Raw genomic sequence first — 63,650 nt, 5'->3', positions numbered from 1 at the left:
TAACATAGCTAGTGTGTTTAAAATTACACATCTATATCCGATACATGTTGTTTTAATTTTTTGCCAAAATGCAAAAAACAAGCTTGAGAATAGACAATTTTAATAAATTCATACATGTATGAAATGTGTTCTTATTCATGTTTATCTTTCATCATAAATATTACATATGTTTTTTGACTTTTTCCATCACTTATACAAGCATCATAGAGAGACATATATCTGCCATCCATGTTTTTCTTCCTCCTCCTCTGAGAAAATGACAGTATTACTTACTGTACTTCTGTAAAGTGGCGCTTTGATAATTTTTGTCCCATCTGGATACCCATCTCTGTGTTTTTCCAAGGAGATAAAAAAAACAACAAATGTTGTTGTAACGTGCTGTATTTATTAGTCTCTGAGTGCACATATCCATCCTCCTGAGATCCTAAACAATTTCCAAATCATGATCATCTGTGCTGTCAGTCACTTCCAGCTGAGCCCTTAACCTTAAAATGTGCTTGTATTTCTTTGCTCAGCATTTCTGAACACAGTCCTAAAGGCCCACCAGACATTGCACATTTTCTGTCTATCCCAACACAGCTGAAGCTATTAACACTAAATGACTGGTATAGGGTTACAGATGGAACATAGAGCCTCGTTAGCGCAAAAATGGGGACTGTCTAAATGTGGACAGGCCCTAAGGGCTGGGTTAAGAAATACTGTCTATGGCTCATGTAACAGAACTGGCAGTTAACTATCGTTCTTCTCCAGGCATTTCCCATTTACCTGTCCAAGTTTTGCATTAGCAGTAGCTAATGTGCTAATTAATTAAGTCGATAAAAGGCTAAAAAGAAATATCTAAATACATAATAATAAATGCCACAAAGAGGTGTATTCACTCTGTTTATTATTTTAGTTTTTTTGCTGTGTGAGTTTCATGTCATGTTTAATACAAGCTTTTGCAGATTGTGTTCAGTCCCGTTAGAACTTGAAGGCAGCCGCAAGCTCTATCCTGTGTGTCTCCATATAGGTCATTTAAAGAAAGCCCTGACCTGTACTTGAACTGTAGCATATCACAGAGACCAGAACATCTTGTCTAGATCTGGTCTAGAACCATAGTCACACATTACTTTTTATGAAGACCCTCAAACTGAGAAGCACACAGGAGTCTATATGGCCTAAGAAACAAGAGAGAAAACTAAGAAATTGGTCCTCTGCCATTGTGAGTAAGGTGGACATCAAGTGTGGAAGAAATAAAGCTTTTGCGCTAACTCTTTCGGTTCGGCTTCACTATTACCCACCGTAGTGGGTTGGGTGAATTAGCCTAATGTGGCATTAGGGGTGCTTTTTGTTTAAACATTGCCACATCTAATAGTGCATGCACACACAGTGTTCACCCATTGTTTTATTGACTTTTATTTATTTGAGGAATACCCACATCTTAGGTGTCCCACAATTGGCAGTGTCCTTCATTGTGGCAGTGTCCCACATTATGGCAGTGTCCCAGTGTTTGGGCTCTGAAGTAGAGTCTGACACAAGCTCTCCAGCTGTGACCTGCACTTCACTGCATGACTGTGCATTCCAAGGATTTTACCTCCAAATCCTCAGCATGGTAAACCTCTTTTAATGGTAGTGGGATGACTATATTAGTAATCACGGTTTAACAAGCGGTGAGTCATTTAGCTATGGGTTTTGGATTTGGGCCTATGTTATTTTTATGTAGACTTTCTGGCATAGGACATTTGAGGACTGCTTAAAAGACACCATACTAAAAGTGCTCACACTCTTGATGAAACCAGGAAATTTTGGTATGGAGCACTTCCCCCCTAGTTGACACCTGTGTGGTGTTGCTCTGATGGTTTCTACCAATTTGTTTTTTTGGCTACGCATAGAGCATAAGGGTTAGTGTGCTACTTTGCAACTGTGAAATAAACACAATAAGGTTTCCCTTGTTAGAAGTGTTTTCTGGCTTGTTGCTCTCCCATGAACGCTTCCTTTCCTTGTAGTTCCTTAGATGTTCTGAGGCTAATTTGTTTCAATAACTTTTTTCCTTCATTTCCTTCATTCATTCTGGACTGTCCTTTGATCAAGGCCTAGTGCCTGAAAAAAAAAACATTCTGGCAACTAACATCATTAGGATGATATGCTTCAGCTTTGAGCGAGGTTTGTATTCAGCAGTAATCCAAAAGCATTTACTGTAACGAATGTGTAAAGGTCGATTTTTTGTTGTGTTGCATGCCACTATGCTGTAAACGAGCAATATGAGCTGTCGACCTGTTTCACAGCATGGAGTGGAAGGAAAGACGTTTTCCATGTGCGCAGAGTCACGCGGTGGCAATGTGCCAGCACATTTCTATTTGTGGCTTCCTCCATGGTTTTATTTTGCATCAAGAATACCGTAAAACACTGCAAAAATATAATGCACAGCTAGCCTCATCCAGGTTGTCCTCCATGTTGTCTGTCTTGCCTGGGTGTGCAGACAGTGATGTCACTCCGTAATCTGTTAAAAAAAAAGGTTTTCTTGGATAGATTGTATCCTCGCCTCAAGAACACTTTATCAGGTGCTTGGAGCTTTAGCTCTAAAACGACAAGCGAAATGGGGTCATGAAAGAGAGGAGCAAAAAAAAGAGTCCGTTTTATTTAATCTCAAAAGCCCCTTCCCAAAAGATGTGCTCACAGCGCTACAATCTACATTATCCATCCATAAGAAGAAAACACGCATGTGTTTATTAATTGAAATCATAATTACATTGCATCCCATTCAGAAATGTTGATATATGACCATATTTGCAAATATAAAGGATTGAGCATATATAATGTAAACTATATGCACACATAAATTATATACATATGTAAGTATCATATATTGGATACACGCATAATACATGGTTCATATAGTGCTTTTGATTGGTAGGCTAATACATAAATGTAGTAAATATACAACATAATATTGATCATAGTACATATATGTAATATATTTTGATCACATATACTTTTGATCATATATTGTTAAAAAATATAGTTACACATATATTGACACTGACATGCAAAAAGGAAAAAAACTTTCTTAACTTTCAGTGGAAGTCAATGTAAAAGGATTTTATACCAAGTCATTTTTGAGCATTTCTATCATTTACCATTAAATTTACTGCCAGCCTACAAGTCAAAATGTCATCTGAAATATAGACTATTTTAAAATGAGTGTCAGATATTCCAATATATAGAATTCTTTTATACCCAACTTACACGTCCCACATATTATAACTGAAGCGTAGCCTATGTTGCATATAAATATGACATCATATTTTAAATGTGCATACTGCCATATGTCAGATTTGCTAGTAATCTAAACTGTGCCACTGTAGATAAACAAACTAGGATGATTACAAAATTGATACAACCGATATGCAGCTGGAATCTGGATGGGGGGAAGAAGCAGCCTCTATCTTTGGGGTGTTTAGGTCCACTGCGCTTAGGCACTGCCTCTAGTGGTGAAGAGCAGTCCAATACAGCTGTGTGTATTATGCTGCCATTCACCAGTAATTAAGCTATGATTTTCCCTCTGTAATGCAATATAACAAAGCAAACTGGGCTCTGTACACTCCTAATCCCGGACTTCAGGTTCAGACGCGTTCAGAGCCCGTTTCCCTGCTAATCTCGTATGTAAGAAATGTAAGACTGTGCGCATTGCTGGTCATTTGCAGGACTGAGCGCTGTGTCTTTAAGGCTTCAATGGGAGGGCAAGCTGTCAGACACTTGTTTGAAGGAGGGAACCCAAAAACGAAACTTGAGCCCCCTCGGTGGTAGTAGCGCTGCTGCGCACAGCTTCAGTCACACCTTAGAGGGATGGACAGCTTTAACATCTGCGACCTTTTTGCATAATACGACATTCATATTTCAGCGTGGTTCGTGGTTCGCAGCACAGCCGTGCGGCCACTGGTCTTTTGAGCTACACGGAGTAGTAACCTAATGTTCAGGGTTGCGCTTATGGTGGTTTATGAGGATTCTCTGAAGATACCAAGGTGGACTTTTTTCTCCTTATGTCTTTGCTCTGAATAGCTCAGATGAGCTCAGCTGATGAACGTGTTTCCATTTGAAGCAGCAGCAGCAGCAGCAGCAGCCAGAGAAGCCTTTAGTGTCCTTTTGAAGATTAGTCAGGTTTGGCATCACCAGCGCTCTGTTACGGACAGAATCGGTAAGTGTGCTTTTAAGAATTGGCTGCTTTTTGCTTTTGGGGTGAGCGTGATAACCTGCCATCCAAGTGCGAGTCCACAGACATCAGTAACGTCTTTATTTGACAGCTGGCATCTTTCTATTAGAACTTCTCTTCGTGCGTAATGCTCCGTTAAGTGTGTTTTTAGTAATTGTGCTTTTTAAGAATTGGCTGCTATTTTCTATTTTTTGCTATTGCTATTGTCGTGTGCGAGATGACCTGCCATCCAAGTGCCATTCCTCTGACACCAGTAAGGCTTTACCTGACTGCTAGTATTTTACAGTTAGAACTTTATTTCGTGCGTAATGCGCCATTGCCAGCGCCATTGACTGATCAAGGCAGGCTGCACGGACAGTCGCAGACCTTCTTAGGGCTGGATGTCAATGTTCTGTAGATCACTGTACCTAGAATCCACGTGAAGACGGCGTCTCACGATTCTAACAAACTGATCTGATTATTAGAGGCACAGATGTAACGATATACATCTCGTTATAGGCAGAAGCGATTCAATACGATGCAATACAGGGTTGTCAATAAGCCTACTGAACTATTGCCTGCATCAACCAGTGCAGTTTAGGGAAGTTTCTGGTCAGTAATCAGTGAAGGCTACAGAAGATTCAGGGTCAGATATGCTTAGTCTGGATGGAACTCTGTGGGCGTATTTGATAGTAGCGTTTATTCTCTTTTTTATAGCTCTGTATCCTCATAAATATACTTAGATAAACCAAGATGTGCTACCAGAAATATCATGTGGCCTCTGCTGTGTAAGACCAGGCTATCATTTTCACATCTTTGTACAGAGCGTTCTGTCTAGGTCTAGGGGTGTGTGTATGTTAGAAAGAAAGGTCTTGCTACTTGTATTTACAGTCATATAAAATAAGTGTTAATATAACAGAAATTATATATATATATATATATATATATATATATATGTTATAAATTGCATTATATTATCACCTGTTAAATATGCCATTGGGGAATGTACTCTATATGGACAAAATTATTCAGACACCTTCTTATTCACAGTTTCTTCTGAAATCAAGAGTTGAAAAAAAGGGGTTGATCCTGCTTCTGTCGGAGTTACTCTCTGTACTGTGCAGGGAACACGTTCTACTAGATTTCATTCAGTGACAAGAGCGTTAGTGAGGTCAGGATGTTGAATGATTCCCACCCAACTTTATCCCCAAGACCCCAACTTATTCCAAGACTTGGATGGAGCACCAGACATAATTCCAGAAAACACAGTTCCACTGCTCTACAGTTTAGTGCTGGGCGGCTTTATACTCCTCTCTCCTCCATGTCTGGCGTTACGCATGGCGCCAAAATGTTACTTCTGTACAGGGACTGGACAAGCTTTATATATATATGTGTGCATTTGCACATCTATGTCAGCAATGAGTGCAAGGTAAAGTAGCTAAATGCACTCATTACAAGGGATGTTCACAAACACATACATATATGTGATATAGTGTATGTCAGCTTTCTCTTAGCACTGCATCTGTCATATTCTGCTCATTTCGAAACCACAGCTTACGACCCACTCTATTTTATATGTAAAGAGAAAGGGAACTACAACTTAAACTTAGACAGCTTTCTAAAAATGAGCTGTGAGAACACAAATACTATTTGCATTAAGAACTCACAAACTTCTATGTGGATAAAATACTTATCTTCAGGGGATTTGCATCTGCTTAGTCTCATTGACAGCATCAGTGAGTCTGATATCTGTTGTGATGTAATTAGAACCTGTCCTCTTATAGAGTTCTTAAAGGAAACATCTGTGTGGTCTAGCATGAAGTTATAAAGTTTATAGAGTTTGTGAGATGTAGCACATCACACTCCCCTAAGGCCAATAACTTCAGTAATTCAATGGGATATTCCAAATGATCTTAAATAACTAATGCTGGCTGGCTAGTGAGAATGATCTCAATAGAGTGAGATCAAGTGAGATTAATCAAGAAATTTGGGGCTTTTGAGAGAAACACAAGGCATCTTAAAGTAAGTCTGACAAACTAATGCTGGTAGGCCAGGAAAAACAATCCCCATAGAGCTTCTATATGAGTTAAATCAGGAAATTTGGGAAGTTGAGAGGAACACCCACTACAGAGTGGTTCTTGTAACTGTACTATAACTTGGGTTTTCTTGGTTTTCTAACTGCACTTCATTCTTTACACTCTTGCTTGATGATGCTCTACATGAGCTTATTAAGATCCTGGAGGGGTTCAATCATATTCAGTTCATTTGCCTTAACAGTGTGTTGATGTATCGAGAGAAGGCTAAAAAAGGTTGGCTATATTTGATCCATGTTTGGAACAAGGCTTCATGAAAATGGCAGTTGTCTTGGCCTTTAATCTGGTGCTGTTACGCCATTTGTTTTTTTATAGATAGCAAATGTGATTGCGGCTGCTTGGGTGACATCCCTGGTCTTAATGACAGAGGAGTTGATTGAGTGGTGGGTGCTTAGTGCTGCCATATTGGGTTACTCCACCATTGTCTGCATCAACTTTCACCCCCTCAATGGAACAGGTGATGAGGCTTGCAAGTTGAGAGTCGCAGCTGCCTTTTTTGGGAGGTGTGTGTTTGAGTGTGTGAAAGTGTGTGTGTGTTTTAAAGAGAAAGAGAGAGAGAACTGTGTGGTGGTGGGGGGGGAGGAGGGGAGGCAGAGGACAGGGGAAAGAGGTGAAAGAGGGTTGGAGGGAGGCTGTGTGTGTTTGTGTGGGTAATGACAGCACATGGATATGATTACTGGGGTGTTTGACACAGTCTTTTTTAGATGTCAAATCCTGGTGATTAGGCCATGGAGCATACTCTACATGCTGGAGACAGCTGCTCTTTACTAATCTACTGTCGGCTCCTTTAAAAAAAGGATCTCACTATTTCTTCCACACAGTAAAGCTGGCTGAGAGCTAGTGCTTCCATTTTAAAACTGGCCAAATCTTTATAGGACTTCTAAACTATTCCATTTACACACATCTCTTGGTAAATGGTGCTATTTTATTTGCACTGAAGACACAGCAAAACACTGATCAAACAACTGCTGACTGTTATAGAAAATGATCAGTGGACATCAGTTTGAGTCCCTGATGGAATCCCTCACTGTGGTGGCAGTGGATCACTTTTATGGTTGATATATTCCTAATCATTAGACATAAAAAGTTAAGCCCATAGAGCTAGTTCTTTTTCACACTGGAGAAAGAAGCACATTTGAACCCAGTTCAGTAGGCTCGCACAGTAAGCAAAAAAGCCTCCCTGTCTGGAGGCTGCAGGAAATTGCAAAGTTTAAGCCAAAAGCAACAGCCACCCAAAATGAAGAAGGCTGGAAATGGTCATGATCTTTTTCACTGTGCACCAAAATAGGAGTGATGCACTTCGACAACCATGTGTTGAACAAAGATGCCGTATTGGCTTTCTGTATTTGGTCTTCAGTTTCATATTCACTAACAAGTTGCCAAAAGGATCTGCAGGAGGAGCCAGTTTTGCAGAGTTGTTTCACAGCAAGAGTGTAAACAAACACGATCAAAGTAAAAAACACTGTGTGTAACATTAGAGATGTGCTGGTCCGCATTATTGATCCGATACAACTAAGTTGTATTTAATGTTGAGTAATGGCTGGGACTGAAGATCTGATCGTTTAATAGTTAGATGTAAAGATACATAGCCATTTTATTTTATGTGAAATCAGTTTATTATCTAATACACTCCACATTTAAATTCCTCTGACATGCCCAAAGAAACATACCCCTCTCTCTTGGTTTTGAAAGCGCTGGTCCCGTGGTGTCCCAGCCAACATTCTCATGTGGGGCTCACATGGGTAGAGCATGAACAAGGTGGGTTTCATGTGGGCATGGGCTCTGAGTGGGTTGGTACATGTTTGTGTTACTTGGACCCAGTTGGGCTTCCTAAATGGGCCCCATCGTTACAGCCCACCCTAATCTCACATGAGTCCCATCTAGGCACCATGTGTAGTGAACAACTCAGATGGGGCCCATGTAAACCCCTTTTTTAGTCCCACCACTGACCCTAGTGGGACCCTGTTGGGAATTTTACCATTTCATTTCACTCTGTCTTTGGCTCTTTTTATTTGTGTTCTTTCTCGTGCTTTACTAACTCTTCATTTTTTTTCAGTAATGTGACACACTTAAAAATAACCGTAATACAACCCTTAAAGGTTCTTTACTAATTTAAAGATTCCTTACATTCACATATCTCTACTATAAAATGTTCTCTAGAGAAACAAAAGTGGTTCTTCTGTGGCATGGCTCATAGCACTTTTGTTTTTAAGAGTGTGGAGTTCTTGGGGCGTTACACTCTTAGTGGCTTGGGGCCGCTAAACCACAACGCAGCGAATCTAAAACTGCAGAGAGTATTAGAGCATTAGTCTGGTGGATGCTGGTGATAGACAACAGTACCAGAGTTCGCTTTCAGCACCTCTAGAAATACATGCATGATAAAACTGAAGAGCCAACAAAGCGCTGGTGCCGCCACACGGCAGTGTAGTTCGCTGTGCATTTTCCCTGCCAAACCTGTAGTGCTCTCCTTGATATGTTGGTGAGCTCTTGTCAGTGATCTCTGCACATGAAGCACATTGCGTTTCAGGGTATATTCTTATGATCCACTTTTGTAGGAGATCATAAAGTAAGTGTGGTGTTTACTGTAAATGAAAGTGTTGGGTCTTTTAAATTAACGTTTGTTTAAAGTGCAGTGTAGGAATGAACTGATCAAATGACTGGCAGCACTATACTCTGTTCGGGTTGTTTAGCACCAAAGGACTGTAAATGTCATAGTGTAACACGAGTGTACTGCTCTTGAAGTGTACTTCAAAGGCCAGAGCACACTGATCCAACAAAATCCAGCAAATCCAAGCATTGAGGCCTGAACCTTTGGGTGATTGTTGAGTCACCCTGGTTCTTTTTTTCTGAACATTCTTTAACCCTTGTGTTGTTTTATGGGTCAAAGATGACCACCCATTATGCTTATAAGCAGAGAAAAAAACCCTCAACCCTAAACTTTTTTCTTTTGCCTGACATTTAATGACTTTTCATTCACTGACCCCAACATTAGGCAAAGTGAAACATCACCTTTGTTTATACTTCCATGAAAGCTCTAAATAGATTGTCTTCGGGTCGGGTTTGACAAGAGGACTATACAGAATGATCGGACTACATAATGGATTCTATCTCTACTCTCTTAAAAATAAATTGCTACAAATGTTATTGATGTTATAAAAGAACCATAGAATGTTTGGTTCCTTAAAAAGTGTGTGACTGGGGAGAACCTTTACATTACAGCTTCACCCACAGATGTGCTTGTTTGGCACAGTCCCAATCAACCTAAAATTGCAGTGCACAATATTTACACATTCCCTAAAATTTAGAGTGTTATGTTTTTCAGTAGATTTTAATTTTGTGTTTGTGTGAAAGACCATCAAAACATATGAATGCCTTAAAATATGCCTTCAAGATCTACAGTGGCATCAGCATCACATTGGTGTATATGATATAGAAATATATAATATGCAAATATTGGATACTGGCCTCTGTACACAATTCCTAATTCCCATAGCAGTGCATACAATGGTGCTTAAATGCACAGTGTTGGAGTTGAATATGCAAATGAGCACACCTCTGTCAGTTATATACTTCTCAGTTTCAGCCATTTTTCAAACTGGGCAGTTCTCTTCTCGGAATACGTCCAAAAATGTGGGAAGTTCATTGTTTTGTCAAAATCCTCCAACCACAGTCTAGAAAATATATAAAAAGAACCCTGAGGACATGTTCTGTGTTGTGCTAATGGCTTGGACTGATTGATGCTGTGTACTCCCACAGGGCCCTGTATGAGAACTTTCCAGTGATGTCTAAGACACAGAGATCTTCCTCCAGAACACACTCACGCTCAGCCTCCAGGTCCAGATCACACTCAGAGTCCCGCTCCAGATCTCGCAGCAGCTCCCGCTCCCGCTCAAGGAAGCATCGCTATGGGTAACTTCCTGCTCATGCACACACCTTACAGCCTCTGGATAGCTGCAGTTTCACCAGAACTCATTATGCACAAGTGTTCACACAGATGGCCAAGGATATTTTTTTAAAGTTACATTAGAGGAAAAAGAAGGCTGATAAGGCTTTTTAGTTTCAGGTTCAGGTTTCAGCCTCCAGTTTCACTGATATGATATATTCATAGAAACACATCCAGTAAGCAGATCATTAGATTTTCCCCTTATTAACATCTGTCAGTCAGTTGTGTCTTCTGTGGTGTCTTACAAAAGCAGCAGTTCTGTTTAATTGAAAAAAGTCAGGCCAACTTAAAATGATAAAGCAACTAATCACACTAATTAATATTTAACACAAGTTAGTTTAAACGGTCTCCTAGCTCACATTTTTAGATATTTTTATGTTTTTATATTTCTGTTTACACTTATAGAACATCCCCTATCACATCGCATCCCCAGACCGGGAGGCTTTTGATAATGGAGCACTGAGCCCTTGGGATTTAAACGTATTATCTGCTCACACTCAATGAGTATGCAGTTAGACCACTGTGCCACTCTAGGGCTGTGTATGACACTAAACATACCTCGGAGTAAATTTACCTTACCATTCTATTTTGGACACAGATTGAGTGATACAACTGTCTAACTGCCTGCTTGTCAAGAGACAGGAGATCACAGTCTGTTTGAATCCAACACTATTGTCAGATTGTCAGGGATAAAGGGAGTCTTAATCTGCGGAAAAAAAGGGAGGAGAGACAGACAAATTGGAGGAAGAAGACACAACAAATCTTAGAAAATACTTCAGGTGCAACTTCTTTACTAATGCTTTTGAGTTGCTCGACTTGGGATGCAGAACTAAACAATATACGTTAGGAGTTACTAAACTGAGTTGAGTTATCAAGCTCAAAATTAGCTTTTTGGGAAGTGATGAACTTATTTCTTAAGGCTTAAAAGACAACCTTCCAAACTCTTTACACTGGCTTGAATCTCACTTTGAACATTTGATTTGAAAATTACTTCCAGTCCAAAGCACACAGCGGACATTCAGCTATCCAACACATGCAAAGCTGATGTTCAGTTTCCACATAAATGACTCATTTCATGGTATAATTGATATGCTATTGAAGCATTGCTAATCATCAGCCTATTCTTCCACATGTTCAAGCTTCTCCATTTATTACCTTCTTTCAGCTGGGCACTCCCTTTGCTGAGACTACTGTGGAAAATGTCAGTTTTGGCTTAGGAGTTCAGCTTAGTCAGCATGATTTATCCTGTCTATAGCAGTTCCTTCACCATGGCATTAAGTCTGAAACTTGAGGTTGTGGGTTCATGTAGTCTTAGTAAACGTTCAGATGTTCTTCACAAAAAGGGTACTTTCCTGCCTTGCGCTCCAAGAGAAATGAACACAGACACACAATAGTAGACCTGTAAAAAGATCTGCTGCGCTTTATCCGAAATGTGTACTGGGGTGGCTTGTGACAAGGTGATGACACTGCAGCCATTGTTGATGCCACACAATTCTTGTCACATTCTTCTTACTGGTAGTGCATTTTAACAGATTTGTGTGGTCCTGTAAATCATGCAAATTGAGTGCAGTATGCAAAACTGTATTTTTCCTATTTGCAAGTGAAATATCATGTTTTATGTATGAATTTTCTCACTGGATAAAGATCAAGTCACTGTTTGCATTTCATGGAAAAGATCTATTGTTTCTTCCATGTGAACTCATTTGACCTTGATTTACATAGCAACAATCATCTTTTTGGCCTTATGTGGTCCACTGTAGCCAGAAGCTTTGGCTGCTTAGTCTATGAGCTGCTTATAGCTCTGTTAAAGTCTCTCAAGTAATGGACCAAAAGTCACCATAAGGTCTTTTGGAATAAGGCACTTTCTTGTTACCTTTAGAAGTTTTCTGGGCAATGATAGTGTGGTATAATCGGCAGTCAAAGAACCTCCTCTTTGCCTCCCAGTCTGAGTGGAAATCTTTCCCATATGGCCCATGTGACTGGCTCTTTCCACCCACACTCTGTACAAGAGATGCAGAGTCTCCCTCATTCTTAGTGAGAGTGCAATGCTGTGCTTTACCCTTTAACACTTTATTCCAATGAGAAAGCTTACTGAGTAAGTAAATATCAGTTGTTGTTGTTGTGCTTGGATGCATGTTTATTATTTGTTGAGCTGTTTGTTCAAATGATTTGTACCAATTGCATTTAAGTTCAGTTGCATTTGATTGAAAGACTAACTGGAAAAAAGTGGTTGTGCATCTGCAAGGAAAAACTTACTTCTTGTCTGATCATAAAAGTGGCTTCTCTTGAGATTTTTGCATTTCACCAGGGTTGCTGGTGGGAAAGAAAAAATAAAGAAATTAATTTGCTAGATTTTTGAAACTTCTACTATTGTTCCTGTGATTTCAATCAGTGTAATCCCTGCTGCATATGGACTGGTTCAACATGTCTTCAGTTGTGCACGACTGTGGGGTGTACACAGTACTGCCTGGAATTATTCACTGCTGGGATGAAATGTGTAATTAAGAGAATCCAAGGTGTAAGTCATTTCCCAAATGCTTGCCATGGACAAGTAATAGTTCTGATATTGCAACAGAGGAAAAGGTGACTGGTTTTGTGAATTTTGTACAAGTTTGAACAAGTAGTACTATAGGGCCACCTTGTGGTTTTAAAAAACTCTGCAGATACAACTCATTTCATTACTCATTACAACACATCACAAAACCATGCTAGATAAAATAATCCAGTTTACTATTTAAACACTGAATATTGTTTACAATATAAATGTCTTGTTTTGCAATAAATGCATTTTAATTACATAACAAATAACAGTCCTGTTGTTAAATTGGAGTTACTTGGCATTGGCATAATTCTGTAGAAGCTTACTTGTAGTCTTTGAAGACTCAGGCTTTCCCTCTTCTTCTCTCCAAGTTCTAGGTCTCGCTCTCGGTCAAGGTCCCATTCTCCAGCTTATAATCGGGAACGGAAGCATCCTAGGGACTTTCAGAACCATCGTGAGTTCCGTGGCTACCACAGAGGCTTTCGGAGGCCTTATTACTTCCGAGGCCGAGGGAGGGGCTTCTTCAGGGGACGCTATCAGCGTGGAGGAGGAGGTGGAGGAGGCGGAGGAGGATACAATAACAGGTCTGGCAACTGGCAAAATTTCCGCCAGCATCCACAACAAAAGCAGCAACAAAAGCAGCAGCAACAGTATAACCACAACCCCAAAAGGGGGCGCTCTCGGTCCTGCTCGCCCAAGAAAAGTTCAACCAGCCCTTTTCAGTCCCACAGCCATTCCCATCGCTCGGACAGATCTTCTTCACCACATTCACACCACTCCTCTTCCTCTAGCTCTTCCAGACAAAAGTCTGGTTCTGCTACGCACTGTTGCAAGGTTGTGAGAGAGGGTGAGTCTGCACCCAAGGAAAGCCTGAAAAATGGAGGAGCAGACACAACACTGGCCGAGCAGTCAGAATGCCCCCCAGATGCTGAGGGGGGTACAAGTGGAGACACTGCCCCTGACACATGGACAGTCCCTAATGAGCATGGCAGCAGCCCAAAGAAGGCTAGCCCACATGTTAATTCTGCTGTTGCTGACCAGGGGGATCAGGCTAGCAGGGAAACAGGCTCTATGCCTGTGAATTCAGGTGCAACAACCAATGGTTCTAACTGCTGGAAGACTGTGGCCTCTGCACCTGCATCTACCACCAGCCTGTCACAGAAAAGCCCAACTACAGTTTTTTCAAGCTTTGGGATTTTTTCAAATGCTGACCAGCCAGATGAAGATACAGTTGCCATATCAATGGCATTTAAAAAGTAAGATATTGTCAAACCAATGAGTGCTATGACTGTATTGATATTGTGTTAGTTTAAATAGTTATGATGTCCATGTCAGTTTTGCAGTACTTCCATTAAAAGGGTTAAAAGGAAATTTGCTAAACATACTTGTTTCTGAGAAATTGGAACAAAACGATATACAATATTGGGATTTCAATGATTTCTTTGAACAGTTCTCCGGACAGAATACGTGTACAACCAACATATTTAATAGGTAGCCATCCTTCTTTACGATTTAGCTCAATTAGCTTGATTAGTTTGCAGCTGACCACCTGGACAAAGCCTTCTGGAGAAAAGTTTTAAGGTCAAATAAGACATAGATTGAGTTTTTTATGGTTACAGTGACCAGAGGTATGTTTAGAGGCGTCAAAGTGAGGCATTAAACCTCAAGAACACTGTACCAGTTGTTAAGCATGGTGGTGATAGCATCATGCTCTGAGGCCGTTCTGCTGGTGGTGGAACAGTTACATTGCACAAAGTGAGTGGGATAATAAAGAAGGACTACCTTCTAAAGTTTTATTTTGGACACGTATTATGCCCCAGAATACTGTTCATATATGCAGCAAATTTAGGAACCTTCTTCTGCCAGGCTCCATCTGTAGAAATGTTTTTTTCTTTAGTCTGGTAATTGAGTAAGAGTATGAATGGGAATAACATCGCAGGGCCTTTGTGGGTTTCCTGTGAGTCAGAGTAAAAGTGGTCACTGCTGGATCTGGGTTTAGGAGAACAGTCATGTTGAGACATGCTTTTAAGGCACACTCTATAATTATAGCACAGCAAAGTGGCAATTGGATGAGTGGTACTCTCAGAAAAAGCACAGAAATCTACTAGAATCAACATTCACTGAGGGTCGTTAAGTGTTAGAACTCACGTTACAGGTGGCCAAGAAGGCTCACCATAGAGTTATACTGTTTGCTTGGCTTGTGTAGAGTTATACAGTAAAGGCAAGTCTGCTTAAAATGCACTAAAGGTTTGTGGTGGAGGTCTCTGTTCATTTGCATACTTTACAAAAGGATGCCCTTAAACACTCCTAGCTTCACATAAAATTTAGGAAGCAATTTCAGTCCCTTGCAAGTACAGACTTGTCATGGTTTACTGTATGGGAAGAACATACTTTTAATTCTCTTGAGAACACAAGATTTTCGTTGAATTGTTTCCTGGGATCCGCATGTGATTATTTTATAGGTTCTGCAAGCATAATTAACTGCCACTGTGTTTCTCTTTCACTGATTAGATTCTTGGAGGAGCAAAGGAGTAAAAAACAGGCTGCCACAGAGTTTGGCATTCAAAAGGTTGCAACCAATGGGGATACACAAAGTGAAAAAAAGAACAGCAACAGCAAGTCCGAGGGCGTCTTTGATCAGCCTCCTGACCTTGGGGTGTCTAAGCCTGCAGTGCATAATGACGAGAGGAAGAGTGAGAAATACAAACCTGTTGATGCTGTTAAGGCTGACATGCCGTCTAGTAGTTTCTTAAACAGGCCTCAGTTCTTCTGTGAAGATAGAGAGGAAGAAGAGGAAGATCAGACAGAGTCCTATTTACACATGAGGGATGTGGAGAATGCCGCTCCCAAGCGCAAAGGCAAAGCAGGACTGTCTGCCCGTGAACTATTTGAAGAACATGTCAACAGGTTGGAGGAAATAGCTTGGGATGATGAGCTTGAGGCCTTTCTGCTAAGCCGGAAGCAGGAGAGAGCTGCAACTATACTGGCCGCTCTCTCTAAAAGGGAGAAGCTTGGACGTAAGTGTGGGGACTTCTCCTCTGAGAAATGCTCAAAGGTGAAACAGAAGGAGAAAAATACATTGTGTCCCTCTCCCAAATATGCAGCTCTTTCTCGAAGGAGCTCTGAAAACCGGGAGCAAGAGATGTTCATGACTGTGAGTGACACATCCCCTCCCAGGCCTTCTGGGAAAAGAGGGACAGAGTTTAATCTGAGAATGGAGTCCCTTAGCGATGACCTGGCAAGGTAAATAATATGTTCTAACTCACTAATACCTTCTCCACCACTCGTTCAGAAACAGCGTAACTTAACTACACGTTTGTGTGCACATACAGCTCCGCGCAAGCAGTATTGTTCAAATAAAGATCTGCATACCTTTGGTATATATGGAGGGTTAAAGCAGGTCAGGTCCAAAACATCAGTGACCGCCACAAGAATACCTTCCTTCGCTATTTCTTCTGATTTTACACAACAAGGTCAATGACCATGGCGACAGTTGAGGAGTTTATCTTGGGAAGACGGCGTAAACAGACGAAAAAAAGTGATTGTTGTCATTGTTTGTTCAGTTTTCTGCTGATGTCACATCACATTGCGGTATACTAAGAGTGCCGTTTGTTGGTATTGCATTGTGCGGATACCTAGCTTTCATTTCTGAGGATGTGCATAACCAATGCTTTGAACAACACTTTGCTGGGTATGTGGAGCAGCCACCTTTTGCACACGTATGTGTAGTTAAAATAAAGAATTACTGAACAGTAGATGTGTCTAGTGTGGGGTCAGCCAGGTCTCTCAAAGAGCATGTTGACCATTGAAATTTTAAAAATTAAAAAAAAAAGGTCAAACATAATATCGCAATGGACCACATCATTTATTATCCTTGATTGGCTGAACCTAAAATAAGATTACTACTATTGCTATATGGATGGCAGTTGCATTGCAGGAATACAGTACTTTAGACATGCAGGACAAACCAGTAAGTTTGAGTAATCGAACACACCAAGAACTGGTAGAATCTAGTTGTGTATTTGCAGCATTCAACAGCCAACATTCCCTTTATGTCTACTCTTCAACCTTCAGTTTGTTCTAATATTCCATAGAAATTCTGAAGTGACTAACAGAACGTTAAGTCTGTTGCAGGAAGAGATAATCATAATTTGTTTGTTCATGTTTTTATTGGTTTGTACAGCATGTTTAGTCTGCTAATACTTAATGGGGTTTGTCCCTTTGCCTCAAATTATGCAAACACTAGTCAGTAAATATTGTTTGTTATGTCTTACAGGTCTTCTGTTGTGTCTAATGACTGGAAGAATGCTATGGAACTTGTGCATCCTGATAGTAAGGAACAGAGGTGTCACTCAGTCTTCCAGCACTATACCTGTAATCATTTCCGCAAGAGTCCCTCAGAGCTCTTTGCTCAGCATGTAGTTGAGATTGTCCATCATATTAAAGGTGAGTGAAACTATTCTGATGTCACTGCACTACAGTTCTGGTTGCCACATTCGGTTTTCGACTGTGTTTTGACTATGTGTGTGCTACAGATGTGGACTAACTGGTAGAAAACCCTAGTTCATGGCTGAAATAATGTTTACTAACTAATCTGCCTCTGTATGGACTTCACATTTGCAGCCCGGAACTGTAGGACAGTTTTAGTGGCCATTTAAACTGATATGTCATGTAGTGATAGTCCAAACTCATTAGGAATCACTTTTAACTGAGCAAGCTTGTATCTTGTTGTATGTGTTTGAGTGTTTTAATAATTGTTTGTATTTTTTATTATTTTATTTGTAGTCAATAACCAACAGATATCCTCTCTCTTTCTCACAGCTCAACATTTCCCATCCTCTGGAATGACTCTAAATGATCGATTTGCCATGTACCAAAGAATAGCTGCTGAGAAAGAAATCATGAAGCAAAGAAAGAGTCCAGAGATACATAGGTATAGCAAATGTGGCACACCTTCTTTTTATGCTCGTTTTGGTGTCGTAACTGGTTTCAATTAGGCGGATCTGTATTCACATGAAAGCTACCCTCCCCAAGAGTTTCCAAGAGGTCCTTGGAACAAATCTCAAATCTTTTCTCCTTTTTCCTTTGATCTCTTTTTTTGTCCACAGGAGAATTGATGTTTCTCCCAGTGCTTTTAAGAGGCACTCTCTCCAGTTTGATGAGTTGAAAAGCTCCGTGGATAGCAGCTTCAAGGTGACAGAACATTTTGAAATATGACGTATTTTGGAAAAGAATGCTGCGAGAGTGAGCCAGCCAGAGCATCTTTAGCATCCCCTCTCTCTCTCTCTCTCTCTCTAAAAGCCCCTGCTTTTCCCTTGCAAGAGAGACATAAGCTCACTGCTAAATGAAAGTGAGACGTGAAAAGAGGCTCACTCAGTTTATTGTGTTGTATATTCCCCCCACAACAATTGATGGTTATGATTTACTGTGGGTACAAGCCTTCCTAAGGCAGTTGAGTCAAGAAATGAGAGGTCATAAACGGAAGTGACCAATTGCTCCCATGTCAAAGCCAATCAAAGGACTCTTGTCAAACTCCATAGTAAGTATTTTTCTTCAAAGCCTGAAAAGAGCAAACCAAGCCAGACAAAAGCGTAACATACTTTCATCTGCACCAATGAAAGTATTTGTGCTGTGGTAATTTATTCATTCGCGTTCTGCCGATGCTTGTTTTCTACTTTCTCTCAATACTGTTTAAGCTGTGGAAGGCAAAGTGAATGGAACGTGAAGCCTGTAAGGTCTCTGGGGTCTTGAGCCTTACTAGTGAAGCCCACTGTTGAATGAAATCTTTCTGTTAGTGCCAGATTGGTTCAAAGACCCACTTGCATGAATAAATCATTTGAGCAGTATTGTGTCTTGGCCCCATCCCATATGCATTTGCAGCAGGACAATGGAGCACAGCACTAATCTTTAGTCTGGCCACAACATCTTTCTGTTTCCCCCACACAGGTCGATGGTAAACAACTGAAAGGTGATACAAAGGACCTTCGATTGGATATTGAGCGGCGTAAAAAGTACTTAAGTGAAGAAATAAATGACAATCAGGAAGGAGCAGGGGAGTCAGGGGAATGTCTTGAGTTAAGTGTGGAGAGATCCACTGAGAAATCCTCCAAGCACCATAAGAAATCAAAGTAAGTTCTCTAGCAAAATCTATGTTCTGCAAGATCACATTAGAAATAATTCAAAAGATAATCATTATATAATCATATTAATTAAGCTGAGAAATCCCTTGCTGTTTAATGTAAAGACTACTGGTTCGTTTTTCAGAAAAAGCAAGAAAAAACGAGAGCGGTCTCACTCTTCCTCCTCCTCTTCATCCTCCCTTTCTCATGATGAAGAGGTTGAGTCCATGGAGGAGGGCTTCAGTCAGGCCCAGCTGCAGCTTAGAGAATGCACTGGGTCCATGGAAAGAGAGCAGACACATGGAGGATTTGTAAGTGTACTTTAGTAGTTAGTTTTTTTCTTCAAGGCCAAAGTGTTTATGGATTTATGCCACTGGTGCTAATGGGCATTTCATGCTTTTTGCAGCAGTTCAGAATACGAGGTAGAGGATGGAACAGACTTAATTCTCTTGCAAACAATATCAATGGAAATGGCAATGCTTATGTGCCGGTGCAGCTCAAGAATGAGGACTGGGATCCAGAGGACATGCCTCAAAACAGGAAATACTACTTGGTAGGTTATAATGATTCCAGATATTAGGCAACTTTATTGCCCTAAGCTCAATTTCAACTATTATTTCTGAATATTTAAGGATAAAAGAAAATTGTTTTATTTTACAGCATGTTTTACTGAATCAAATGCCAAAAAGCTAAAGTAACCACCCGATTCATCGATAAAAGTGACTGTAAAGACAATTCAGGAATATGATACACACTTTTTGTACAAGTGAGGAAAAAAAACAGTAGGCATAACTAAAACCAACAGCAATAGATCCAAACACTGGGTTGTATGCTTTATCTTTTCTCAATGCTAAGAAGTACATGTAAGCCATGTTCAGTAAGCTCCCATTCTCCTACAAATGTTTGTAAAGGCAGACTGTATGGCTAGGTGCTTAATTTTATACACCAATGGAAATGAGACAAAATGAAAAATCAAAATACAATGATTATAATGTCCTTTTAATGTAATCCCCAATACTTTTGTCCATATAGTGGACAGCATACAGGCTAGAGGCTATCTTTGATTCACTGAAGTGTGGAAAAATTATTTAGGCTGGGGGAAAAAGAGAGTAGTGTTATTCTAACTGATTTGTGCATATTTTGTCTGTCCCCCCTTTGTTGCAGCAAAACAGAAAAGATGGTGAAGGTGAAAGGAAGTGGGCAGAGCCCCGAGGGCATGTCCAGACTGGTGTGCCTCGTGTGAAGGGACGTTTTATCCTGAGGAGGCCCACCAGCTCGATCACCACAAACAGCCCTAGCTCTAATTGGAGCTATGCAAAGTTCCAGGCCAGTGGTGATGATGGGGGGCAGCCAGACAACAACACGCAGCAGAACCATAAACAGCAGAACAGTGCATGAGTTATGTACTGTAGGTGGCAATGAGGATTAACTGCTAGCTTTCCTCTACTCGTCTATCCTCCCCACCCTTCCCCACACTGGTGGACAGGACCAGGGAATTGCCATACACCAATGACACTTGTTCCTAAGTGTGTCATATTTCTGTACATACAGATCAAGGGTGTGATATTGTCAACTTGGCAGAAGACTGTAAAAGCCCAGTTTTTATAGAAGACTGTAAAAGCCCAGTTTTTATTTTCACTGGGGTCAAAAATAATGCATTTAGCAATGTTTTCTCGTCATCTTATGCACCTGTCTGTAGTAGACTATTAGGTGATTTTTTTGCACTTATTTACTCTTACTATGCAACTTTGGGGTCCTTCTTTCTGTTTTTATATGGATAGATATGCAATATGCTGACAACAGCATTTAAAGTGAAGGAGCATACATTAGGTGCCTTCAGGCTGAGGTATGCTGAGCTGATTACGCTCAGATGTTATGTTTCGTTGTTGACTTTAGGGGAGGCTGTACAGATGTCTCATAGTTGATAAAATGTGCAAGGATAAGATTTCATGTTGAATGGAAGCCTGGGTCTAGCCATGGCAATAAACATAAAGTGAATCTATTTCAGAAAAAAACGTGCACGTTATCAGTGGTGTCATTTATGGCGTATTTTTGTATTGATTTCACTGCTGTCATTCATATTCCTTTAATATCAACAGGAGACTCTTAAATTTAGTGACTTTTAACACCTACTAAGAATTTCCTGGTTTTTGTGTGTTAGTGCAGAGCATTTACAGATATTTCATTATCTGCTGTTGTTCAAGAAATGTTTGCTCAGTTACTGTGGCCATTTCATTTCAGTACAATTTGCACCTAGTCCTTATTTGTAATTTCTAATAATTGTTCTAAATGTGTGAAGATGGCCAAGATTCTTGAATGATTGAGAAAGAAAGTCATTGCTTAAATGAATGATTTAGTCTCACCATGGGACCAAACTACTACAGGTTCATGTCCCTCTGAACGACACTATGTTGAAGGAAACTGATCTGCTCAGTCTATTGTAGACCCACCCAACCAGCAGCTACAATGCCTTTCTGCTATGTACATTTTGCAACTAGATTCATAAAGGACTTTATCAGGGACAAGGATGTGTTAACGCCCTAATAAGTAATTTCTGAAACTGGCAGACCAGTTTTTGGTACTGCTGCCACAAAGACCTTCAAACAATTACCAGAACATTGCAGAACCAAACCCACTAAAGAGTAGATAAACCGTCTGCTGTGGTGAGGTTTGGCATAGGAAATTATCTAGAAGAATAGTGGAAGTAATGTAGGCCTGGCAGTAGACGATACATGTGTCATCTTTCTGCAGTATAGGCCTGGCTTTTTTTTAACATTATATGTGGAATCCTTTGATTGTTGTGTCCCAGTGTTTTAAGATGATATCAAATAATTTACATTTGAAATTAAGCTTTCTTTGTTCTTTTATGTCTTGCTTTTGGTTGCAGGCTTGTAAAATTGAGACATGTATGTCTCAGTAAAACTTAGTATATTGTTTTTTACTGAAAAAAAACAACAACATGTTCATACCTGGCCGAGGGTTTTTTTTTTTTTGCTTGTTAAGGTTTGCACTGTGTTGTCATTCATATCACACACATTTCAATTTAGAGATGTATTCTTAAAAATGTTTCACTTTGACAATAAACATTTTCAAACAAAAGAAGTGTTTTAATGGAGTAAAACTTTTTATTGAATTGGAAACTACTTTGTACGTCACATTAAAATTTAATTACAAACCACTACAATTAGAAAACTCAGTTGCTGCTAAATTCTCAATTGCTAAGACGCAATTTGACATTACCTCATAGGATTCAGTTTACACTAATATAACTGAAGAATGACTGGTATTCAGAAGATTGTTGGCCTAGTAGCTAGCAAAGTAAATGCCTATATCAAATTTCTGAACACCAAAATGTCATCAGCAGCTTACCAAAGTCATTATAGGATTTCATACCAGCAAACAGAACATATTAAGTATCCTTCCTCAAAGAACAAGAACTTGAGACACTCCACACTCTGGGTGCTTAGACTCAATATCTGATTGAGGACTGGGTTTCCCAAAAGCACAACGATCACTGTTAAATAGTACTTACTCTAGCAAGTCTTAACACTAAAAAAAGACTTGGGAAACTGGGCCTAGAACAGTAACAATGAAAAAAAAAATACAATAACAGTGAAAACAAAAGAGATAAAACCATAATTTGTTTTGTCCTTGGTTCAGTACAAAATGTCCTGGATCCTCTAAATTACAAGAATGTTAACATGTTACAAGCACGCTAACACTCCTGCATATTGAACAACATCAGTTACTGAAAATGTACTCTACTGCTCTGTGCGTTTGCTTGTGTACATTGATTCCGCAATATATATTGGTTCATATAACAAATTATGTAATATATACGCAAATTAAAAACGTATACAGTAATTGTGTAAATGTGACATTTCAGTCGTGTGGACCCAAAATGTAACTTTTTTGTTTGTATACTGTCAATGAAACCACTTAATTTGACAAAGCTTGCTGTACTGCTATCAAAGTAAAGATGCACGTATTTGTCACTGTGCAGTGTACACTGCACAGCGAAATGTGTCCTTCGCATTTAACCCATCTGTGGTAGTGAACACACACACACACTAGTGCACTAGAGGCAGTGAGTACACACACACACACACACACAGAGCGGTGGGCAGCCAACTCCAGCGCCCAGGGAGCAGAGAGGGTAAAGGGCCTTGCTCAAGGGCCCAACAGTGGCAGCTTGTCAAGCCCTGTCATAATTCAGAGAAGAAGGGTAGATTGTTATCGGGCAAAATGCATTGGGTTTGGATCAAATCATCTATAAGAATCATGTAAAAGTTTTTTTTTTTTTTTGCTGTAAATACAGATTATTTCCAATTTTAAAACAGTCCCCCTATGACACAATGCCACCAGTACAGGGAGGGTGGAGATTATGCGCTTCACCCTGACATACCACCTCTCCTGTATATTGACAGTGGCTCTTTGATGCCCTCAAATTACATACAATATCCTGAAAATCACAATTATATACATATTGAGCTGGCTCACTTGCTTGCACACAGACAGACTAAGTGGGACCTAGCGAGAACAAGTGGTTGTGGTGGAGGTTAGGTGAGGGTTTTTTTTTTGCAGTATGGACTGTCTACAACCCTGCTCACATAAACAATGTGAATGATAGTCTTCCTCAGAGAAGTTGTGCATTAATCCTTTGGCCAAACTGCTTATTGTGGTGCATTTTGAGATTGTTGAAACCACCTGAAACTTATTTAAGTATCTCAAAGACAGAAACCCAGATATGTACCATTATTGTTTGAATTGGCGAACATTTTCTAGTTAAGGCTCACATTGTGATAACGGTGCTATTTGCACACTGTGTGTGCACCAACCTCTGTGGTTGTCTTAACTAGAAGCGCCATGCTGGTCTAACCTACTTGTACCTAGAAAAGCAGAGCTCTAGCCATCTGACCACTCAGACTAACTACTAGAAGTCGCCATGTTGATTTCTGACACTTATAGCATGGTTTGGGTTGGTGATTAGTGGTTGGTGTGGTGCAACAGATAACACCACTACCTTCCAGTGAGCTAACACACTACGAGGTTAATTGGGGTTTAATTCCTGATCTGGGTGAGAGTCCTGGGCATGACTCCTAACACTACATTGGCCCACCTCTGTACTCTGTAACCTTGTAAGTCGCTGTGGATAAGAGTGTCAGCTAAATGCCATAAATGTAAATGTAAATGTAAAACAGAGCTTCCCAGTGTCTTTATAGAAGGAAGCTGTTAGTAGCAAATAATGATCGCTAGGTGGCTCTTTATGGTTATATGTCAATGTTGGACTTGATACTAGGAACCAGGTCAGTGGTCTTCTTGTTCTAATCAGCAAGTTTACCTGTTTGTGTTTAATGTCCAGGCTAGGTACCACTGTTGAAATGCTGCACCATTAAAGGTTAGATAAGTTTCATGACACAGTATTGGTTGTTTTAAATACTTCAAGGCTACATGCCACTGTTTTTGTAATATTGATGTTTTATCTTGTTATTTATTACACTTAAGCTATTTGCATTGTTTTTTCCAGCTGGGCACCGCAGTAGAAATGCTATGCCATTATTTCTTTAAAATAAGTCGTGTCTTTTTTTATTACTTGAAGAGAAGATAACACTTTTAAATCATAGGCTTCATTCCACACTGGAAACTATATTCACGTTGAAATACATTTATTTAATTGGTTTAAGTATCGAACTGAGAGTCATTTCAGTGGTATTGGTACCAAAATTCTGATATTGTGACACCTCTAAAATATGTGGCTCAAAGATGAGACAACAGTGTAACACTGACATGTAGAGTAGGACTACTAGAATCTTCTGCAGTGAGGGCAAACAAGACATGTTTCTTAGATCTTCAAGGTAGATTACTGTCAGTCTAAAGTACAAAATTGTGGCTATCCAGTGTTCCTGTGCCCTAATGAAACAATGACAGTTTTGTATTTTGTCATATTGTTTCATATTATGTTCCTCAACTTCATTCCAGCATAAATCGAATCTGCATTTGACAGCACACAGTCAATAAATAGGCAGCTCTAACCTTGAGGGAGATATGGATGAACAAGTTAGGCATACGCATTCTCTTTACATGGCAGTGTGTCAAAATAAAATGAAAAAATGGATTAAATTATCGCTGGAGGCTTCCCCCTTCTTATATTTCTTTTTCAGTTCTGGTTATTCACACTTTATGTCCTTATGGTGAGACTCATTCCAACAGCAACCTGTTATACCTGTTCCTCTCTCTCTCCCAATCTTATGCAGGTACACATATACATCACCCTCTGAACGTCTGCAGCTTGTCATGACTAGCAAGGAAGAGTTTCTTAGTGTTAATGTTTGACTAAAGGAAGGAGGGCCCTTGCTGCCTTTGCTGTTTCTGTGTCTTGAGCAACAGCATTCATTTAGGCTGTGCTTTTAGCACCAGTCTGAGAGAGACTTCTGCCTTTGAACGAGAGGAGGACTCAGCACAGTTTCGGTAGCGATGGGTAAGTGGCCTGTTTTTTAGATGTCAAACTGTGTTGTTAGTTGGGCTCTGTTTCACTAGTTTCTGTTTGGAAATCGAACTCAAGTTCTGTTGTTGATACTGTAGCCTTTACGTTATGAACAGAATAATGTTATGAACACTGTGTTAGAGTCCCTTATCTGTATTAATAGTAGACAGTGTGATGGTTAAATATCATTTCAATTTGTAATCACAGTGTGGGTCAGTGTTACAGTCTAAGGTCATAATAATCCTGACCACATCTATGTGGTTCAGTTTTCTGGATGTGGATTATACTCAAAATTCAGTCTAAAACTATTTTTAAATGGTGTTGGGAAGTCATTAAGTTTCAGATTTGTAGATTCCATTTACATTAAGTACTTTCACTTCCATACTTTGTCTTCTATGCATGCACAGGCGTTCTGTGTGGGGGAAAGAAACTGCCTACTTCCTAAGCTCCTTCACTCCAGGGCAGAATGGCTATTTTTTTCGTTTTGTATTACGACCCCAGTAGTATTTGGAAGAGTAACAGACAACACAACACCTGATTCGCTACAGTTAAATCATCCTCTGGAGCCATCTATTATATCAGCTACATATTTAGGGAGGACTACAGCTAGGCCCATTTATTCCACTTCACCTGGAGCTATACAACACATACCACATACCTTCCAACCTGTTGAAACACATTACTTCTTAGATCTCTTCTGAACACGCAAGATAAATTGCCTAACTCTCGTGAGATAACACACATCTAACATTTTAGTGTAGAATGGCAAAATGTGTAATAGCATGCCAGTGTATTCATTATCCTGGTACACTTCTAAATCCTGAGACCACTGTATAATTGACAAATTAATTAACAATAAACATAAAGATACATCTAAATCTATGGCAAAGACTTTTAGGAGAGCAACAGTTGTCAATTAAACTTGGTGCTTAGACTTAAATCAAGCCAGCATTCATGAGGCTACATGACACTACATAAGTCTTTCATGGTGACTGATGTAATACAAAGACTTATTCCAGCGATCAGCATCAGTTGGTATAATACCTTAACTCTATTAAAACAGGGGGAAGGAGGGGTTCTTTAGTAATTTCAATGGTTCCAGACAAAACCTGACACCTCAGAGCATGGTTAACTAATTTAATGCTTTGGTAGAGGACAACCTGTAGCCTAGATTATAATAATATAATATATAATAAGACAAGTGACATTACATTACAATGACATTACATAATACGTAGCATCTTAGATTTTACGGGGTTTCATCCCCAGTACCTTATAGACTTACCTCACAAGCAAATCTCCTCACAGTGTACTTGATCTGAACATCAGATACATGCAACAGTAAAGTTCATTCAGATGTGCAAAATGTCATTGGTTTACTAACACTAAACATCAGTGTTCCTCACTTCCTCACTTCCTCTCTCCTCCGTCTGTGTGTTCATCTCAGAGGTGCTGGTGCTGATAGACTTTGAGGCAACGCTGGGGGATGAGTTATCAATGCAGGCTGGTGATGTCATAAAGAACGTGAAGGTGGCCAGTGAAGATGGCTGGCTGGAGGGAGAGCTCCGGGGAAAGAGAGGCATCTTCCCCTCCAACTTTGTCAAGGTGCAAACTTCTTCTTGTGTTCTTGCAATTTTTCATGTCAGGGTTTTTTTTTTTTTGTTTTTTGTTTTTTTTTCCAGACTGTGGTCATCTTCTTCACACACTCCTTTAGGCTAACCTTTGTTTTTCTTTCTGTCCATGCAGGAAGTGCCTGTTCACTTGATAGGAGACAGCAAGAGGGAGCCACGAAGCATGCGGACATGTATGTACATTCTTCCAAGATTAGTCCTCTGTTTTCCAAAACAAAAAAAGCAGTCAGTAAACTACAGAACAAGACACTTGGGAGGTGTTTGAGCCTTTAGCTGCAGAAAGTTTGTGTACCTCGGACAGCATGATAAACAAGAAGCAAGTAATGAAAGACTTCTTCATCCACACAAACCACTTCCTATCTCAAGGGCAAAGTGCTAATTATATGTGCAGAAACAGTACTATAAATACATATTAAAAAGACACATGTGACCAGAGGGTTGTTTTTTTTTTTTCTTTGCATAACTGTTCAGTTCCGTTCAGAGGCATAGGTTTCTCTTCTCTGCTTGTTTTTTACTACAGCGAAGATGCCGTTGAAAGACCAGTGTAGGAAATGTGAAGTCACATATGCCTACACCCCAGTGCATGAGGACGAGCTGGAGCTGGTCATTGGAGAAACTGTAGAGATCCTCAGAGAGGTAGTGAGCAACATGTTTCTTACAAAGATATTCCTTGTTATGTATGTTATCCACCATGACTTAGTTTAGCAGCCTGCTGCCTTTAGCTGGAGTTGGCCCACAGCATGAATCAGAAATGGAAAATCCTCCAAATGAGCATGTATAGAGATCACATGGGCTCAGAGTTTTGTTGGTACAGTTGTGTAATATTTATACATGAGGACTGGCTTTTGAGTGATAATGTTCTCACGTGCTTACTTCCCTCTTATGTTTGTTAGCTCTGAATCTCGGTCTCTCTCTCTTTCACTCTATATGCTTTGTCATAGTTTCCTTGGCTTCATGCTGTCCCTTTCTTTGCTTACAGATTGAAGATGGATGGTGGATGGGAAAAAAAAATAACAAAATTGGAGCTTTTCCTTCAAATTTTGTAAAAGAAATTTTTGTCCTCCCAAAAGGTTTGTCCATGATATTGTACTTGATTTTCATTCATGACAGTCATTGTTTTGCATTATCAATCAATTGAAGACCTTCATACAGAGTGTCTATCTGATCCCTCCCAATGTTCTGCAGATGGTTTCTCGAATGAAGGCAAGAGCAGGCCTAGACTTTCTGATGTCCTCTTCCGTAAAGAGGTAGGCTAGAGCAGATTGCTTCTCTACACAGGGTAGAGCTTGGTGTCCTATAGATCATATAATGGTACATCTAATGTATCCCTCCGTTTCTTATCCAGGGACAACAGCAGAGAGCAAGCATACGCAAAAAAACAAATGGTGAGTATGTCATAAAAAGCAAAATGTCAGCCATTGTTTAGGGTTTCAAATGCTGTTTGGCCTGTTCTGATGACTACCATAGAAGCATTGGAAGTGGTTCTTTGTTGTAATGTCAGAGCAGGTCTATTTTGACCATAGACATACTTAAAAACAATTAGTAGGGTGTTAACAGAGTATACGAGCAGTCGTCAGCCCTGGGAATTCCTTTAAATACTAGGTGGCACCTTATGGGTGACATACTTCCAGTAAGCCTTCCTTTATATTAGCTACTGTCATAAGAAGGTCAGACATTGACCTCAGGCTGTCGTGTGATACGATATAGATCAAAGAATTAATCACAGTGGTTTTCTTCCTGGTCTAAAAGCTCCTGTTCTGCTGCTAATAATGAACATGACACATTTACAGCACACATTCCTTAGGTGCTCGGTCACCATGCTCGTCACACTGAACATTCCTCTTGCTTTTGTCCGATAGTGAAAGAATGCTGTCAGGTCATGTTTGATTATGCAGCCATTGCTGAGGATGAACTGGATCTAAAGAAGGGAGACATGGTCACCGTCATCAGCAAGGTCAGATATGTCTGGAGATTCAACTGATGCACTTTGATTGTTCACTTGTATCACGTTACTCCGTACAACCCATAAAGCCGAGATGTCCTCTCTCTACTTTTTCTGATGGGAAAGGGAGGAGCCGTTACAGTTGTCTGGCTGTCCTGTTTGATAGGGAATATCTGCCAGATGATCTTTTACTGATATACAAAACAGGTCTTCTCAACATTTTCCACCTTAAAACCACTGAAAATGTGTCTCTTTATTTTTGAGGGCTTTAGCATCATACTTCACACATTGAGTTTTTTTTATTATCATCATTATCTGCACTTCCATATTTAATTAAGTATGAATTTTAGTTACCAGTGATATTTTTGCTGCTTCTTTGCTTTAATATTTATGTTGAAGACACTTTTAATGAATTTACTCTTGCAATATGTATTGTTAGTTTCATATTTTTATAGTTTAAAAATACCTAATCACTTAATTGTTCGAATTTGATCTGATATTGATCTGATATTTTTAATGACATGAAGTGTTGTTTTTGGCTCAATACTGACTACTGCTTCCTCCTCAGTATAGGCCCGCAAACCACTAGAGGGTGCTTAATGCCCCACTTTTGGACCGTGTCCCAGCTTTTAAGAAATTTTTTAAACTTTTTAAAAGTTTAATCAACACTTTTTGCATTATGCCTAAAACTTTAGTTTTGTTTATAAGCATCATAAACACAGGTGTACTCTTACTGACACACTTACCCCTATAAAACAAATGAGTTATGAATCTAACTTGAACCAAGTGAACATCATAGGATGATTTCTTAACTTCTTAAAATCTAGTCTTATAATGTTATTAATAACCCCTTAAACACCTCACCAAATGCATCCTAAGGCATTTAAATTCATTTTAAATGAAAAACAATGCAAATTGACTTGTTAAGTCAGTTATTTATATGACATTTAAGAAATGTGCCACTGAAAAAAGGGCAAATTTGCACAGTTCTCTTTTTCTATATATAGTACTTAGCCAAGACATGTTTGAGGCCCATTGCTTCTTTAGATTTGTACAGGAGTGTATGAGGCTATTGTGGTTAACGAGAATTGAAAAATGTCTTCTACATATATACCTTGGCCAGTCAATGTTTTGAAGAAAGAGAAAAACAGTGTAAATGTGTTTCCTCTTCCTTCCTTTAAAAAATATTATTCAGAAACTAATATTCCTTATTTGGTAAATACATATATACTCATTTCTGCTGAACTAAGGATTTAAGGGCTTAATGTATCCTTGTATGATTTCCGCAGTTGTTCTTGAATACATCCCTGTTCTTGAAGAGAGGGTGTGTTTATGGGCTGGTATCAGGGCTTGGCTTTATTGTCTTTTCCTTTATTTTCAAGGCCACTGAAGACGAGGGATGGTGGGAAGGCGAGCTGAATGGGCGGAGGGGCTTCTTCCCTGATAATTTCGTCATGGTGATCCCGACGGACCCTCTTCAAGTGAGTGGGATTGGGAAATGTTCCCACACTAGCTCTGTTGCGTGCAATTTAGAGTGACATTGCTCTAGAGTTTTAATAAGACAGTTTTAGTGCTGAAACGCCCAGTTTACTTCTAGAGTGTATTTTCAGAGGCAGTAAGTGCTGGTTTTATCACTTTTCTGTGTTGCAAATGAGCTTTACTGTGGTCTTTCAGCGAATGCATTTTCTTCCTGTTATTTTAAGCAGGAATTAGTCAGAGGTTTCCGTTAGCCTCTGAGTAAAGGAAAGCTAAAGTCAGTAACATGATGTTCCCATGGAAATAGCATGGTGTTTTACCCAACTCTGTCTTGAATCCATTTTTTTCTTATTTTTCTCGCTAGCTTGGGGACAAAAGCCAGCTGCCACAGAGACATGGTTCACAGAAGCAATCAGGTAAGAAAATCTCTACCCTTCTACACTTGTAAATAGTTGGGCTGCTGGCAGTGGTGGTTAGGATGCAGGTGATTAGTGGATTCTTTATGTTAGATCATGCTGAAGGATGGTCTTGGACTGTGTCTGGAAGCAGTTGGATATTTTTGTCACTTATGGCACATTGTTGGGTTTGAATTCATGGAGTGTTTGAGTAACTGTCAAAATACACAAAATAAGGAAAATTCATCATGTCAACAGCTTTCATGATTCATTTAAGCAAACTTCGTAGATGGAGTTGATGAGACATGCATTATGTCTGGTGTTCAGGTGAGGGATTGGAGATATTGAAAGTTATCTTGCACTTTGAGTTTAATTTGATCTAGACATATATTTGTGATATGTATATTTGCATGGCAAACACAGGCAGATTAATACGAAGATCCACATAAATATGGCCACAGAACAGCCCCAGTTTCCCCCCAAACCCCCAAAATCGGATTATTTAATAGACTGGCACACTATTTTTTAAGTCAGTCAATGGTTAAATGTAAGGGCAAGTTCCTTTTCCTAATATTCCTTCACTTTCTGTTAGCTATGAGGCCGAACCAGTATCCACTGATACTTCTGGAAGAGCCAGTTCACCATGATAAGCTGGACTTGCTGTCAGTTTTCTACCTCATCTTCTTGCCCTGATCGCTGAGTTGTGAAAAATGCTATTAATGAATGCTGTAATTGGGGACTTGGAGGCCCCCATGCACGCTTAGTCTATACACAGCAATAATGTGGTTAACACAAATCTTGTCTTTGAAGTCTTTAAAAAAGAGCACAGTAGGTAGTGTATTATAACACATCTTCACCACAGGCTGCATTCACTGAGCTGTTCTTGAAAAACAAAAAAAAAGGATGTGAGATGCTCATTGACAGCTGTCACAACTGGAGCAGGAAGTGGGTTTTTGACACAGATATGCTTAAAATAAATGCTAAGAACACCTGCGGCTTCTACAGTTACTTTTCACGTTCTGCTTGAGAAACCTTTTAAGTGTAACGAATGTACAGTCATTTTAAGAGAAGCACTGTAAACGCTACTGTAAGATGGCCATAGAATACCATCTAAAGTCCACCTGAATGTCTTGCATATAAACTGAATTCTTCATTGATATAGAGATTGACACACACAGGCATAGCAGTGTGAGAGTTCCACAGGAAACTGCAGGCCCTGCTAACACCACGTGTGCAGGCTGCAGAGGAAGGCAAGGGCACTTGAGTATTTTTCTTGCGTCTACAGGCATCTTCTGCTTTGTAGTCAATGTCACACTGCAGATACTGGGAGCAGAACTTGCTTTTCTCTGAGAGGGTATGTAGACGCTTGTAGTATTTGCTTTCCTTGCTTATTTATTTATAATATTTCTCATTTTTTCCTAGAGAACAGATTGATCTTGTGTTAAATCTGTTGAGCAGTGTGTTCTGTCATCTTTTAGGAGTGTGGCAATTTGGTTACACTTCAGAATCAAATTATTTAGTGTCTAGACTGCTTGAAATGTTATGTGTGTGTACAGTTGTATGCAAAGGTTTCAGTACCCCTGGCTAAATGACGTTACGTTGATTTTCTAATTGTACAATACCTGAAAACACAGTTCCTTTACAGAGAACACACTTCCGCTAGATTTTAGTGCATCTTTACTGTTGAACATGCAGAGGAAAATAAAGCATTAAATGTGGCATGTACAAAAGTGATTGCACATTTTAGTTTATGAGATTTATTTTTCCCAACTTGTGGAATGCAAATTCTGTCCTGAAATATACAAAACATTTTTGTAAATGATTTTTTTTTTTACATTAGTATTTCTGATAATATTTTAGAAATACTAATCAACAAAGCATGCCCTGTGAACAGGCATGTCCACATCATTGTTCACAGCTTATTGTCTTTTCTTTCAACTTTGTATTCTCAGAGAAAATGCACCTCTCTTTATTTTCTAATGAATTAGTTTTTAAAACTAATTAGCATTTTAAAATGAGCTCTTCTCCACATGTTCTCATGAAGGCCCTCCAAAATCTCTCTCAGAGTTATCCATTTCCCAAGTTTTATTTTTCTAAAGAGGCTCATGAGAGGTTTAAGTAGCCACAGGAAACAGCAGGGTTCTTCCTCTGTCAGGCAACTTCACATTCCCATGCTTTTAGAGGACCTCCATTGTTGACCTCATGCCATCATGAGAAAGCTGTAAAATGTCTTTTGTGTGAGTTCAGCAAAATGGTTTGGAACTTAATGCTGTTCATATGTGTAAAATAGGATTCTCTGTTTTACAGTAAATCAAACTTCTGAAATGGACAAGAGCAGCACTGAAGTAAATGCAAAGGCAGAGGTCAAAGGTGAGAACACTACAGCACGAAGGACAGTTGATTTCTGACAACTGCTTTAAAGTGAAAGTAATTGTCTCCACAGAGGCTGAATTTGTGTTCATAAACAGTCTAAAGATTTAAAGTCATTCTCTAATATAAATAAAAGCAGAAAAAGGATCGAATCAGTCACATGCTTGTTTTAGTTTGTCGGCTCAATAAGAGGTAGGTTCTGTTATTTGTGTCTCTACTTTAAAACCATCACACCAGTTGTTCCTGTTTGCAGATGAAAAGCCAGAAGCCAAAGATATCAGAAGTGATCCACATGGTAAAATCAAGCTGCCTGGCTTGTTCAAAGCGACGCCTCCTCCTCCCATAAAGGAGAAACCACTAAAGCTTGTGCCAAGGTAGGTCGTCAACTTTTTAACTAAACTTTCACAGATAATTGTATGAAGATGTTGGGGTGGTTAATGCAAACGTAACACCATGTAACGTGCATGCAACACCTTCAAAATCAAAACGGGACGGAGAGGAACTGTAAGCTATGTGCACATATGTACACAGATAACATTCCTACCTAGTGAAATGCAAAGCAAACACAAAGCAATTTAGAAGCTATTTTTGGTCACTTGTTTTTTAGTAAGTGGGATTATTATATGATCAATAAGAAATGTTCATTTAGAAATCAGTTCCTCTGTGACTGTGTCTGGTTTTGCACATTGCAGTGTAAGCAAGTGTGTATTTCCACATTTGTATCCTGTACAGAATGAAAAATCTGCCCTCTCATCTAACTCTTATTTTATCACCTCGGACATGTCTCTAAAAACAGAACCTGCACACCAGTTAAATACAGTCTGATGGTGAACTTCTCTCAAAAGCCTGCAATGTCCTGTCACAGGAACAGTCCTGTCTTTTAGCCTCTCAATTTAGGATTGGGGTAATGCTGCCATGTCAGAGCAGTCTGAGAGTAGGGTATGGAATAAGATATGAAATACCCAACCTTCAAACTAATTCAACTGAACTATATTAAAGCTGGTTGATCTGGAAAGCTGGTTCTGTGGAACTAAACAAGCCTAAGCTACCTGTTTCCTCTTCTGCAAATGGGCATAGAGAACATTTAACAGAACAAAAACCACTCAGCTCAGATGTGCTGCTTAAACAGTAGACATATCAAACACTGATAGACTTCCATAGCAGCGCTGCTTCTTTTTTCCCCCATTGTCAAAATGTAAAGTCATGTCATGGCATTCTTTTGTCACATTTTTGTAAAAACCTCTAAATGAAGAAAATAATGTTAATTAATGATTATTATTAATGTCATATTTTCTCACCTTTTATATGTCCTTGATGTTAAATTTCTCAGAGTTTATGTTGACTTTAGAGAAAGTTCAGGTGTGTCCTGTTTGTGTATACCTACAACACCACCAACATGAAGGTGCATGTGGGCTGCTTCCAGTTTCTCAGTTTCTCACACAGGGATATATTTTCTTCTTTCAGGAACAATGGTGATCACCCACCTGCCTTATCTAAACACACAGAGAGCAAAGCCAAAGACCAGTTGGATGTAGTAAATGTGTCTTCAGAAAAACTCAGCCATCCTACTGCCAACAGGGCCAAACCCCCCCAAAGGAGACCACCTACAGGCATACATGTATGGGCATGAATTTGAGTATTTGATCAGTTTGATAAGTTAAAGGACAAACCTGAATAAATGAGTTGGGAATCAAAAAGTGCAGATGCTTTCAGATGCGCTACATGATACAACTAAACACTGAATATCAGCCTTGATATGTGGTGTTTTTACAGGCTTCCAGCGACACTCATCAGAATGAGGCGTCAGCAGAAATAGATGGTGTCCTCACAAAGCAGGAAGTTACCTCCAAGGTTTGAAAACCAGATGTTTATTCAACCATGTTCCATTTCCTGATAACAGACAAGAGTTACTACTGTGAATATTTAAGAGAATGTGATGTGATAGTGTGGTTGTTACAATTTTATTTTATTAAGTCATTTTGGAGGAATTCTATTGGTCCATTTATCATTACGAAATTGTGACAATATAAAGAACTGCCAGATTCACAAGATGTTAAAAACAGCAAAATTTGACATATAGTTTAGATCCTTAAGCATGTTATTTACTATCAATTATCTCAGCAACAGCACAACAGATGCAAGTAAACATAAATACAGTATTAAAAAAAGTAGTTGAGATCCTGTGAGCTAGTCTGGGAAACAAAGCCTGGATGTCCCCAGCCAGCTTGTAAGTGTTTTTCATTCCATCACCAGCTTACCTGATTTCCCATCATTAAGCACTGATTTACCAAAGCAGGTGTTGGGTGCTGACTCCCATAAGGAGAGCTTTGGAAATGTAAAACAACTACTTACTGTTACTAAAAGTTACTTATTGTTATCAGGCTTCAAGTACAGCCCGTCTTGACTAGGGTTAGGGTTAGGGTTAGGGTTTGCATCAAGAATCTTCTCTGTCCTGGCACCCAAGTGGTGGAACAAACTTCCACTGGCTGTCTGTACAGCAGAGTCCCTCACAGTCTTCAAACACAGACTGAAGACTGAAGAAGTGTTGCACTTATGATGCGTGTTCTTTTCTGTAGGCAGGATGTGTGTATCTATCTCTTGAGGTAGCAGCACTGGCTTTTGTTTCTGGCAGTGTCTGAGGATAGTTTGGCTAAATGCCGTAAATGTATTGGTATTTATTTATATTCATTGTGTGAGTGAGTGTATGTATGTATGTATACATATGATACATATATATATATATATATATATATATATATATATATATATATATATATATATATATATATATATATATATATATATATATAATGACATGACAGTGACAATGAACATGAATGTATGTCTTCTTGCAGGTCACAGAAAATCATTTACCATCAACCAATATGGCCGAGCAGCAACCCAAACCAACTGAGGTCAAATCCCAAGTTGAAAAGCCAACACTGGATCAGGTACTGGCTGAACTAAAAGAACTACGCATGGCACTGGAACTGCTCAAAACCCAACACAAGTGAGTATGACTGCCAGAAGCACAAGCTAACTCTAATTCTAATAATAATTCTAATTATTCACATAATAATAATTCAATCATCACAGCATTTGGTCCTATTTAGTTATCATAATGTGCTATCATTTGCATATCATAATATACAATATTATTCCTATACAGCACAGACATGAAAGAGCTCAGAGACGAGCTAAGTGAGGAAAAGAGCAAACGAATGAAATTACAGGTGAGAGCGCCATTCAGTTTTTCAGGTCAAAATTCTTATTGTTCAGACAACAGCTTTCACTTAGTGTGAAATCTGTGTGAAATCTTTCATCTTTTGAATGCCCTCCTGTACGCTGTGGATTTCTCAAACTTAAGAACTATAACTGTCACTGTTTGCAGGATGAAGTTCAAGCTCTGAGAAGGCAAAAGTGACCTTGGAGGACTTAACAGCCATTTGGACTCTCTTTAGGAATGTCGTTTTTCTATGTGTTTGAGATACAGTGAGATCATGACACACCCAGAGCATGTGTGAGTAGACAGCAGAGACTGACACAGACTCTTACACAGAGAATCTGAATCTTGCTGGCTGATCTTACACTCAGTGGCTCAATGCTCAGTAATTCTGTTATTTGAAAACTGTATTCAGAAGAGGGAGCTCATGCTTTTGGAAAGATGTGAAATTCTGCTGTTCAGAAATGTAATATTTGACTTTATTTGTTGCTTTTTTCCTAGTGTGTTCCTGTGGTTCTCTGAAGTCTTTGACTATATGACTTATCAAATCTATACATAACTCATGGTATCACATGTAGGTTATCACCTTTTTAAATGTTCTTCTGTTGTTCCGCTGAACAGTAGATAGTCAACTCGCACTTACTTTACCTGCTTAAAATAGAATAAGGGGCTGCAGAGTAGCACAGCTGTCTAAGAGTTGGCCCTATCGTTGAGAGATTGCTGGTTCAATCCTCAGTAATGCCACAGCAATTTGTGGCCTAGAGAGCAAGAGAGCAAAAGACCTTGCCCTGCTGGGTGGAGTAGAATGACCCTCCCTCTCCCACAGCATGATGCTAGTCAGTGCAGTTAGCATTTAGCGTTCCAAAGATGTGTTAGAGGCCATTCAAAAAGACAGGTCAGCTTGGAAGAGGTATATGCTACACCTCACCTCCTTAGCCCTAGTGGCATTGTGATTGGGGCAGTTCTAGCTAATGGGGGCGAGGTTAGGGGGTTAGATTTGGGAATAAAATGTTGTATAAATGACGAGTAGGACTAAGGGGTGACAATGATAATAGCAAATATTCTCGTGACTTTTCACCATAAAAGTCACTTTGTATAGGCGCTACTGTGCTATTTTTCTTAAGTTCCCTTTCCTGTTCCTCTCTTCTTCTGACTGTTAACACAGTCTGCTTGTTAAGAAAACTGCTGTACATGCTGTTGCAGAACTGCAGTCCAGTCTCAGGAGTTTGTACTGTTACACTAGGTGGGAATGTTATATTAAATGCATTAATTATATTAGGCTGAATTCAGTGTATGTGGTTTTGAGATACAGTCAGAATAAGATGGATGACCAGATTTTTTTTGCTATATATCTGTAAGTGATCTTTTTAGGGATGATCGGACAGCAGAGGGCACTCTTGAGTGAATAAAAAATGAAAATGGACTTTTGGCAAATGTTTAATGTATTTTCAGCTATGGGCCTTATTGATAGCAATTAGGTCATTGAGTGTGAGACTCACAAATCAGTGACAGTAATGGCTAGGACCCCACTGCCCAAAATCTAATTCTAATTGTGCAATGTATTGTTCTGCTCCCCAAACTATAAAAAAGAAACTACTGCATAAATGACTACAGATATTTTAGTTATTTAATTGCACGCACTCCCCTTCATTTTAGACCAGCTCTGTCACTTCCTCTAGGATTTTGCAGTTCTGTTCTGGATTTGCATATGACAGGACGCATAGGAAGTGTATAAGATTGATATTATAACTCTGGAATTACACAGTTAATAAAGTCTCAAAGCAACTGTGATATATTTGCATTATTACTGTAGATAACAGTCTGTCTATTCTCATTTTCACATATATGTTTTTCCTCTGAGTTGGAACTTCAGTCAACAAAGTATGAGGATTATTAATTAAAAACACAAAAAGATTTTTTACTTTTGGTACTTTTGGAATGAGGGTGATGGGGTGGTACTGGTCCTCCAGGCCTCATTAACCTTATTGTTACTAAATGCAATCAAAACCACTCAGTATTGCCAGGACAAAAAGGAGGACAAATTGCCAGGACAAAAGCAGGATTTTCTTGGCTGTCAGAGAAACTGGCCAAGGTTCTTTCATGCCAGGTCTGGAGAGCCAGTGCCCAACATGGTGTGATGATGTCCTTGCTTAGAATCAGGTGTCTCTGAGCAGGGAAATCAACACTGTGCTAGATTCCAGCTGTGCATGACTGGAATTGATCTGCTGTAGGCCTTATTTTTCACTGATCTGAGCTCACATGGACTGCAGTAAACTACAGCTTCTGCCAATGCTTGCAAACTGTTACACGATCTTATCACAACTATTTTAGCATGTCCTCACTAGCTTCTAATTAAGCACAAAGTGGAAGTTAGATACTTCTGGTTTTACTTAAGGCTAAAAAATATATATGAAAAGGGCCAGACTACATTACTGCTTTCTATTTTAATCTTCATTCCGATGCCTGAGCCAGCCCAATCTGCTTCCGATCCGCAGAATCAAATCTATGCTATGCCTATGGTTTACATTTCCCTCCTGCATCACTGTAGAAAAACTGCATCAATTAGCTGATCAAGGTTTGTCAACTGCACAAAATGTCATGACATCCATGCATCGAAATGTATGAGGCACAGATAATTACTCTACAGCAGAATAACACCAACTACACAAATGTTCTCAGAGTTGAACGAAATGAAAAGTATCTCAGTTCAGACCAGTATTACAGTTCCGTAATATAGTTTTAGTCTGCTGAGCCACCTGAAACACAGATCAGGTCGCCATCAGACAGGGCTTGTGTTACATCTATGTTTTTGTTGCCTTTCGGCATTGTGCCATACTGTGGTTTCGGTTGAAGATGGCAAGACCCTTCACTTTGTCATTCGTTAATCATATTTTGATTTTCAGATACTAGCTGAAGCTGAACCATTTGTTTTCACCAGGACAAACTAGTCACGTAAAAGGAGCTTTTCCAAATGTCTCAATTTCTGCCAGTCCACACTAAAAGGCTCCCTCTGCGGTTTTAAGCCAGAGGCGTTTCTAAAAATCAGGCGTAAGGAGGCGTAAACGTTACAAAAGTGCAGAGTTAAAATGGAAACAAAGTTTCTTAAGTGGTTTCACTTGCTTTGCGTACACACCTACTGGTCAGTGTGTGAATTACTTACATGCATGGTACATGGTCCTCAGTGTTCTTATTTGTTGAAATAATGGATGGCCTTCAGATCTTTTAAAATAAATAAAAACAATCAATTAATGGTGCAAAATATTGGCCCACTGCTCAATCCTATAGAAAACTAAACAGAGCAACACCCCAAGAGGTACATGTGCACCTCATACCTGTTTGAAACACCACAGGCCCTAAATAATCACACCTCTCCAGCGAAGTGGAACACAGGTTAGTGATGTGCTGTGTCTAGACATGAAGATATGAAATTTCACACATGCAGTGCTGATATGTCTAAAATAATATTTTTAACAATACATTCACTAATTAAATGTAACCATTTTCAGTCTTTACTGATCCATGTTATCTAAAAGTTAACACAGGCCCATGTTCTTTTGACCACTAGAGGCCGGTAGAATGCACCTGAAGTCTCGAAAAATAAACCATCACTTCAAAGCTTTGTCTCACAATCACTAAAAAAAAGTACCAAAAACTCAGGCACCAAAACTCCCAATAGGAGCTTGAAAGCCACAACACATAAGACAAACCAGTACTCCTCTCTCACCAACCATTTTAATTCTGTCTTTTGGCTCCTGCTTTTAAAGGGTAGGCATCTCCCTCAATTACTCCAGCCATTACTCTCATTGGTTAGTGGTCATCATGTGATTCATGTGGCAAAGCTACATGCAAAACTGTGCTTGTACATATCAGTAATATCAGTGAAACTCCACCTTTGTTAGTTGTGATCATACACCTTTCTATATGATATTAAGTCATAATAATCTTCCAGTTCTTCCACTATCAGGGGTAGTGTGAATAGAGCACATAAACAGCTAGCGAGAGCCAGTGAGAGTGCTAAGCACTAAGTATTAATCACAGTATGGTTATATGTTAACATTGACAGCTAAGTCATCTGATCAGTTAGCATATTTATAAAGATTATTATAATGATTGATAATACATGGGCATCTGTCCATTTAATAACACACTGTTAAACCAATATAAAAACACACAAAAAATGTATAGACTTAATGTAAGTACTGGGATCAGTACAGATCTTTGTTCGAGTCTCATCTATGCAGGATAGGCCTCAGACTTGCTCGGCTATACGCTGCAATGTTCCATGTTCACATCAAGGGGGTGACACTGACCTGTTAACTGAGTGAATGAAGAAGTTAAAGTAAGGATTACAGGAGTAGGGTTTTTCTATTACTGCTGTTTCTGTCCAATTCACACTTAATCATTAATTAATCATCATAAAAAGTATTTCAGTTTCTGACTGAATTTCATTTGCATTGTTGATATCGTTCTGATATCCAACACAAGTCAATGGATTCTCTGTTTATTGATAATCAGGAACAGGAACAGCAGGTCTAACTGCTGATATCCATTCAGTGGCATGTCATGGACCTAATGGGCCCCAGTGCAAAAACAATTAATCAATTTTTACTAATCAAGTTAATAAAACCCCAAATTTAAATTTGGGTTTATAATGGAGGAGCAGCATTATGTGAAAGTGAGAAATGAGTGTCATGGTTGTGTATATAGTTTTGATGGAAATTAACTGGTGTTAGGTAGGCTGTTATTATTATTAAATCTTTTTATTTATTCTTTTTGTGAGTGGTGGGTATACAATTGTGAGCCTCATTACGATTATCCCCCATCATACGAATGTTAATTTCTGATTCTGGTGCGACATTAAAAAAATCATCTGTAAAACTGGGCAAAGAGTGTAAGGAGCCTTCAACAGAAAAAGTGTGGTAGGTAATGGTGTGTTTGACCTGAAATGATTTTTGCTCCAGCCCAAGGACTGCATCTGGAGAACATGTGGCTCATTAAAACACACCAGCCTCTGACTAAGCAATGGGAACTATTGGGGACTATTTTTAACTATGCCCAACTTGTGGGAATTAAGCAAACACACATGGTTTTTAAATTGTTTAACACATACAACTAATGATGATACTTTGATTTGCCTTGAGAGAGTCACATTTTCCCCTCCTCCCCAACACTCAAATTTGTCTTTATCCGCAAGGACTGCAAACTATTTATCAGAAGACAAAGTACTTAGTCAGAGAAGTAAAAGCTGACAGTCATTAATTGCTGTTGGAAACACTGCCAGTGTCTGCTGCCAAGAAATGGAGAGTCATTAGCATATCTCTATCACTTCTTTTGACAAGCTGACAACAGTAGAGAAACTTTAGTGAAGAAAAGAACTAAATCACGGTGCATATTCTGTGATGACAAGGTGGTCCAACAGTCCAATTTGAAAGCAAGCAACTAAGGCCTGAAAACTAGATAAAAGCTTTACTTTGCAGTCAAATGAAAGTACAGTCAGATAGAAGATGTGAATGGGGTTTTGTTCCAACAGAGACACACAATACAGTAGCACTCCAGTAAGAGACAGTCCTGTAAGAAGCAGTTTAAACAGTTTGTCAAAATGTCATTAATCTCTGATTCTTACTAAAAAAAAACAGTCCCTTAATCTATTCAAAGAAAGCAGATGCAAACAGAAGAAACAGTCCGTAAATTCATAAGAAAATGAACAGTGACAGCTTTTGTTATTTTGCTTTTGTACTCCAGCAAGACTGAAATGAAACTACTAATAATAAAAAGGCAGTTTTAGGATCTATACATATATGGGCCCTATCTTACACCCTGCGCAAGGGGCGTCGCCATGCTCATTGCTATCTAACACCCCGTCAACATATTTTCATGCCTTCCGCCTGCATTTTTTAAATAGCAACGGTGTTTGCGAATATATCTACGCCAATGAGCGTGGTCTTGAAATGAGGGGTGTTTAGGTCAATTTCTGACGTATTGATATCTTGGCAACAGAAAACACAGGTGCACCACTGACTAAAAACCACTGACCTAGGCAGACTTCAACAGTCAGACGTTCATTGCTATCTTGGCAGCGAATTGTTAACACAGGCATGTGCCCAATGCACGAACACCCCTGCTTTGCACCACTGAAATAGCAATCCGCTAAAGTCAGACCACACATGACTCTTAAAGGGAATGGCAAGTGACACCCTGATTGGTTTATTGCATGTTACGCCCAAAACATGTTACAATAGCAAAGACACACTGACACGCCCTAAATCAAGCTCCCTAAATTAGAGCATTGCTATGAGGATTTGATTGCATTCAGTGAACTCCCAACTCCCATCCAACTTTCCAACACATCCCTAAAGTATTGGATGGAGCACCATCATTCCAGAGAACACAGTTCCATTGCTCTACAGCTCAATGCTGGGAGGCTTTACACTCCTCAAGCTCACACCTGGCATTAGGCATGATGCCAATAGGTTCACGTTTATGTGCTCCAGGAAGTCTTATTCTACTGGCAATACTTCTCTACAGGGACTAGACAAGCTGTGTTGTCTTGCACTTCTCTGTCAGCAATGGGTGCAACTTAAAGTAGCTAAATGCATTCATTAGAATAGGTGTCCACAAACATTTGGATGTATAGCAAATACGGAATGACCCTTGTCATTCTTTTATGGCCCATTATAGGGGTTATAGACATATCTCATCGATTGTACATTGTAAATCCATACACCCATATGCATCTCCTGACATGCCATATCTTACCTAACGAGACTCTTTCAGGTCTGTAATGCAGCCGTTTTCAGTTCTGCTCGTGTTTAAGGGTCTTTTGCCTTCAGTAAGTGTGTTAGTGTGTACGATTGGTCCATTTACAGTGAAGAAGTGTCTGATTTTGGCTTATGTAAATGTTTTACTTAAGCATTCTCTGCTGATCTTTAATGGAGTAATTACTGGCATAACTGTCACAATCAGTGTTGAGTAAAAAAAAAGTTAAATCATCCATGTTAGTGTCTTGGAGATGTGAAGTGGCTGGAATACAACATATGAATTACACACTTCTTCATCTGGCTGGTCTGTTATGTAGCACTTTGATACAAGAAGAAAAAAACATTACAAAAATATAATAAAAAAATGTAAAAATAATAAAGAATTCAGAACAGGTGGAATAATGGAAAAGTGCAAATGACTGAGCACAGGCAATGGAATCATGTAGAAAGAACAAACATCATTGCACAATACAGTCAACCCAACCATCAAGCCTGAAGGAGGCAGGGGGTGTGTGCTCTGCATTTTTTCATATGGCTACAAAACCAGCAATTATTTCAAGAATTTCCACAACTAACCCTAATTCCAATCATTTCCTCTACAATCCCCCAATGTATGTGCAGTCTCAATGTAACATATAGCACCAGAATATTCTCCCGTGCCAGAATTGTGCAGACCGTAGTTGGACTTGTGAACCATGGCACTGGAGTTACATTGGTCCAAGCTCTAAGATAAAAAAGTGTGCCTTCCGAAAAGGTTTTTCAGCATAGTCCTTCAAAGTCTTGTGCTAAGCCAACAGACATGGCTTGAGACTACATCCAACAATACTGAATGCTAATAATAATGCACCCTTCCAATGGTGCCGGTCCCTGTGCCCAATATGTCTGGTTGTCCATTTCTCCAGATCTCCCTGATGATCCTCTCTCTCTCCTCCAGCCTCTGTGCTCGCTCTAGCTCCTCCGCTGAAGTGAACACGTTCACATTCCCGTCCGACGTGCTGTGGTGGTTGCTCATGGGGATCTCTGTGGTGCTGGGTGGAATAGGAACCTCCACGTCCCCCGCATCTTCCTCTTCCTCTTCCTCCTCCTCATCACTGTCTTCGTCCTCCTCATCCTCACTGAAGTCCTTCAGCTGTTTTTTCTCTGGAGTGGAGGGTGCAGTCTTGGTCCGAGGCTTGCATGAGATCCGAATGACCAGCAGGCATAAAGTGAGCACCAGGCCGAAGCACACGCCGATCACAAAGTAGAGGCCAAAGCTTTCTGGATTAGCTGAAAAAGTGAAACCACAAACATATAACTGAGTGTGTTATCATCTCTGCAAATATGTCTTGACAATGATTTTGTAAAAAAAAAAAAATCAAAATTAGCAGTTTTTGAAGTATTCACCTTTTATGTGAGCATAAGCAGCGATGCTGTTGCTCAAAAGGTCCATCTCTTTTCTTTTCACATCCATACTGGCTTTATCACACCTTTCACACCTGCTGGGTTAAAATATATATTAAGTAGAAGCATCACTTTTTATGGTTACTGACAATAATAATAATAATAATAATAATAATAATAATAGTAAATGTATATTTACACTATTGTGCAAAAGCCTGAGACCACCTTTCATTTATTTTAAATCCATTTAAAATGTAAAGCTTTAAAACTGTAAAAATAATAATAATAATAATAAATCTGACCCATCAGACACAAGACCAAGCAGACCAACAAAACTGCCTCCATCAGATAACCAAAATGTAAAGCCTTTCATGTATGTGTCAAAAACAAAATCAAGCTCCAATCTCACATTAGATCTGAAATAAATATACAGGTATTTCCACCCATCATTCCCACCATAGAGTCCAGACCTCAATATCATTACATGTGTTAGAGATGGATTGTGAGAAGCAGAAAATGCTTCTATGACTCTTTGGAGGTGTGGAAAAATATCCCTGCATAGTTTTCTGAAAAACTGCAAGCACCCTGACAAAGAATGGAAGCCATCATAAAGACAAAATGTGGACACATTAATGAAACATTCATTGTAAGACTGAGTTGTTGAGGCTTCTGAGTAATGATCTGTAAAATGTGGGTTTTTTGCTTTGTTTTCTACATACTAAACAAATGAATAAGATATTGACAGTTTTACGGCTGGATGAATGAATGAAGACAGATAAAGCAACAATCCAAGCAACAATCATCTTACATGTTAAGTCTCAATGTGCATATTACATATGGCAATCAATGGTGATCCTCTTTCTTTCCTTCTTTTAAGTTCAGCTGCTCATCTGACAAGGCCCAAAAACCCACATAGCATGTTCAGCATTGCTCAGTCTAAACTCTCCAAATAGGGATATGTCTGTGGGTGTGGGAATGTAGGATTAGCCAGTTGGACACAAAAGTGACTCTGTGTCAGATCTGACGTCTCCCAATGCACAGTTTTACAGAGCACCCAGCACATGGGAGCCTGGAGTTACTTTTGCCAGTAGCCAAGGAAGCCCATTTCCTCCACAGATCTTCATGAATGGTGACTGGTGTCTGGCAAACAAATGCTTGTTTACTGGCAGATACATTCTTGTTTGCTGGATGAGTCTTTATCTTCAGGGCAAGTCACATGGCTCGGCCTCAGTGACATGTCCTTGGAAGCATTGTTTTGCGTTTATTGGTTTTTAATTTGCTGTGTCCAGACAATGAGTCAGTTCCCATCTTACTGTAAAGTCCTTAGGAAGTCTCAAGTTTCCTACTTCAGAAAGGAGTAGCCACACCCACATTTTCTGTATGAGTGGGTGAGTGTTTGGAGATGTGTTTTTCGTAATGTAGTCAACATGTCTCCATTCCTTTCCCAGCTCCTTTCCCAGCTCTTCTGCTAGGGAGAATGCGTCACAGGAAAATGCTCAGCCTCAGGTCATGTGTTCTTGCTGGCAGGGCCTTTGATTGGGGGATATTAAGGACTCAACTTGTGGGCCTCACCACACTTCCTGTCACCCCCCCCCCACACACACACACAATCTATCAGCATCACATAGTGCTTCCTGCTGACTTTGGCCTTTCCCAACCTACTCACTATTGTTCTCAATGCACATGACATCATTGCTGTGGGTAGCCAAAGAAGCACTGGAGAGAAGATACCTCAGCAATCCTAATACAACACTTAATGAATTGCAGTTGTGATGATCTATCATTTACTAATACGTAAAGAAATAAGGAGTGAAGTAAAGTGAAGATGGTGTAACTCTATGGCTGTACAACAACATCAACATGTTATTATCATAAGAAGCACAGAAATCAACAAGTAAAAGTAATCAAAATAGCACATATTGTCTTACCATTAAAAAAGAAATGATCCTTCAAAGTATGCTCATGACACACTGCTAAGTTTCATTGAACTTGGCCTTTCACACTGTGTGGATCTGGCCCTCTAGCTTCTGATTGGCTCGGTTCTTTGGCTGGTCAAAGATAAGAGCAAACATGCGCACACAGATGTCAGACCACATCACATCAAAATTCAATGCGGCATCTGCAATATAAACAAATGACAGGCACAGTGTTAGAGCTGTAGACACAAGAGGTCAGGATAAGGGTGAGTAAACTTACACTGATGATTCAGGCTAAGCTTGTTTTAGTCTCAACCAGAATTTATTTCTCCAAACATATAAGTGGACGATTAAGATTTGACACCTTTTAGATTGTATTTAAAATATTCAGTTTATCTGTGGTTCACCAAACGCCTTTTAATCCATGTCACTAATAATAACATCTTTTAGAGCACTGCTACTTTGGCACAATTAACATGTGATCTTCCAAAACAGCTCTATGCAGTCACCAGACTCCTGGACAGAAGCTTAAATCATAGATGTTCTCTGAGGAATGAGCCACAGTGGGACCTGTCTTTCAGGGCCTGTGTGGGAGCTGCCAGAATGAGTTGGTTTAGCAAAGCCCTTTCGCTGTCCTGTAAAGATTTGGATCTTGCTGGCAGGTCCTTTGCTCCAGATCACTGTGTGGAATGCTGAGTCAGAAGTGACCATTACAGTGCTTCTCCCCCCTCAAATCCTTCACAATGTATGTGGAACAGAGGGAGTGTGACAATACGGGAAGTGCAAAAAAAAGGGTCCAAGTGCATCCTATCAATAGATTTCCATCCTTTTGGTTTACTATAGCAGTTAACCCGCAACATCAGCCATAAAAATATATAAGAAATATTACAGGAGATGGAAAAACCTTATAACTTTTGAGTCATTTCACCACTGCAAGACTAAAGTACAAATGTAAAAAACATATAAAAGACATTTAAAAGCTCCCAGATTTAGTGAGTGACCCAAAAAACGAAAAGATGACCACCAAAAAGTTTCAGTGTTGCAGGTTCATAAAACAATAGAGCACTGAGCACTTATCAGAACTGAGAACTCTTCTCATATCTGTTTACTTTTTATGTAATCATTTTTATGCAATTATTTGGAATCTGAAAACACTGTATAACACTGCTATCTAGCAAGGAGGCTTTAAACATGTCACAAAATGAACCTCTGTCTGCCACAAATCTTTGCATGTAAACTATTAATTAAAAAACTGAGAATTGATACAGTAGTGCAGAATATCATATCGCAATACTTACACCCCTAAAATAAATGTAGACACATTAAGAATAGGATTTTTTAGCATATTTTTCTTCTAGCTTGTCCAAAGTGCCAGTACTGAGCAATGCAAGCTTGTTTCAGTGTACGAGTTCTATATGATATCAGCAGGGGAGTTGCCAGGGACTTTGGGCCAATGAAATGATATTACACTGAAATGATATTATACATTTTTAGGGCTCCTGTCAGTCTTTCAACAAAAACTCCCATCTAACCTTCATGACCATTTATGTGTGTAAATCAAGCACATGTATCCCTGACTCATTTTTAGATGAATATTATTAACCTCCGAAGAGCTCATTCTACATTGCTGGCACTATTAATGCAGGTAATATTGCACTGCCTGATCCTGGTCAGTGCTCAGGCATTTGTTAATGAAAGACAATAGCAGTTGAAGTAAACACTTATTAACCTGCCCTGTTGTTTTTTTGTATGTGTTTTGGTTTAGTTTTTTTTTTCCCTGGGGAGGAAATTATTAACAGACCCCCTGCTGTCCAATCTTCAGCTCTGTGACTCGGGTAGAGTTGTGCATTTTTCTGGATATGACCTCATTTTGTTTTCCACAGCAGATGTTGCCACAAGCTTTGACAAAAGCTTGAGGATGTAAGCACATTCTACTGCTCTGGTTTCTGGTTTGTACTAAAGGCCTACCCTGTTGCCTGACATTGTGCAGAAGACCATGTGATACATGGAGCTACACTCACTACTGCTGGTGCTAATTCATTCATGAGTGGTGATTGTGGCCTAAATGTTTAATATTTGAGACATGAGCTGCAGTTTAACAGGAATACACTGAACAGGAACATTAAAACAGTTAAAACAACCCATACGAAGAACCTTTCAATCATTCTGCCTTAGTCTTGACCGGCAAGGACAAGGGCACTGTCGCTATTCAAATCCCTGCCAAAACAAACCCCAAATGAGTCTGGGAAAAGGCCAGTCTTTATTTTGGATGTTGGGTTGTTTGTTTTGCATTTGAAAGGAGGGACAGCAGGGGAAGTCCAGTGCATGTCATATCAGGTGATATTTCTGTTCCTGTCCACAATAAGAAGACCACAATAGCATTTCCTTCCCCCGGATTTACTTCTGTCTGACACTCAAAATAAGCCTAGTGCATCCCCCACTGCATTTGCCTTTTCTTCACTCTTCTCAGTCCTCGATCCTCGGTCGCTTATTAAGTTGTCCATTCACATATGGATGTTAAGTAGATGATTTGTTAGCCATTTACAGTGAGTGAGGCCAGCCTCTAAAGCAAGCCTCCCTCCTGGAAACCACAGGACAGTAGCTTCTCTTCTCTACAGAAGCTTCAGCACAAGGGACAAATCATTCATAAACTGTTTGACCACATAACTCTCTCACAAGATTTTGCAACACATAACGGCGGTGGGGGAGTGCAATTTTTTCAGTGAGTTAGGAGTATAACATGAGCTCACCAGCTTTCCTCCTGAGCACACACTGCCAGCCAAAAGAAGCAAATGGATATGCCTGATAGCCCTACCTAAAAAAATCTATGTGCAGTTACACCACTATTGGACTTTTTGGAGTAGTGGTTGCAACATGTGGTGCATTCTTGGAATAGGATCTGGTAGCTGATTTTAAATGAATAATTTAATCACATTTGATTTGTCATACTGCATACAAGTGTCAGTAGCACCAGTCACACCAGTCTAACAGTGAACACATGCCAAAAGGTCTTGAACACAGTTTGATAAGGAACCCTTTTCAAGCAAAGTTTGTCATATCATTAAGGTTTGGCCTCTAAGCACTCAGCGAACCCGTGATCTTGTTTCCTCATAACTGCCTTTTTCCAATCCAAAAGAACTGACAGAAATGCTGACAGTACAGAAAGTACGCCAGCATGCAGTCTCTGATGCCTCGCACGGGCCAGTCAGGATCACCTGAACACCAGCCGAGTCCAGCAGCACTCAGGTTAAAAGGAATGTGGCGTCCTAATGGAAGTTCAAGCCTTCCCCTGAAACCACAGAGGTGCAGAGGGTTACTTTCCACCAGATAAACTCAGACACATTTCTGGAGCAGGCTGCCTTGTCTGCAAAAGCATTCAGCATCCACAGCAAAGGCATTCTCTGCACAGTTTTCATTTGACTTCTTTTACAGCCCTGAACCTTGTAAGGACATTTCAAAGAGAAGGCTCTTTCTTCCTTGTTACTCCACACTGGAGAGTTCACACATCACAGTGCACCAAGTGCTTTCACTTGTTCCTCTGGTGTGTGCTCTGCCAGTGGCTCCTTTGTAAGGGCGATATTTCACTTGGAACCAAGTCAGACATGTGGCTTCTATCAGATCCTTGACCCTACACACAAGGTGGAGCTGACCATGGAACTGCATGCCAGCTGGGTGAACAGACACTGAACTGCTACTACTGCACAGCCCTATTCTTTCACCATTTATTCTTGCCACATTCTGTTTCTGTAGAATGGTGATGATAGAGCATTTCCTAAAACACACACGTGCAGCCTAATATCTGCCTAATATTCATGCATTATTGCATGGGAGCAAACGAAAACTTTTCACTCTAGGTGTTTTTTGGTGAACTGACAACAAATACATATGTAAAGATACCTGCATCAAAATAAATATGATTAGTGACAATAGATTATAGATATAGATTTTTTTTTTCACCACAAATTGGAAAAGCTGATATCAGGATGATTAAATCAAAATATATTTTATTGACATTACGTCTAGAATATGTCACTGGTAGATCTGTGGATAAAACCTCCAAACACTGAGCCTCATTAAACAATATCTTATATAATAATGTTATATAATAATAACATTTGTTCATTAGAAAGTCCTAACAAAAAGGCTATGTCAGAATCATGATGTGTTTTAAACTGCAGAACTGTTTTCAGCTTTGCACTTATACTGATGAATCTTACTGTCCTCGTGAATCCAAATCCCAAATCTTAGGAAAACTTTGGGGAAATGACAGAATGACAGAGGGTTTTTTCTGTGTGGGTTTTAAGGAAAAGTGTTTTTAAGTAAAATCTTATTAAGAACAGTTGAAGTGAATGAGTGAATGAAGCCCATTGAACTTTTCTCAGTTTATATGATAGCATATGGTCCATTCTTCTTATATGAGTCTTATCTGTAACACTGTGTTTCAACTAGTCCTGTTTCAACTAACTCCCTTTCTCTGTAGTAAAGGTGTATTTAATCTGGTTAGCTCTCACTGTGAGTTGTTTATCTGCTTTAAAATTGTGCTCTATTACAGTGATGACCAAGAGGATGATACCATTGGGAAATAATATTGGGATAGTTCTATGACATTCACACAAGTAAACACAAATCAGTCTTCACGGTGAAGCTTTAAAATATCTGTCCTCACTATGAGCCAAGGATTGCTGGTTCAAATCCCAGGTCATGCTGCCTGCCATCAGCAGCCAGAGCCTGAAAGAGCATAATTTGCCTTGCTCTCGCTAGGTAGGTAGATGGTTATCTTGTTCTCTCCAAATTACTTTATTGTGATTCTGGCTGACACATGTCAGTACTAAGAAGTGGGTTGGGTGATTGGCTATATAAAATCGGGGAGGGGGGAAACATTGGGAGACAAATAAAATCTGTCAAAAGCCACAGAGGATGTTTATACAAGAATATAAGTAAAAGTATGTTTTTGGGGAATCCAATAAAAAGCATGTGTCTCTATTTTTAGTTTTATCCATTGTTTGAATTCAGTAGCTGCTCTGTACACTTGTATACTGTGTAAATAACTGTGGATGCATAGACCTATATAAATGCTCTAAATTACTTGGCAGAAACTGCATTTTACATTAACTTTTATTCAGAGTTAAGAACATTCTTGCCTTCTTCTGTAAAGTCACCATTTTGGCAATGCATGTCTTTCATTGGACAGCCACGATATACTATATAAAAAACAGCTGTGACTTGGCGTGTCTAAATGGGAATGTAAAATCTCCCACTTCTCCAGCTTCTGAACACTGATTTCAACAAGTAATTTGAATATGTATGGGACACGATGGAACACACTGCACCATATTTCAAAAATCTGAAATAATTTGCATATGGGTCAGAAAATCGCTCTTCTCCTGCTGCTTCACTCCACTGTCTCACCCACAATCATGTACACACAACTGCTGCCTGGTATGAAAGAAATCGCTAGGAAGTGAAGCAAAAGCTCACTTTTTGCAATGCTGTGTGTTAATATGCAGCATTAGGTCCAGTTGACAATCCTGCATTGGGGGTGGTAGTAGTAGCAGCAGTGTTGTGCTATAGAAGATGATGGTTAAGATAACGCCCGAGTCATGGAGTTAAAGGTTAATATGGGCCAGGTGTGTGTTTGGTGGCAGATAGAGCCTCTGTGCTTTTCTATGTTCATCCTGAGGAGAAACATTATCCCATGAGGCCCATGTGCCTAACCACCATGTGTCTCATCATTCAACTCATACACCAACATCTTCTGCTCTATCCACCCACGACTGCTCCAGGGCCATAATCCCGTCCAAATTCATGAGAACACCCAAGCACACCACCCGATTCACTTTCCGTGGGGATTGCTAAAGATATCAAACCATCAGTCACAGTTCACTATACTATTGAAGTCTTGGATTGCCCTCAAATTCCTCAGCTTTTACAACCCTATGGAGATTTGTTATCCAAATATGACCTGGAGTGATTTAAGCTTTTCCATCCACTACATAAATCATTTCCAGTGCACTTTTTATGTATTGCTCACAGTGCTAACGGCTAAGAGCATTAACAAGGTTACTTCCAAAGACTGTGCAAGGTCTTCCATAGAAGTGCAGCATGGGTACATGGGCAAGGTAACCTCCAGGTGATCCCTGCTCTCAAGCTCCATAGATAGAGCATGATCTCATCTACAGACCAACCTGAGCCAGTGGGCCCCTGCAGACCACCAGTAACATACTGGATCTATTATGCAGAACTTTATATTACTGTACTACGCAGAAACATGTGGTCTGCCTTCCCCATGGGTTGGTGGGTGGGTGGGTATCATTAACGCTGCTCTGTCTATGGAGAAATGCATACACAGTGCATATTTCATATTGTAGCTATCTAGATACACACTCATACAGGAAAGAGCCAAGGAGCTTATAGAAGAATGGATGGGACGTGTCAAAAAGCACAAACCCCTTCAGTCTCAGAAACATCCCTATGGCGAGGAAGGGGGGGGGGGTCAGGGCCAAAGGTCCCACTAAATCAATCAAATGTTGATAAAGCAGACCCAAGGAGTGGTCTTCTAGTTTATTTCCTTCCTTAGCGCAACACATACATTGAGGAACAGAACATGTGGAGTCAAATGAATCAATTTAGTTGTCAGGGTTCTCTGCTGGCTTCACTTCACTGGAGTCACAGAGGATGTGTGGGTATATGCTAGCAAGTTGGCTGCTGATTGGCAGGAATTTCCACCAGCAGTTATACAAGACTGACCTCTGGCCCACCTAAATCCACAGAGAATGTTAACCACCAGCAGCGCACATAGATAAGGTAGGAAGAGGGAATGACACTGGTGTAGAGGTTAGGGTAGAGGGTATTTTCAAGGAATGAGGCTGGCCATAAGTCATCCATCGCAAAACAAAAAGCAGATGCACAGCTTATCATGTCTTTCTATCGTGCAATTAATCAGACCCATATAGCATGTCAAAACAAACATGACTCATGATCACTCAGTCAGATAAAAATGCATCCCTTCTGGCTTGGAGTTTAAAAAAAAAACTTTGTAGAGTGAAGACGGAAGCATGATAAAATGAAAAAGTAAGGGGGTGTTCTGTAACCCTGCCCATTGGCAACCCCTATACGCTACTAGGTAAAGGGCTTTACACACTTCCAAAGCATGAAGCCTTCACCTTGATCTGCAGATCACATTACCTTGTTATTGACTCTCCCTGTAAATAATTCTATGCAGGCCAGGATGTCTGTTTTCACTATTGGTAAAAAAATCATCTGTTTTTTTAACAGCACAGGGCTAGCCACTGTGCAGATGCAAACACTGATGAGCATGTTCTTGGCTCTGGCTTGGTAGGGGGTGAAAAAAACATACAACAAACATTTTTCAAATAATAAATGTGCAACCTGTAACAAGTAATAAAAACTTACAGGAACTTAAAGGAATACACTGTAATGAGTTACTTGTCTCACCACCACAAAACAGATCTTGCAATGCCAGACATATAATACAATAACTACAACATACACTATTTTAAATATGGACAAATGTGTCTACAGCACTCAACTCAGATGTTCTTCAGCAGGGCAGAAAATAAAGCTAGCACAAAGCATACAACATTAATGTCACACTAACACTTAACATGTGCAGAATTACCAACAGTTTATGACTCTATTTATACACTGCAACATGCATCCCAAGCCACCATCAAACTAGAGCACAGCATTTCTACTCACCACAAAGTAATGTCAACGTAGTGTTCATAGAACATCCTTGAGAAACTTTCTGAAGTCCAGATCTGATTCCACACAGATAACATTCAACCCCAGAAGAGCAGAGCTCTCCTTAGACTGTAAGCAACCTCCCTTTGTGGATGCACTACTAGATGAACACACCGTCCACACGGTCTTCTCAGCACTGTGCAAGCACCATACTCTAAAGACTTTGTACTTCAAAAGCCCAGGAAAAAGGTGGTGACATCCATCAGAGGCTACAGTGTAACAGACCTCTCTACTTTCAAACCGTGCCTTACAAACAGCAGGAAGAGTAGTTGCACAGCCCTCTGACTGTGGCAGCAAACGGGAGGGGGGGTATGGGGGGGTGGAGGAACAGCCTAAAATGGGCTGGGTTTGGGAAGAGAGGGAAAGGAAAGAAGGGAGGGGGAGTTTTCCCGTGTTGTTAAGGAAACAGTCAGGAAAAGTCAGACCGAGACCAATTAACTAAGATTTTCCACACTGAATAAAACATGACAGCAGAAAGGAAAGAAAGAGCCACCGACTGAAGCAGTGACTGAAATGGGTGTGTTCACTTTCAAATGTACTGTGGACTCTAAAATGAAAAAAAGACACAGACAGTTCCTTTGTTGCTTGTTAGTGCAAAGACTGACATCCATGTGAGCCAAAATCAGCCCATTAGAGCAGCAGCAAGCAAAATAACAAGCAAAAGTAGGGATAAAAACCTTGGACGTCACCTAGAAACTATAAAGCCGTCTCTGAAACTGACATCCAAACCTTACGAAGATTAAAAAGAGCTGGAATAATAAGATTTCACTTCAGATAGCGCAAGCAAGAAATACATCAATAACTAAAGGCCTTAAACATTTTGGTTATAGCTATGCACTTAGGTGCTCTGTAAAGACCCCCTGCTGCCCTTTTTGATATCAATGTTCTTCCATTTTTGGCCTTATGTAACCAGCTTCCATGCAAAGGCAATTCCTCCTTTGCAGTTACTTTGAGTTCCACTTTTTGAAACATCCATCGTATGAGAGCACCACAATGTAAGAGGGTCTACAGAGGCTACTGAGGTAAAATGGGTCTATTTCTGATTAGATTCACATCCAGACAGTTCCCATATTCCATTGTAGTCTCTATGAGAAAGCACCACTAGAAGATACAAATGAAGAAACATTCCTAAGGAATTATTAATTCGAATAAAAATAATGGCAAGACTTGAATGTTGCACTCTGGACAGTCTCATGCATTTTCCTGGTTTTATGGGAAAGCATGTGAAGTGGCGAACCGAATGCTCCAACTCAAACATTCTGATTTCTCCATCAACATTTTATGTTCCCAGAGACAAAAAACAAAAAAAAATAGAGAAAGTACAGGGAATAACTCCAACTTCCTCTCACTACTATGGGGGCCAGGGGAGAGAAGAACCATGGACTGTGAAGGGCTAAAAGAACATTGTTGTGTTTGCTCATAAAGATCCATGCATTTTTTCCCCCAGTTTTTCTGTATTGCTCAGTTCCCGATGGCAATGTGGGCTGGATCTACTTTCAGCTGGCAGATGTCCACCTGTCCCCAAGGCTGATTTACTCTCCAGCAGACTGCCCAAAACTAGAAGTGAGCATGAGGTGGGGTAGGAAAGGGGAGAGTCTGGGGGATGTGGGGGCTGTTAGGGCTTACTTATCTGGACTCGTCCACCATAAACTCAGTGCACCCTTTTAGTGCAAGAGAATGAGTGCTTGAGCATTCCTTACGCCAAGACTCAGCAGCCAAACATGCTGATGTGCATTAATCATAAGCAAGGGAAGAGATAAAAAGAGAAATAATCTGTTTGAAAACTCCTTGTCTGTCTCTGTGAGAATAAGCAGTGAAAGATGTAATGAGAGGTGGAGGTGAGAGAATGTCTTAGGCAAGATAGCACTTGTCCATTTCGGTCAAAACCCAAGGCGAAATAAGGTGATAAAAGCAAACAGGTGTAAAGATTTTAAAACTGAACATGGCCTTCATTTAACCCCTACAATGGTCCTGCTATGTTCTCTTATATGAAGGATATATAATATGCTCAGGTATGGCATTAGAAAGGCCCAGACATACTGTACATCTTAGGGACATTGCCAAACTAAGAAATTCCATATCTCTACAGGGTGCAGAAAAGCTAGTACACACTTTTTTATTACCTCAAGGCTAGATTATTGTAATGCACTATTTTCAGGGTGTTCCAGCAGAAACCTCAATAAACCTTAAACTAGTTCAAAATGCTGCAGCCAGGGTCCCTACTAAAACTAGCAAATTTGGCCATATCAGTCCAGTGCTATTACTGTATAAATCCATTCAGACTTAACTCTGTCTTTTTACCTTCTCTGAGAAAATGGTTGCTCACTTATCCAGCCCAACTTGCTGAAAGACTGACCGCTGGGGTCCCCTCTACCTGCGTCAGACCAGCTGCCACCCACCAGTCCGACCACCAGGCTTCCCCACCACCCATGTCAGACATGCTGCACACCCTCTTACCACCGCTACCTGCCTAATGATCATGTAAAAATCGAAATGGACTCTTAACTATCTGCCACTATTAATATTACCACTATTAACCATCATTATTCTCATTACTCTGACCATCACTGCAATGACTATATTACACCATGATTATTACATTATGATGAATAATATGTTGTACACTTGAGCAGTACAACAGTTTAGGTGGTTTGGTGACTTTTATCAATAATGAATACTTAGTTCTGACCAGAGGAGGATGGGTCCCTCCCGAAAGTCTTGGTTTCTCCCAAGGTTTCTTCCGCCAGCTCAGAGGCATTTTTCTGGCCACTGTCGCCTTTGGCTTGCTTACTGGGGGAAAAGGTTTTTCATGTCTTTTCATGTTGTTGATTTCTTGTCTTTTTACTGATTACTGATTGTGTAAAGCTGCTTTGTGACAACAAAAAGCGCTATACAAATAAATTTGATTTGGTTTGATTCATAGAACACTATTAAGGATTGTAGCAGATGAAGAACTTTGAGCTTTATCACTGGACGTATGCTTAGACTTTTCGGACATCACATTGTTTAGTGCAAGCCAGAACACATGCTCAATGATTGCTGAGGGCGGTTCCTAGTTCAGCCGTTACTATTTCTCAAGCACACCACTAATCTGATAATTGACCAGGAAATTGCATCCCCCAAACATCAGCTGCCAACCTGACTCATTAGGCTAGCATGGAAGGTCATCTAACACTGTGGGATTAATAATCTACAAAAAATGACACACACTGAAATAAATACCAGGAGGAGATTCTTGGAGGGAATCCGCATTGCTCTATTGAAATCAAGAACACATGAGAATTTCAAAATGTAAACACATGCTTTGTGGAGCTCTTATGGCTCACCTCAGCTGACACTGGAATTTCAGATGAAGTGAGAACGTAGTGGGAGTTAAAGAGAATTGTGCTCCAACACCCATTAGTATACTGGAGAATTCCTGGCTCTCCAAACCTACTTATTAAAAACACCCAAAGCAGACATCTCCCTGCAGGTACAACCCAAGACTTCTTACATAAAGCCACGCTCTCTGCCTGTACTAAACCCCATACATACAATCTTTACGAAGCATTTTGAGCAACATGTATGATCAACTGTTTGAGAAATTCATTTCTGGAGTCTATAAGACCTAGTAGACTGGAACTCCTAGTCTGATTAACTTTGCCAAATATAATTACACTATCTACTCACCTAAATACCTTCCATCTGTTATCCTAGAAGGAAGATGAGATAGTCAAGTGCTCCATGCTGATCTCCTCTCTGAAGCTACTGCTGTTTTTGGTGAATATGGACAGAGTTCCGGCATGCCTACTGGCGAGGTTGTAGGGGGAACCCTTGCAGAAGGAGAGTCTGTTTGGTATTAGATGGGAGGGCTAAGACAGGAAATGGCTTAGGGGGGACTGATGCAGTGGCTCCGTGGTCGGCACCGCTCCCGGAGCTCCATGCCTGGACCAGTAAAAGACCTTCAGTGTTCCTCCCTTCGTTGAGGGAGGGGAGCAGAGGGGCATGAAGTTTAAACTTGAGCGAGTGTGACTAGTGGATGGGGAGGGGCGAGGGTGAGGGGTAGTGGGATTACATGAACAGTTCAACACCCTGCCAAGCAAGTATCTTCCACCCCTCCACACACACATAATGACCTGGTTGAATCTTGCAGTTCTGAACCCAACTTTCCTTCATTTCTCCTGTTGTTCATGCAATAAGCAAAGCTTAGTTCCATTTACAGTGATGTGAAAAAAAAACATTGAACTAAAGAAACTAAATGAAAGAATTGTAATTAATAGAAATGCAATTTTCTTGTGAAGAAAAAGTTAAGACACCCCATGCTCTAAGAGCTGGTATTTTCCCTTTTGGCTAAAATAACTACAGTTAGACATCTCCTATAATGATCTACCAGTCTCTGGTCTCTGACATCAACTGGGGGAAAGGTTTTTTCCCACTCCTCCATGCAGAATTCTCTCAGCTGTCTGATGTTTCAGCTTTTAGATAGTCCACACCACAGTACCTACTGATACGATTAAAGAATTCCTAGTGGATTCAGAAAAGCAGCCCCAAATCATGACATTTCCACCTCCATGCTTCACAGTTTAAATGAGTTCTTGTGCCCTAATGCTGTTTCTGGTTCATAGCAAACATGTCCTTTGTTACTGTGTCCAAATAATTAAACTTTGGATTCATTTGTCCAAAGGACATTTTCCAGATGCCCTGGTTTTGGTCTAGGTGCTCTCTGGAAAACTTTAGTCTTGCTCTAATGTTTTTTTGACAGAAAGGGTTTCCTCTTTGCACACCAATGAAAATCAAACGTGTGGTCTCTTTCTGATGGTAACTGCTGTACTGATGCTTGCCTTCAGCTGTGGCAAAAGCTACCTGTTGATCCTAAGATGACATTTTAGAATTGCTGGGGACGCATTGTGTGGTTTGCTGTTAGACTGAACTTGCTAGCACAGAATGAATTGGACATGTTGGCAGTTGGACAGATAGGAGTTGGACAGAGCTGTGTGTATGACTGATTTACATATGAATCACAAACAGAAGGGCTAACAAACTGTATCCATGTGGAGTATTTCAGTCAAAATGTTCTATTATTAATTTAATTAAATTAATTATTAAAAAAAGACAAAAAAACAGGACCAGAATTGCTGGTAGTCTATGAGGTTGCAGCTGCAACACAAAACAGATGCAAAGGCTGATGCCAAAAACTCACTAGGCTAAAACAGTAATTATACCAACAGAAAGAAAAGGTCAGAATTCTGTGGGAGATAATTACATGCAGTAGTCTTAAATTTACCTTTATTACTGTCCAGTGCAAGCATCTTATTTTAATACTTTGTAATGGCAAGTTTTATTTCATGAAATCCAATAAAAAATCTAAAATCCATCATACTGAACCTCAGAAATATTATATTTAAAAAAAGACACAATCCCTTTGAAGACTCCTTGTTCTGTGTAGCTTTTTTGAGAAATGTTCTTCATGGGGAACTTCCTGTCTACAAACCTTCCATCAGTAATTAATATTGATAGAATGGTTTAACCTTGTTAGCTTCAGAGAAATAAAAGGCAAATTGTCTGTTGGCCTAATAACAGCTGCCCTCCTGACCATGTTTTCAACCAGCCTGACTTTGTCTGAGATCCTTGTGAGATGCCTAAGGCCAGTGACATGAGAATCTGCACACAGCTTTGTATCTAATGAATACTCACCACATTGAGTTCAAGAAGTTGAAGAAGGCCTGCTACATTATATGCCTCCAGAGTCTGTTTTCATATTGTCTGTTTCATATTTAAGAGTACATTTAATACAAGATCAAGAAAGATGAAGCTGAACTGCCAACAGTGAAAAAACGTCCACTCCTTCACACCCTGGCTAGGCTAAATGCTAACAGAGGTGCATTAGGTCTTCATGTTTGGGCTGAGGAAGAGTAGATTATTTAAAAACTGCTCTACATTTTACATGGATCAGCCATAACATTAATATCACCTCCTTGTTTTTACACTCATTGTCCATTTTATCAGCTCCATTTATCATGTAGGGGCATTTTGTAGTTCAATAATAACTGTAAAGACTGTAGTCCATCTGTTTCTCTGCATACTTTGTTAACCCCTTTCACCCTGTTCTTCAATGGTCAGGGCCCCACAGGACCACCACAGAGCAGGTATTATTTAGGTGGTGGGTCATTGTCAGCATTGCTCAGCATTGGTCATTGTCACAGCAGTGCTGCTGAAGATTTACAACATCGTATTCACTCTCTATTAGACACTCCTACCTTTTGGGTCCGCCTTGTAGAAGTAAAGTCAGACGAGACAGAATCTGAAGCTGCACAGTTTGTGGTTGGTGGACTGTTACCAGTGAGGTGTTTAAAAACTTCAGCAGCACTACTGTGTCTGATCCACTTGTACTAGCGAAACACATGAACATATGCTGAGAATGACAGACCATCCAAACAATATCTGCTCTGTGGTGGTCCTGGCCATTAAAGAACAGAATGAAATGAGGTTAACAAAGTGCTCCTGTATGGTAAGCAGAGGTGATCTAAAAAGATGCTCTCAATCTTATGGTCGATCGGCATATTTTCCTCTAAAAAAGCAGATCTAGAAATCTTTATGAGACAGAATCTTCATTACGTCTCAATAATGTCCTGCCTCTCACATACCTCTGGTGACCCATGAACTCAAGACCATGTGTTGTCCCATAGGGGTTGGTGAATGTGTTACTAATGACTTGCTTTGTTGTTAGCAGCGGCATTTGGTCCTGGGATGAAAATGTAATTTATACACTACAGAGAGAAACCATTTATTTTTCCTATAACAAAAAAGCTCAAATGAACCATATGAACAATCAAACCACAGAAGACAGAGAGAGCCATTATACCAAAATGTAATATGTTGCATAGTGAAGACTTTCACTTTATTTCATTTTCACTGTCACATTTGTAACTGCAAATGTCTATCCTTTCTAAGCAGCTTTAGACTGACCTGTCTAAGACACTGTGCTGTGGGCCACATAAGTGGAGAAGACTCTGATTCACCCCCTGCCTACTTCCTTGCAATGGCTGGGAGACACTCCGTCTCTCCCCTCCACTGAGAAGGAAACCCTGGCCGTGCTGTGGTTGCCTTGTAGTGTGATGAACTGTAATTTGGTTGACACATAAACACACTGGTTTGCCAACAGGAAACCAGTCCTAGCTTGTTTAAAAATTCCCAGTTATTCCTGGTCGCCGAAAAAAAAAAAAAAAAAAAAAAAAAAAAAGTCTGTTCAAAGGAAGTGATTTTTCAAACCCTCCCAGCAACCCCCCGTTAAGATCTGAATGTCTGTATGGACTTTAGCCTCTCTTCCAGTCCAGTGCCCCCATTTATCTCTCAAGCACTTCCAGGCTAGCTTGTTTGGAACATTTTCTCCTCTTGCCTTGGAGTACAACAGTCCTCATAATTTGTTTATGAAGATAAAAGCCAAGGGCCATTAAACACTGACTTGTCAATGCTGCAACAGTTCCTCTCCCCTGCTTTGACAGATAAACTCAATGTTAGTCCACGAGAGAGCCAGGAACATTTCTAAAATGTTAAAAAAAAAAAACTTCATAGAAACCAAGAGGATGGATCTCACATATTTAAATTACTACATGGGGGAGAAACTCTGTGTTGCCTCCAGTGTTATCAAGAGGAATGTCAGGAATGTGTGAGGTGGACGTGTAAATGTCAATGCGTCCAGATGATTCAGTTCTGACTCCAACATCCCTATACCTCAGTGACCACCCCCTTAGGACCTGACACTCCAGTCAGATGGCTCATATATATCCCCCAACTGCTGAACCCTAACCTCCTCGCTCGGCTGAGCTGCTTCCTGGTTCCTCTGTCTTCCCCAAGGATGTTGGGCCTCACACGATCCCCCTCTTGAAAAATAGGCTTCAACTAAAACAAAAACAGAAATCTTTTTTCCCCAAGACCCCATGTGCACAGTATAAATAAAGAGACACACCGACCAACTGTCCCAACTACAACTATTCCACAGATGGAAGCCAAAATAAACGTCTCTGCCTTGATTCTAATGAGCAATTCACATTTCAACCACATATATATATCACAAACATAATTTACTTACAGGGTTCACATACTCTTATGTGGTGTCTTTGGTCAGTAAACCTTTGCTCCCTATCCACCTTTAACATACAGGAATTTTTTGGATTTTAAAGCAGCATTGTATGAGAGTTGGTATTGCTTTCTTCTGAGCTCCCCCTACAGTTTAAAGTGTAATTCATGCTTTGATCCATCCCTAAAAGGACACACTTTACACGTGCATATCTGGACAAGCAAATAGATACAGAACTGTCACTAGAAGTGAAACAATTGTTAAACTAATTGTTGAATAATATTGTTTACTTTTTATTGTATATTTGCTAACATGTGTGAACATGCAGTGTGATCTGATGATGTCTAGGTGTACCAGGAATGCAGACTTCCTGGAGATGCTGATAGCCTAGAGGTTAAAGGGTCAGAAGCTTCAGGGTTAGGCAGCTACATTCTGTTTCGACTGTCTAGATTTGAAAAGTCATAAAGATTGACATCTTTTTTAAAAAGACATATGTTGCCCCTCCCTATCGCTGTAAACCAACTAATACTACAAGATTTGACACAAATTAAAAAAAGGACCTATTTACACCTTGTTAGAGGGTGTCCCTTGAATCAGCAGGAGGCTGTGGCAGGGGACTTACCTTATAGGTAGCGTTGGGCAAGGGGTCCAAGTAGCTGAAATGAATACAGCTGGTTCATAAGCTCATCTCCCCATCACATTTATTCACACACCAACACTCAGGATTATATACTGTGGCAGGGGATACACTCTATCACACACCTTTTCATGTGAGCTTTACTAAGCATTTTACACAAATGTGTAATAACATCTAAGCATTTTTTACATTTCTTTTAATGTAAAAGAGCAGTCACATGGCCTAAAGGTTGGAGAAGTGGACATGGGCCTGGAAGGCAGGACTGAGGTGCCCTTGAGGAAGGGAAACATAATCCCTAATTGCTTACTGGGCGCTCAGGTGGCTGCCCACCTGTGTTCTCACTGTTCTATTTCTCCAGTGTGAATGTGTGGATGTTCACTGCTGTGGATAGGTTAATGTGGCTTTCTGTACTCACAAGAAAAACAAAAAAGTACTATTTTAACTTCTTACTGACATCTTTTATGCCTTGGATGATGAGCAGCATATTTGTCCCAATTAAATTCTACCCCAGAAAAAGCAATGAAGAAATCTGTAACAACACACTGAGAGAAAAGAGAAAGGTGTAAGGATGAATAAAAACCTTTATGGTTAAAGAAAGTGTAAAAAATACTGTCTATCAGTCACTTCAAAACTGCAAAGCCTTCTGTTGACAGATTGGTCTCTGCACTCTGCCCAGAGACACTATTAGAGAATAATCACTGATAAGAACACTGTTTCAGATCTAGTGCTTTAGGATTTAAGTGCTGCTTTTGACAC

General features: G+C 39.9%; 3 protein-coding genes across 6 annotated transcripts; 2 read left to right on the top strand and 1 right to left on the bottom strand.

The window, feature by feature from the left end:
• Positions 1 to 3,816: 3,816 nt before the first annotated feature.
• Positions 3,817 to 21,935, top strand: thrap3a (thyroid hormone receptor associated protein 3a). Of its 2 annotated transcripts, XM_072679764.1 has the most exons (12): positions 3,817 to 4,174; positions 10,018 to 10,170; positions 13,115 to 13,999; positions 15,255 to 15,760; positions 15,848 to 15,986; positions 17,020 to 17,189; positions 17,565 to 17,676; positions 17,852 to 17,936; positions 18,690 to 18,871; positions 19,008 to 19,173; positions 19,269 to 19,415; positions 20,027 to 21,935. In XM_072679764.1, exons 2-12 carry the CDS (start codon positions 10,043 to 10,045, stop codon positions 20,258 to 20,260), a joined length of 2,754 nt encoding a protein of 917 aa, XP_072535865.1. In that variant the 5' UTR covers positions 3,817 to 4,174; positions 10,018 to 10,042; the 3' UTR covers positions 20,261 to 21,935. The 2 variants fall into 2 exon arrangements, with proteins under 2 accessions (XP_072535865.1, XP_072535864.1); XM_072679763.1 differs by having other exon boundaries at positions 15,255 to 15,986.
• Positions 21,936 to 25,248: 3,313 nt separating this feature from the next.
• On the top strand, positions 25,249 to 37,806 carry sh3d21 (SH3 domain containing 21). The gene is made up of 17 exons (XM_072679758.1): positions 25,249 to 25,340; positions 26,794 to 26,951; positions 27,093 to 27,150; positions 27,498 to 27,613; positions 27,957 to 28,047; positions 28,163 to 28,224; positions 28,323 to 28,362; positions 28,837 to 28,931; positions 30,302 to 30,400; positions 30,760 to 30,811; positions 33,098 to 33,160; positions 33,414 to 33,534; positions 34,625 to 34,778; positions 34,934 to 35,011; positions 36,016 to 36,170; positions 36,330 to 36,393; positions 36,552 to 37,806. Exons 1-17 carry the CDS (start codon positions 25,337 to 25,339, stop codon positions 36,582 to 36,584), a joined length of 1,443 nt encoding a protein of 480 aa, XP_072535859.1. The 5' UTR covers positions 25,249 to 25,336; the 3' UTR covers positions 36,585 to 37,806.
• A 3,318-nt stretch (positions 37,807 to 41,124) lies between these two features.
• Positions 41,125 to 54,494, bottom strand: eva1ba (eva-1 homolog Ba (C. elegans)). Of its 3 annotated transcripts, none has more exons than XM_072679761.1 (4): positions 54,157 to 54,494; positions 46,450 to 46,640; positions 44,525 to 44,619; positions 41,125 to 44,407 (listed from the first exon to the last, which is right to left on the bottom strand). In XM_072679761.1, the coding sequence occupies exons 3-4, from the start codon at positions 44,589 to 44,591 to the stop codon at positions 43,974 to 43,976; spliced, it is 501 nt and encodes a 166-aa protein (XP_072535862.1). In that variant the 5' UTR covers positions 44,592 to 44,619; positions 46,450 to 46,640; positions 54,157 to 54,494; the 3' UTR covers positions 41,125 to 43,973. The 3 variants fall into 3 exon arrangements, with proteins under 3 accessions (XP_072535862.1, XP_072535861.1, XP_072535863.1); XM_072679760.1 differs by having other exon boundaries at positions 44,525 to 44,616; XM_072679762.1 differs by having other exon boundaries at positions 44,525 to 44,616; positions 46,450 to 46,569.
• Positions 54,495 to 63,650: the final 9,156 nt, after the last annotated feature.

The sequence above is a fragment of the Salminus brasiliensis genome, chromosome 5 (genome assembly GCF_030463535.1).
Source record: "Salminus brasiliensis chromosome 5, fSalBra1.hap2, whole genome shotgun sequence".
NCBI lineage: Eukaryota > Metazoa > Chordata > Actinopteri > Characiformes > Bryconidae > Salminus > Salminus brasiliensis.
Note: the sequence above shows the minus strand (reverse complement) of the source record. Positions and strands in the feature narration are given on the sequence as shown.

Excerpts from the sequence above, each read along its gene's own strand:
- thrap3a (XM_072679763.1), top strand. The coding sequence starts at position 10,043 with ATGTCTAAGACACAGAGATCTTCCTCCAGAACACACTCACGCTCAGCC. Across the intron at positions 10,171-13,114 it reads TCAAGGAAGCATCGCTATGG|TTCTAGGTCTCGCTCTCGGT; the intron begins GTAACTTCCTGC and ends CTTCTCTCCAAG. Across the intron at positions 19,416-20,026 it reads AAAACAGGAAATACTACTTG|CAAAACAGAAAAGATGGTGA; the intron begins GTAGGTTATAAT and ends CCTTTGTTGCAG.
- sh3d21 (XM_072679758.1), top strand. Across the intron at positions 26,952-27,092 it reads TCCCCTCCAACTTTGTCAAG|GAAGTGCCTGTTCACTTGAT; the intron begins GTGCAAACTTCT and ends CTGTCCATGCAG. Across the intron at positions 36,394-36,551 it reads GCAAACGAATGAAATTACAG|GATGAAGTTCAAGCTCTGAG; the intron begins GTGAGAGCGCCA and ends CACTGTTTGCAG.
- eva1ba (XM_072679761.1), bottom strand. The coding sequence starts at position 44,591 with ATGGATGTGAAAAGAAAAGAGATGGACCTTTTGAGCAACAGCATCGCT. Across the intron at positions 44,408-44,524 it reads TGCTTATGCTCACATAAAAG|CTAATCCAGAAAGCTTTGGC; the intron begins GTGAATACTTCA and ends TCACTTTTTCAG.